Source organism: Bos taurus, chromosome 3, assembly GCF_002263795.3.
Source record: "Bos taurus isolate L1 Dominette 01449 registration number 42190680 breed Hereford chromosome 3, ARS-UCD2.0, whole genome shotgun sequence".
Lineage (NCBI taxonomy): Eukaryota > Metazoa > Chordata > Mammalia > Artiodactyla > Bovidae > Bos > Bos taurus.
Window position 1 is genome coordinate 17565144 of NC_037330.1, and position 72089 is coordinate 17637232.

The 72089-nt window shown below is 39.6% G+C and overlaps 1 protein-coding gene and 2 long non-coding RNA genes across 3 annotated transcripts; 2 read left to right on the forward strand and 1 right to left on the reverse strand.

Annotated features, from left to right (window-relative positions):
* Window positions 1-2297: 2297 nt before the first annotated feature.
* On the forward strand, window positions 2298-3762 carry LOC100848785 (uncharacterized). Its single transcript, XR_139245.5, has 2 exons — window positions 2298-2428; window positions 3163-3762. It is a non-coding gene; the product is annotated as an uncharacterized lncRNA (long non-coding RNA).
* A 7040-nt stretch (window positions 3763-10802) lies between these two features.
* LOC100848804 (small proline-rich protein 2E-like) lies at window positions 10803-12257 on the forward strand. Its single transcript, XM_024989964.2, has 2 exons — window positions 10803-10904; window positions 11635-12257. The coding sequence occupies exon 2, from the start codon at window positions 11654-11656 to the stop codon at window positions 11870-11872; it is 219 nt and encodes a 72-aa protein (XP_024845732.1). The 5' UTR covers window positions 10803-10904; window positions 11635-11653; the 3' UTR covers window positions 11873-12257.
* Window positions 12258-28281: 16024 nt separating this feature from the next.
* On the reverse strand, window positions 28282-31194 carry LOC107132272 (uncharacterized). The gene is made up of 2 exons (XR_001496027.3): window positions 30329-31194; window positions 28282-28735 (listed from the first exon to the last, which is right to left on the reverse strand). It is a non-coding gene; the product is annotated as an uncharacterized lncRNA (long non-coding RNA).
* Between the last annotated feature and the right edge of the window lie 40895 nt (window positions 31195-72089).

The window sequence follows — 72089 nt, forward strand, 5'->3', positions numbered from 1 at the left end:
AGAGATCTATTCTGAAGGTGCTGTAGTTAATGCCTCTGTCCCTGCATGGTCATGGCCAATGGTTAAAAGCTCTTCCTCACTGATAGGAGGAAAACAATTCAGGAGCCCCAACCAGTTCAACAGACGGGATGTGATGCTGTGTTGATTCAGTGATTCTTTACTTTCTGGAGCTTAGCTAGTGACTATTTCAGAGATTCCTCTTTCTCTTCCTCTTCTCCTCATTCTCATCTTCTTCCTCCTTTCCCATTTACAAAACCACATTCTTGAAAAGCTTCTTGATTATTTGATCAAAAGGAGGAAGGAGATTTAAGCAACATCACTTTAAATGCTTAATTTGCTATTAGTCAGCTCTACTGACTGCAGGCAGAATTTTTTTTAAATATGAAAGGACTAATCAGTAAATGTATTGCCAACATGTCAAGGTACCAAATTGGAGAGCAAAAGGTAATACGGCAAACTGAGGGGACTGGAGGGCTGAAGGAAAAGGCAGAATGAGCATGAAAATACATTGTAAAAATTACTGTCTTTTAAAGACCTAAGACATATGTGGAAAGAGTAGAATAAAGTAAATATATCAGATCAGCCCTAAGTTCATATTTTACCTAGATTTCAGACTTTTAGTGCTCTGACCCTCTCTCCCCTCCCAAACCTACTCTCAGTCACTTATTTGTGATGACATAGTCTTAAATGATATTAGACATTGACTTTGGGCTTCATACAATTTAAACTTGCTATCTGCTTATAGAATGTAAAGGACTTATTTCCTGAGAAAGGAATTTTCAGCACATGACAGTAGTCGAGGGGAGTGTTGGGGTCAGGTGAGATGGAACATCCTGATTCTATTAAAAATATGCTCCCACATTCTACAGTACCATAGCCAGCATTGTAACATTTTTGGAAACCAGACAGGGCCCCTCAGCAGCCAAGACCCATAACAAAATCTTCAAGCCCAAAGGGACAGAGGATAGTTTATATCCAAGACTAAAAGGGCAGAAATGAAATCTTTTGATAGAATTTAAGAACATAATAAGGCATTGCTTCCCAAATATTAGTCACTTTCTAAAGGCTTATTATATTTCTCATAATTACACACCACATATATCATAATATTAAAACGTTATTTTAAATTGACTTTAAACTAACTTTAAAATTTTTTAATTTAATAGGTCATAGGCAATACTGTGCATGAAATGGCAGATATATATATATATACACACACACACACCCACATGTGCATGCAGGCTAAGTCGCTTCCGTCCGGTCTGACTCTTTGTGACCCTATGGACTGTAGCCTGCCAGGCTCCTCTTCCCATGGGATTCTCCAGGTAAGGATACTAGACTGCAGTGATAACCATTTCCTTCTCCAGGAGATCTTCCCGACCCAGGGGTTGAACCCGTGTCTCTTATGTTTCCTGCATTAGCAGATGGATTCTTTACCACTAGCATTACCAGGAAGCCCATACTTCCCAGAGAGAGAGAGAGTGAAAAGGGGAGAGAGATGATGAAGACTGGCAACTTCAAAATCTGCAGATCCAAAAACCCTGGTGGAAGTCCATCAAGCAGGGGAATTGTCTCTTACCTGCTGGAGGGTCAGATGTTGTTCTATTTAGGCTTTCGGTAGATTGTTTGAGGCTTATCCACCTTACAGAGGCAACCTCCTTTACTCAGTCCACTGATGAATATTAATCTCATTCAAAAACATTCTTAGAGTAACACCCAGAATAATATTTGACCAAATATCTGGGCATAGGAATCTGCTTGGTTGATGTTCATTATTTGAAGGAGCAAAGCAGTGAAAGGAGGACCCTAGATGTCACCACTTTACTGAATGTGTCTAAGTATCAGGACGGGAAGGTTGGTGAGATGATCTTCAACCTGCACTCAGTCAATTTAGAAGATAGGAAACTTAGATTAGCAGGTCATGGATCAAGGGGAAAAGCATTATAAGAACTTGAAGTAAAGAGAAAGGCGTCACCAAGTAGCTAGGCTCTTTGCAACCCACTATGAACTGCAAAATGGCAACCAGTTCAAGTGGAACAAGGAAAGCAGTTTTATAATTCACAGAACATGAAAGATATCAAAGGGTCTTCATCCCCAAACAAAAAAGAGAGGCTTTGATTACAAGTTAGAGAACTCTGCAAATCCTTCCACTGCCCTAAACCGCTGTAACTGAGCGCTAAGGTAGGGACTATGAGTCATGAGAACATAATCCATGAGGAGATCCTGGGGCAGGACATTTCCTGATTTTGTAGTCCCTACCAAGTCAGTTATTAATGGATTTGCATTTTGGTTGGGAAATGATTGGATCAGCAAGTTTTGGCAGCTCCACTCCCCCCTGGGAGGGGCAGCAAGCCCCAATAAAGAGGCCCTCTGCTGTACCACCACCATTCTCCTGCTACTCAAATCCCGATAGACTGTGGAGAACCTGGTGAGTCTGATTCTTCAGTTCTGCTTTGTTCGTGGGCTTCTGGATGTTGAACTTATGCTGGAGACAGCAAATTTCATGGGTTCAAAGTTATAATCATGGGTTTAATAGTACTTACTGGATGGGAACTTGGAATTTGGGCAAAACCGTATGCTGTATTTATTAGGTTTCTGGTACAAAGATTGAATTCTTGTATTGAAAAAGACATTACTAAGAAGTCTTTGACATTAAGAGGTAAAGAAGAAAGTATTTTTTCCTTTATTGTTATTGTTTTGGTGTCCCTCTGTTGTGATTTCAGAGGCATTTATCCTAGAAAGTATGAGGCCCCTGTATCCTTCCTGGTGGCCCTTTGCTCTGTACACAAGTCATACTTCTGGGACCTCATGAGAGATCATGAAGATAGGAATTGCTTGTGAGCTTGCCCAGGATTTTAGAACTTGTGATGACGTTTTTTGAAGATATTATTTTCATAAAACGAACCCAAAAGCCATTGCTTTATTCTTTAAAAACCAAGATATTTCCTTTGAAAAAATTATATGAGAAAAGGGAAGGTTTTCTCTGGGCTGATGATATAATTTCCTAAAAGGGAGAGAGAAGCCAGAAACTCATTAAAAGGGATTAAAGAGATTAAAGCACATTCTTAGAGTCTGGATACTATCAGATGGTATTACACAACTTTTGCCATGTCCTTCTATAGCAGTTCTTTCTTGTGAACACTGTCATGTAATTTCTTTCAGATTGTAAGACTCCAAAAAGATGTCTCAGCAGCAGCAGCAGTGCAAGCAGCCCTGCCAGCCACCTCCAGTAGTGTGCCCACCCAAGTGCCCTGAGCCATGCCCACCCAAGTGCCCTGAGCCATGCCCACCTCCAAAATGCCAAGAGAAATGCCCTCCTGTGCCGCCTCCCCAACAATGCCAGCAGAAGTGCCCACCCAAGTGCAAGTAAAAGCTTCAGCTTTTATCTGGATCAGAAAAGGATAAGGAGAGTAGATTCACCTAGCTCCACAGCTTCACCTTCATCTTCTCTTCAAAGCCTATCATGAATACAGAAGAAGCTTCTCCATCCTTCAGCCAGCAATATGCCTGTGGCGATTTCTGACAGCCAGAGGTTTCCTTCCTGAGGCTGCTACACCACTTCCCTCTGGGAGGACAGCTGAGAAAGCATCACAGCTCTTCAGACGGAAGAGCAACAGCTCTCCTCCCAGATGTCATCAGGGAATTCACTCACTGTCTTCTGTGTCTCTCTGTCACCTGGGCAGGGGTTTCTACCAGCTGGGCAATTGTTACTTATCCTCCACTCTTGAATAAACTACAGTTCCTTTGTGTGATGTTAAAAAATGTTTTCTTTCTTTTAAAATCTGCTTTTAGTAATACCATATCATCATCTTGGTTTGTTCCTATCCTTCTTTGATGCCAAGGTTTAGGCTCTCATAAACAGAGTTGTCTAAATTTTGAGTCATAGAAAAGATTATTTCTATATAATTTAAAATCCCACCCTATTTTCTTAATGATCACTTCTTGATTGATTTGAGGTACAATTTATGCAATTACTCAGGATTTCAGTCCCTTTGCTAAAATGTGAGGAAAATCATAATTACATTGCAAACTTGTCTGAGGCATAAAACTTACATGACTGTTGTAATTTACTTGGCACAATGCCAACTAAACAAGCACATAAAGAGCACTTGGTGAAGCAGCAGATCAGCACTGTGTGCATCAGCACCCCGTCACCACCATCACCAGCATCACCACCACCACCAGGTCGACTACAGCAGCAAAGTGGTGCACACATAGCCAGAAAGCAAGAAGCTTCTTAAACTCTACTACCCTTTCATATTCTGTTCTTTTCCTTTTATAATTTAACCTTATTTTAATGTGACAGTACAGACAAACGTCCTTTGCAAATTAGTGAAATATTCTGCATAAAATTAAAGTAGTTCTGAAGACATGGGTAGTACAGGAGAATGGGAAATTAAAACAGTCCTTACCAGACAAGGTGCCACCTCATCTCCATGTGTAAAATCAGCTCCTCTTAATCGAAAAACTTATCAACCTCAAGGTTGTTTTATATTTTTTCAACTATGAAATTACTTTCCTGATTGTTTTGACCCCACCTTTAAAGAACATTGAGGTCGCAATGTTTACTTAGATTTACAAAGTCACTGCTGCTAGGTACCTTGTTTTCTAAGTGATTAGCTTAAGGGTCAATAAGCTGTGAAAAGGGATATGCTCTTTAAGCATTTTGGTCGTAAGTGTCCAGCAACAGAAGAGTTAATTCAGATCATATGCACACACACAAACATACAACAGGCACACGCAAGCACCAGTATTATTCTTAAAAACAGTATTATTTTTAAAAGTTTTCTCATTAAATCATATTGTACCTAAACATATACAAAATCAAGAGGATCTTTGTCTCCTACATTCTTCACTTACAAATCTAGAAGTAAATGACTCTAAGATAATAGAGCTGCAGATGGAAAAAGATTCCCAGATTCCTGCTCAATCCTCATCAGACTATGACATGTGTGAGAAATAAACACTGATATTTTGAACCTGTCTCTACTATAGCTAGTATAATTTGACCTGACATAGAAATCCGTTCTCTGAGGTGGGATGCTCCTGTAATAAATCTTAAAATTACGGCATTGACTTAGAGACAGGGGGTGGTTGGCAAGGTAACTGGTATTGGAACCCACAAACATGGTGATGCATGTTATTCAATGGCAAAACATTTGAAATAATGATTGTCCATGGTAACTTAGGTGGTTAAGCATACGTTGGTTACTTGTTGAATTTACCAGGGTATTTTGATAGACAAATGTTCAGGAAATAATTGTCTGATTTGCAGGCCAGAATAAAAAAAATGAAAAAAATTATAGCTTAGATAGTCAAAAGCTTGTTGAATTAGAAAACTCACCACTTGTAAAGCCCAAAGACAAAGAGATGAGATTAGAAGCAGTTTTGAATTTTACATCCACCTCCAGTTGACTATAATAACAGAGAAAAGAGGAAGAAGTTGTAGTCTTTCTACCTGTGTATCAGGGAACTGTGGAATAGTAGACTAAAGAGTTAAAACAGACAAATTACAGCTCAGTTATAGCTTATGCAAACAGATCTTTTATTAAACAGACACTCCCAAGACATGGGAGCAGACCCACTCCGAAAGAGTTATCATAACTATTCCTCTTGGCTTCCCCCTTTTTATAATTCCCATCTTTTCCTTTCTGGTTGTGCCCTGTACAAAGTGGGCTTTGTACCTGCTACCAATCAAGAAAGGGAATGTAAATGGACATACACTCAAGGTCTAGAGACAGTTTCAAGTTACATAACAACAGGCTCTGTTGTGTACGTCTTCCCATAATTCAGCCTGTTATCAGTCAGTTCAGTTCAGTAAAGTGGCTCAGTCGTGTCCGACTATTTGCGACCCCGTGAATCGCAGCACGCCAGGCCTCCCTGTCCATCACCAACTCCCGGAGTTCACTGAGACTCACATCCATCGAGTCAGTGATGCCATCCAGCCATCTCATCCTCTGTTGTCCCCTTCTCCTCTTGCCCCCAATCCCTCCCAGCATCAGAGTCTTTTCCAATGAGTCAACACTTCGCATGAGGTGGCCAAAATACTGGAGTTTCAGCTTTAGCATCATTCCTTCCAAAGAAATCCCAGGGCTGATCTCCTTCAGAATGGACTGGTCAGTGTGTTATAATCAGATATATATCCACATAGAATATTTATAAATCCTTAATAGGCTCCTAGCTGCCTGAGGTTACTTGAGGAAGGCCCTGTGGTTAGTTTGTATCCACTGTGTGCCTAGGGCATGCGCAGGAGTTGGTAAAATCTCTGTGGTTATTTTGTAGCATATCTGTGAGTTCCTTTGGGCATATCTGGGATGGGGGTTTGGCAACCCACTCCAGTACTCTTGCCTGGAAAATCCCATGGATGGAAGAGCCTGGCAGGCTACAGTTCATGGGGTCGCTACCAGTCAGATACAACTGAGCGACTTCACTTTCACTTTTCACTTTCATGCATTGGAGAAGGAAATGGCAACCCACTCCAGCGTTCTTGCCTGGAGAATCCCAGGGATGGGGGACCTGGTGGGCTGCTGTCTCTGGGGTCGCACAGAGTCGGACACCACTGAAGTGACCTAGCAGCAGCAGCAGCAGGGATGGGGTTTAGAGATCAGCTTTCCTCCTTTTACCCTAGGCCACCCCTAGTTGTTGATGCCTAACTTTCTACCTAACAGCTCTATTATGTTCAGGTGAAAAGGCAGCAAAATAAATGAAGCCACAAAGTTACTTCTAGGAAGGGAACTGAGTGTGGTCCCTAGAACATAGAATGATTGGAGAAATGAAATATATCAGATGTTTAATAACTTTTTGAGGAAATTGATGACTAAATAAACTATGCCCCAAACTAAACAGACTGATTTTTCAGGAACAGAAACCACTTTCTAGCTCTCCGTTCCCCACTTGCCACACTACCCATTTCAGATGTGGTCAGTACAGCGACTGAAAGGAAATAACCGCTGAGATGGTTACAAGGTCCATAGAGAAGAATGGATGAGGGAAGTTCTCTCAGAGACTAGTATCAGAGCCTAATAGAGCAAGGAGGAAAAGGAACACAGAGATTCCCAAACTTTGTTATTCTGTTGTCTGGTCATTATTCTTTCACCTCCCCTGTCCCCAGTTTTATTAAGGCATAACTAAGATATTACACTGTACGTCTTCACCATGTATGGAGACCATGGCAGCTCACGCCAGTATTCTTGCCTGGAGAATTCCAAGGACAGAGGAGCCTGGTGGGCCATAGTCCTTGGGGTTGCAAAGAGTCGGACACAACTGAGTACCTTTCACTTCACTTCACTGTGTATAATGTGGTGATTTGACATATGTGCATTTTTTTGCGTTTACCACCATTGGGTTACTTAATGCATTAATCACCTCAATAATAACCATTAAGCATGTGGGTGTGTGGCGAGAATGCTTAAGGTTTACTGTTTTAGCAAGTTGCAAGTACAAAACAGTGTTATTAACTAGAGTCAGTGTGCTGTACCTCAGACTTCCAGAGCTTATTCATCCTATGACTGAAGGGGTGTTGCCGTTCCCTAGGATCTCCACTTCTGCCCCACCCCTCAGTGCCTGCTAACCACCATTTTGCCCTCTGTTTCTGCGAGTTCTTTGAGTTCGGCAACACATTTCTAAATAACCAATGGGTTGAACGAGAAATAATAAATAAAATTAGAACATACTTTAGGAAAAATTAAAAACAGCATACAATAACTTTAATGATACATGTAGTGCAGAATAAAAACAGAGAAATTTATGGCTGGAAACATCCCTATTACAAAACAGGAAAGATCTCAAATCAATAACCTTTATAGACATACATGCATGTGTGTGGGTTTATGAAAAATAAAAAATTCTAACACTAAATACAGCAAAAATATAAGCAGTTGTTATTTCTTGGAGTTTAATGATGGTACTCTTTTTTTGAACAGCTTTATGCTTTCCTGATTATATATATTGTGATGTAGTTTCATTTTTACAACTATTCATCATTATATTTAAAAAGTATACAGCAGTCAGTGAAGATGTTGCTGAGCTAGAGGAATATGCTATGTCCCAGCTTCTGGAACATAATTTCTGGTGACTGTTTCAAGTGTCTTTCCTCTTCTTTCTCATTCTCCACTTCTTCCTCCTTTCACATTACAAAGTCACGTTCTTGTAAAGCTTCCTGATTATTTGACCAAGACAAGTTGGTTGAGAAATTCTTCCTACTGATTGCAGGAAGAATTTAAAAGTTTTTTAAAAAGAATATTAAAAGTTATTTTTAAAAGCATTGACAACCTGTCAATGTACTGTGTTGGACAGTTAAGAGGTATACATTGGGAGTGAAGGGTAATATAGCCAGATAAGGGGTCTAGAGGGTTGAAGGAGAAGACAGAGAATAAGCAAATTGAAACAGAATTTTAAAATCACTGTCTTTTAAAGACCAAAAGCATGTTTGGAAAGAGTTGACGAAAGCAAATGTATCAGATCAGTCCTAAGTTCATATTTCACCTAGATTTCAGAACTTTAGTGCTCTGACCCTCTTATCTCTCCCAAACCTAACTCTCTATTATTTATATCTTAAATGGTATTTTATATTTATTTTTCCTCTCACAGAATTCAAACCTGATACTTATGGAATAAAAGAGTTTTAAATCCTGACAAAAGAATTTTAAGAACATGATAGCAGTCTAAGGAAGTGTTTGGGTCAGATGAGATGGGACATCCTGATTCATTAAGAATATATTTCCACATTCTACAGTAACATAAAGCTAGCATTGTAAATGTATTCCTAAATCAGACAGGGCCCCTTCACCCGCCACGGCTCACAAGACACAGTTTCAGTGCCCAAGGGGACAGCACAGAAAAGAGTATAACTCATGTCCAGGATAGAAGATAGGAACTATAGAAGAGCTGTTGACTGCTAAATCTGTGAAAAGCACAAATAAAATCTTTGCCAGGGTTGGAGAACATACTAGGGCATTGTTTTTCCAACTTCAGTCATTCCCTAAAAGCTCATTTTATTTGTCCTAATTACACATCACAAGTATCATATAATGTTAATATTTTAAATTTTCCTTATGCTAACTTTTGGAATTTTTAATTTAATTTTCCATAGTCAGTCATCTACATAAAATGGCAGATGAAATATTCAAATTATATATATATATACACACACACACACACACACACAGATATAGTAGAGAGAGAGATTATGAATTCTGGAGAATTTGAAGTTTGTAGAGCTGAAAACTTGCTGGAAGTCCATTAGGCTGGGGAATTGTCTCTTACCTGAAGGAGGGTCAGCCTTGTTCTATTCAGGCTTTCAGTGAGGACTACCCACATTTTAGAAGGCAACTTCCTTTACTCAGGCCACTGATAAATATTAACCTCAATCAAAAGCATCCTTTGAGAAAAATCCAGAATAATGTTTGACCAAATATCTGGATATCCTGTGCCAGTCAAGTTGACCTATAAATTAACCATCAAACTTTCTTCCCAGCAAACTGGCAAATTGTACAAAAAAAGTAGAGCAGATCAATGTTATGTGGCAGCCTGGAAGGGTGAGTTTGGGGGAGAATGGATACATGTATATATATGGCTGGGTCTCTTTGCTGTCCACCTGAAACTGTCACAACACTTGTTAATTGGTTATACTCTAGTATAAAATAAAAATTGAAAAAAATAGAAAAAATTTAAAAATAAACAGGCAAAAAAAGAAAGAGTGAAAATAAGTTTATTTCACATATATTCCACTGTGACCAATATGGAAAATGTAAAGGTTAAAATTATCATAAAATTATTATTAATAATTAAAAGTTTTATATGAATGACAATGAACTTCAATCACTGAATTATTAATAAAGTGATTTCAAATTTTTTTCTTAAATCTACTGCTAGATTTGATGGAGAAACATGTGTTTCAATAATTAATAAATAGTAAATATATTAAAAAGTAGCCATTTGAATAGCATTGCATTTTAGATTGGGTTTTTCAATAATTTCAAGGAGGCAGGAAAATTTGAACAATCCTTGGAAATTTCTCAAAAGTTTAAGAAATAAAAAGAGATCAGTTGGAGAAGTTATGTAGGAGCAGGTGATGGGTCATGTTGGGGAGTTATGAGCAAAAAGTTTGCTTTCTATCATAGGTCTAAGGTCTGAGCTGCCACAATATCTGAATTACAGTAGGTGATGCTACACTTGTAGTGAATTTCCTGTGATTCAAGGTGAGACAGATTTATAAAGGTCACAAGAATCTTGATGTCCTGTATTCCATGTAGCAAAGCAGTGAAAGGAGGACCCTAGAGGGTTACCATTTTACTGAAGGTGTCTATCTATCATGATGGGAAGGCTGGTGAGATGACCTGCAACCTGCCTCAGTTTATTTTAGAAGCAAGGAGACTTTAGCAGGCCAGGGATCAAAGGGAAATGCATCATAAGAAGAGTCTGAGGTAGAGAGAAAAGTGTCCCAGGTAACCAGGCCCTTTGCAACCCAATATGTAGATAGAATGGCAACCAGTTCAAGTGGACAAAACAAACAGTTTTATAATTCAAGGAAGGTGAAAGAGAGAGAAGAGCATATCCTCTGATCAAGAAAAGGATCCCTTGATGACAAGTTAGAGAACAACCCCCCACAATCCCTGCAAATCCTTCTGTCATAAATTCCTGAAATTAAGAGCTAAGCAGAGACTGTGAGTCATAAGAACATAATCCAGTGAGGAGATCCTGGAGCAGGGCATATCCTCTTTTCGGAGTCCCTGTCAAGCCAGTTATGGATGGATTTGCATTTTGGTTGGGAAATGACTGAACCAGGCCCATTTTGGCAGCTCAACTTCCCCCTGGGTGGGGCAGCAAGCCCCAATAAAAAGGCCCTCTGCTGCATCACTGCCATCCTTCTGCTACTCAAGTCCTGATAGACTTTGGAGAACCTGGTGAGTCTGATTCTTCAGTTCTACTTTGTTCTTGGGCTCCCAAATATTGAATTTATGCTAGAGACAGCAAATTTGGTGGGTCCAAAGTTATGATCAAGTGTTTAATGCTCCTTAGTGGATGGGAACTTGGAATTTGTATGCTATATTTATTAGGTTTCTGGTAAAGAGCTTGAATTTCCCTATTGAAAAAGAAGTTAATAGGAAATCTTTGACATTAAGAGGTAAAGAAGAAAGTATTTTTTCCTTTTTTGATATCATTTTGGTGTCCTTCTGTGGTGATTTCAGAGGCATTTATCCTAGAAACTATGAGGCCCTTGCATCCTTCCTGGTGGCCCTTTGCTCTTTACACAAATCATACTGCTGGGACCTCATGAGAGATCATGAAGATAGGAATTGCTTGTGAGCTTGCCCCAGATTTTAGAACTTGTGATGAACTTTTTTTGAAGATGTTTTAATTAAAAACAACAACAACAAAAAAAAACTACTGCTGTGTTCTTTCAAACAAACATATTTTCTTTAGAAAATTTGTATGAGCAAAGAGAAGGTTTTCTCTAGGCTGATGAAACAATTTCCTAAGAGAGCAAGACAAGCCAGAAATTCATTAAATGGAATTAAAGAAATTAAAGCACATTCTTAGAGATTGGCTCCTAGCTGATGGTATTACATAATTTTTGCCATGTCCTTCTTTAGGAATTCCTTCTTGTGAACACTATCATGTAATTTCTTTCAGATTCTAAGATTCCAGAAAGATGTCTCAGCAGCAGCAGCAGTGCAAGCAGCCCTGCCAGCCACCTCCAGTAGTGTGCCCACCGAAATGCCCTGAGCCTTGCCCACCTCCAAAGTGCCCTGAGCCATGCCCACCTCCAAAGTGCCCTGAGCCATGCCCACCTCCTCAGTGCCAGCAGAAATGCCCTCCTGTGCCACCTCCCCAACAATGCCAAGAGAAGTGCCCACCCAAGTGCAAGTAACAACATCAGCTTTTATCTGGATCAGGAAAGGATAAGGACAGTTGACTCACCTAGCTCCACAGCTCTACCTTTGCCTTCTCTTCAAATCCCATCATGGATACAGAAGGAGCTTCTCCACCCTTCAGCCAGTAATATGCCTGTGGCGATTTCAGACAGCTAGAGGTTTCCTTTCTGAGGTTGCTATACTGCTTTGCTCTTGGAAGTGCCCAAGAAAGCATCACAGAGCTTCAGAAGGAAGAACAGCAGCTCTTCTCCTGGGTCCCATCAGAGGATTCTCTCACTGTCTTCTGTGTGTCATCTGGGCAGGGGTTTCTACAGGCTGGGAAATTGTTACTTATCCTCTACCTCCTGAATAAAGTAGAATTCCTTTGTGTGATGTTAAAAATGCTTTCTTTATTTTAAAAGTTGCTTTTAACAATACTATATAATTGTTGTGGTTTATTTGTATTCTTTGATATCAAGGTTCAGGATCTCACAATCATTGTTGCCTGAATTTTGAGTGACATAACAGGTTATATTTATATAATTTCTAATCCATATTACTTATTTAATTGAAGATTGATTAATTTGAGAAATTTTAAACTCCTCAAGATTTTTGCTTCTTTACTAAAAAGTGGGGAAAATCTTAGATATATTGCTCACTCGTCTGGGGCATACAAATTAAATGAATGTATTTAGTTTAGTTGGCACATTGCTAGATGCAGAGTTAGCACTTAGCGAGGCAGTAAATCATCATTGTCTTAGTCATTACCAGCATCACTACTATCATTGGCATCACCACCATACTTGTTCCAGCAGGACAGTGGCTCAAACATAATTAGTATAGCAAACAGAAAGAAATTCTCAAACTTTGTTACTCTTTCCTAATTTGTTGTTCTTTTTCTTCTTCATTAACCTTATTATTAATGTGATATTGCAAATATAGAATTTGGGGTAATTACTGGAATATTTTTGCATAAGATTATAGTGGTTTTTAAAATATAAGTAGTAGAGAAGAAAGAGAAATTTGAAAAAAAATGATCTTTACCAGACAAAGTGCTGTCTCCTCTCCGTGTGTACCACCTGCTCTTCTTTCTCCAACAACTAATCCATGGTCTGTCTATATTTTTTCACCTCTGAGACTACTTTTTTACTGAAGAACACACTGGTTTTTGCAATGTTTAGATTTGTAAAATTACTGTTGCTGTGTACCTTTCTTTTATAAGTGCTTAGCCTACTATCAAGTAAGCTGGGAAATGAGGGATATTTTCTTTAAGTATATCTTTTTTGTGGCTCTAAGCTTCTGCTTAGAGAATAGTTAAGTCACACCACAAACTCCACACACACTAATGAATAGGATACTATTTTTAAAAGAAATAAAGTCTTTGTGTTAAATCATACTATGCCTAAATATACTTAAGATTAAAAGGACTTTTCTTTATCTACATTCTTCACTCATAAAGCTAGAATTAAAGGATTCTATGATAATAGAACTGAAGATGGAGAAAGAGTCCGTTACTGCTCAACCTTCATCAGACTATGACTTGTGTGTGTGTGGTGGGGGAAGCACCAATATCTGGGAGTTGTCTCTTCTGTAGCTAGTGTTATTTGACCTGACACAGAAATTAGTTCCTAGAGGTAAGGTGTTATTGTAACAAATCTTAAATATGTGGCCATGGTTTAAGAGTCTGGAGTAGGTTGGCAAGAAAACTGACACTCAAAAATATAAATGTGGTGACGCATGATAGTCAATGGCAAAATCTTTGCTATATAGGTAACTTGGGAGGCAAACTGAATGTTGTTAGCTTGTTGTGTTCACCAGGATATTTCGGTGAACTTATGTTCAGAAAATAATTGTTTAGCTTGCGGGTCAGAAATGAAAAGAAAAAGACATAGCACAGAAATTCAAAACTTTGTTGCATTAGAAAAATGCACCACTTGTAAGCTCCAAAGAAGAAGAGATGAGATTAGAAGTGGTTGTGAACTTTAGATCCACTTTCAGTTGACTGTAACAAGAGAGAAAAGAGAAATAAGTTGTAGTCTTTCCATCTGTGTGCAGGGAGCCTCGTTCAGAAGGAAAGAATGCAAAATAAATCAAGCCACAAAATTACTTCTAGGAAAGGACCTAAGTGTGGTCCCTAAAACATAGAAATTATTGAAGAAGTGAAACCTATTGGGTGTCTAATATGTTTTTGAGGGAATTGATAGCTAAATATACTATGTATCAAAACTAAAATGACTTTGACTTTTCAAGAATAAAGATAACTTTCCAGGCCTCCTTTCCCCACCTTCCACACTACCCATTCCAGATGTGGTCAGTACAGATAAATAAAAGGATACAACTGCTATGAGATGGACACCAGGCCCACAGAGAATAATGGATGAGTGAAGCTCTCTCAGAGAATAGTATCAGAGCCTAACAGAGGTAAAGAGGAGAAGGAACACAGAAATGTTCAAACTTTGTTACTCTATGGTGGTTATTCTTTCATTTCCCCCCCTCTAGCTTAATTGAGATATAATTGACAGTTTAAATTGTATATATTTATTGATGTCAGGCTATACTACAAAGCCACAGTCATCAAGACAGTATGGTGCTGGCATAAAGACAGAAACATAGGTCAATGGAACAAAATAGGAAGCCCAGAGGTAAATCCATGCACCTATGGACACCTTATCTTTGACAAAGGAGGCAAGAATATACAATGGAGAAAAGACAATCTCTTTAACAAGTGGTGCTGGGAAAACTGGTCAACTGCTTGTAAAAGAATGAAACTAGAACACTTTCTAACACCATACATAAAAATAAACTCAAAATGGATTAAAGATCTATATGTAAGGACATAAAATATACAACTCCGAGAGGAAAACTCTCTCTGACATAAATCATAGCAGGATTCACTATGACCCACCTCCCAGAGTAATGGAAATAAAAGTAAAAATAAACAAATGGGATATAATTAAACTTAAAAGCTTTTGCACAACAAAGGAAACTATAAGCAAGGTGAAAAGACAGCCTTCAGAATGGGAGAAAATAATAGCAAATGAAGCAATTGAGAAATAATTAATCTCAAAAATATATAAGCAACTCCTGCAGCTCAATTCCAGAAAAATACGCAACCCAATAAAAAAAAATGGGCCAAAGAACTAAACAGACATTTCTCCAAAGAAGACATACAAATGGCTAACAAACCATGAAAAAAGCTCAACATCACTCATTATCAGTGAAATGCAAATCAAAACCACTATGAGGTACCATTTCACACCGGTGAGAATGGCTGCTATCCAAAAGTCTATAAACAATAAATGCTGGAGAGGGTGCGGAGAAAAAAGAACCCTCTTACACTGTTGGTGGGAATGCAAACTAGTATAGCCACTATAGAGAATAGTGTGGAGATTCCTTAAAAAAACTGGAAATAGAGCTGCCATACAACCCAGCAATCTCACTGCTGGGCATACACACTGAGGAAACCAGAATTGAAAGAGACGTGTGCACCCCAATGTTCATCACAACACTGTTTATAATAGCCAGGACATGGAAGCAACCTAGTTGTCCATCAGCAGACAAATGGATAAGAACTCTGTGGTACATATACACAATGGAGTATTACTCAGCTATTAAAAAGAATGCATTTGAATCAGTCCTAATGAGGTGGATGAAATTGAAGCCTATTATACAGAGTGAAAGTAAGTCAGAAAGAAAAACACCAATACAGTATACTAACACATATATATGGAATTTAGAAAGATGGTAACGATGACCCTATATGCGAGACAGCAAAAGAGACATAGACTGTTGGACTCTGGGAGAAGGCGAGGGTGGGATGATTTGAGAGAATAGCATTGAAACATGTGTATTATCACAAGTGAAATAGATTGCCAGTCCAGGTCTGATGCATGAGGCAGGGTTTTCAGGCCTGGTGCAGTGGCATGACCCTGAGGGATGGGATGGGGAGGGAGGAGGGAGGGGGGTTCAGGATGGGGAACACATGTACACCCATGGCTGATTCATGTCAATGTATGGCAAAAACCACCACAATATTGTAAAGTAATTAGCCTCCAATTAAAATAAAAAATTAAAAAATGGAAAAAAAATTGTATATATTTACAATGTATAATGTGATGATTTGACCTATACATATTTTGTGCAATGATTACCACTATCAATTTACTTATAAATCACCTCAATAATAACCATTTAAGAGTGTGTGTGTGTTTGTGTGTACGTGTGTGCTTGTGTGTATGGTCAGAATGCTTAAGGTCTTCTTTATCAGCAAGTTTCAAGTGCACAACACTGTATGTTAGACTCTCAGGGCTTCTTCATCTTATAACTGAAGACTTACTCTCTTTGCCAAACATCTCCACTTTTGTCGCATCCCTCAGTCCCTGTTAACCATGGTTCTACTCTGTTACTATGAGTTCCATATGTTCAGCAACACATTCCAAACAATCAATTGCTCAAAGAAGAAATAACAAGTAAAATTAGAAAATGATTTGGCAGGAATGAAAATGAAAATACAACATACAAAATCTTGTGCGATACACATAATGTTGTACATAAAGAGATATTTATGGCTGGAAATATCTATATTAAAAGTGATGAAAAATCTCAAACCTTATAGAACTTTAAGGCAAAGAACAGCAAATAGAAAAGTCAAAATAATATACACTAGAACAGAAATAAATGAATTTAAAAATAGAAAAACAAAAGAAGAAATAAAAATAACACATTGGTTCTTCGAAAGAATCAACAAAATTGACAACCCATGGGGATACTGGTCAAGACACAAAGATAGAAGGGTCAGGTTTCTGAAATCAGCAGAGGAGGAGACAACACTGCTGATCTTAAAGAAATAAAAGGACTATAAGAGAATACTCTGAGTACTGACCATGAACACTAACAAATTAGAAAACATAGATGAAATGGATAAATTCCAAGTAAGATGCAAAGTATGGAAATACATTCATGAAAGTGTAGAAAATCTGAATATCTGTAGCAAATAAAGGGATAACATTAATAATGCAAAAAAATGTCCAAAGAGGAAGACCTTGGTCCAGATGGCTGCACTGTCAAAGTCTACCTAATATTTATATTACAATTAGCATAACTCTTTCATGAACTTTTGTAAAAAATAGAATAGAAGGACTTAATACCATATAATTGCACCTTTAAAATTGTTTAAGAGGAAATATTTAATGTTATATGTGCTGCTGCTGCTAAGTCACTTCAGTCATGTCTGACTCTGTGCGACCCCAGAGACGGCAGCCCACCAGGCTCCCCCGTCCCTGGGATTCTCCAGGCAAGAACACTGGAGTGGGTTGCCATTTCCTTCTCCAATGCATGAATGTGAAAAGTGAAAGGGAAGTCGCTCAGTCATGTCTGACTCTTCGTGACCCCATGGACGGCAGCCTACCAGGCTCCTCCATCCATGGGATTTTCCAGGCAAGAACACTGGAGTGGGGTGCCATTGCCTTCTCTGATATTAGGTGTATTTTATCATAATTAAAAATAATTTTAAAATGTAGAAAACAAATGGTCATTTGCCAGCTCATTATACAAAGCTTATTACCAGAAATGACATCACAAGGGAAGAAATAAATATTCCTTGATAGGGATTGCATTGAATCTGTAAATTGCTTTGGGTAATATACTCATTTTCACTATATTGATTCTTCCAATCCATGAACATGGTATATTTCTCCATCTACTAGTGTCCTCTTTGATTTCTTTCACCAGCGTTTTATAGTTTTCTATATACAGGTCTTTAGTTTCTTTAGGTAGATATATTCCTAAGTATTTTATTCTTTTCATTGCAATGGTGAATTGAATTGTTTCCTTAATTTCTCTTTCTGTTTTCTCATTATTAGTGTGTAGGAATGCCAGGGATTTCTGTGTGTTGATTTTATATCCTGAAACTTTACTGTAATCATTGATTAGTTCTAGTAATTTTCTGGTGGAGTCTTTAGGGTTTTCTATGTAGAGGATCATGTCATCTGCAAACAGTGAGAGTTTTACTTCTTCTTTTCCAATTTGGATTCCTTTTATTTCTTTTTCTGCTCTGATTGCTGTGGCCAAAACTTCCAAAACTATGTTGAATAGTAATGGTGAAAGTGGGCACCCTTGTCTTGTTCCTGACTTTAGAGGAAATGCTTTCAATTTTTCACCATTGAGGATAATGTTTGCTGTGGGTTTGTCATATATAGCTTTTATTATGTTGAGGTATGTTCCTTCTATTCCTGCTTTCTGGAGAGTTTTTATCATAAATGGATGTTGAATTTTGTCGAAGGCTTTTTCTGCATCTATTGAGATAATCATATGGTTTTTATTTTTCAATTTGCTAATGTGGTGTATTACATTGATTGATTTGCGGATATTGAAGAATCCTTGCATCCCTGGGATAAAGCCCACTTGGTCATGGTGTATGATCTTTTTAATGTGTTGTTGGATTCTGATTGCTAGAATTTTGTTAAGGATTTTTGCATCTATGTTCATCAGTGATATTGGCCTGTAGTTTTCTTTTTTGGTGGGATCTTTGTCAGGTTTTGGGATTAGGGTGATGATGGCCTCAATGCAATCCCTATCAAGCTACCAACGGTATTCTTCACAGAGCTAGAACAAATAATTTCACAATTTGTATGGAAATACAAAAAACCTTGAATAGCCAAAGCTATCTTGAGAGAGAAGAATGGAACTGGAGGAATCATCCTACCTGACTTCAGGCTCTACTACAAAGCCACAGTCATCAAGACAGTATGGTACTGGCACAAAGACAGAAATATGGATCAATGGAACCAAATAGAAAGCCCAGAGATAAATCCACGCACATATGGACACCTTATCTTTGACAAAGGAGGCAAGAATATACAATGGATTAAAGACAATCTCTTTAACAAGTGGTGCTGGGAAAACTGGTTAACCACTTGTAAAAGAATGAAACTAGAGCACTTTTTAACACCATACACAAAAATAAACTCAAAATGGATTAAAGACCTAAACGTAAGACCACAAACTATAAAACTCCTAGAGGAGAACATAGGCAAAACACTCTCCGACATACATCACAGCAGGATCCACTATGACCCACCTCCAAGAATATTGGAAATAAAAGCAAAAATAAACAAATGGGACCTAATTAAACTTAAAAGCTTCTGCACAACAAAGGAAACTCTAAGCAAGGTGAAAAGACAGCCTTCAGAATGGGAGAAAATAATAGCAAATGAAACAACTGACAAACAACTAATCTCAAAAATATACAAGCAACTCCTACAGCTCAATTCCAGAAAAATAAACGACCCAATCAAAAAATGGGCCAAAGAACTAAATAGACATTTCTCCAAAGAAGACATACAGATGGCTAACAAACACACGAAAAGATGCTCAACATCACTCATTATCAGAGAAATGCAAATCAAAACCACTATGAGGTACCATTTCACCCCAGTCAGAATGGCTGCGATCAAAAAGTCTACAAGCAATAAATGCTGGAGAGGGTGTGGAGAAAAGGGAACCCTCTTACACTGTTTGTGGGAATGCAAACTAGTATAGCCACTATGGAGAACAGTGTGGAGATTCCTTAAAAAACTGGAAATAGAACTGCCTTATGATCCAGCAATCCCACTGCTGGGCATACACACTGAGGAAACCAGAAGGGAAAGAGACAGGTGTACCCCAATGTTCATCGCAGCACTGTTTATAATAGCCAGGACATGGAAGAAACCTAGATGTCCATCAGCAGATGAATGGATAAGAAAGCTGTGGTACATATACACAATGGAGTATTACTCAGCCATTAAAAAGAATACATTTGAATCAGTTCTAATGAGGTGGATGAAACTGGAGCCTATTATACAGAGTGAAGTAAGCCAGAAAGAAAACCACCAATACAGTATACTAACGCATATATATGGAATTTAGAAAGATGGTAACAATAACCCTGTATATGAGACAGCAAAAGAGACACTGATGTATAGAACAGTCTTTTGGACTCTGTGGGAGAGGGAGAGGGTGGGATTATTTGGGAGAATGGCATTGAAACATATATAATATCATATATGAAACAAGTCGCCAGTCCAGGTTTGATGCACGATACTGGATGCTTGGGGCTGGTGCACTGAGACAACCGAGAGGGAAGGTATGGGGAGGGAGGAGGGTTCAGGATGGGGAACACGTGTATACCTGTGGCAGATTCATTTCGATATTTGGCAAAACCAATACAATATTGTAAAGTTTAAAAATAAAATAAAATTAAAAAAAATAAAATGAATATTCCTTAAGGATATAGGTTAAAAAATTCTCCATAAAATACTAGCAAACTAAATCCATTACCCTGTATGAAAGATTATACACCATGAGCAAGAGGAATTTATTCCTGGAATGCAAGGTTGTTTGAACATATACTATCAATCAATGCAATGCAGCATATTCATAAAATAAAGACAAAAAAACACACGACCATTTCAGTAGGCATTTGGTAAAATGTAATGTCCTTTCATAATAATAAGAAAAAAAAACACTCAATCAAGTTGAAATAGAAAGAAAAGTTCTTAACTTCATAAAGGTCATCTATGAAAAACCCACAGGCAACATCATACTTAATGGTGGAAAACTAGATGCATTCTCACCAACGTCGGGAATAGTACATGGTTGTATATTCTTGCCACGTCTACTAAATTATTACATATTGTAGAGGAAGTTCTTGCTAGGGCAATTAGGTAAGATAAAAAGATGCCCAGATTGGAGAGGAAGATATAAAATGTTTTCTGTTTGTAGATTGCATGAGGTGTATGTAGATAATCTTAAGGAATTCACACATGAAATAGTATTAGAATGAATAAGCAAGTTCAGTGAGATTTCAGGATACAATATCAGTATACATAAATCAGTTATATGTCTTTACATAAGTAACGAATAATCTGAATGTGAAAGTAGAATGATTTCTTTCACAATAGCATTAAAAAACAACAGGAATAAAATAAACACATGCAACACTTAAACACTGAAAACTACAAAAGATGATTGAAAGAAATTCAAGAAGATAAATGAAAAGATACTTTGCATTCATGAATTTGAAGGTTTAATATTGTTAAGATGGTAACACCCCCTAAATTGATCGGCAAATTTACAAAATTTCTACGAGAATCCTTGCTCCCTCTTTTGCAGAAATTGACAAGCAGATCCGAAAATTCAAATGGAAATGCAAGGGGCCCCAAACAGGCAAAATAATCTCAGAAACCACCCCCCCCCACACACAAAGTTAGAGGATTCCCACATCTCAATTTCAAAACTTTCCACAAAGATAGAGTAGTGCAGGCTTGTGACCCTAGTATAAGAAGTTCAGAAACAAATTGTTACATTTATGATCAATTGATTTTGACAAGACTGGCAAGACAGTTCAATTGGGGAAAGAACAGTCTTTTCAACAAATGATACTTGGACAACTCAATATCTGTAGGTTAAAGGTAAAGTTGGATAAAGAAAGGATAAAGTTGGACCATTACCTCATAATATATATAAAAATTCAAAATGGATCATAGAACTAAATGTAAGTAGTAAAACTGCAAAATTTAGCAAAAATGTAAATGTAAATCTTCATGGCCACGAATTAGGCAATGGTTTCTTAGCTATGATACCAAAAGTTCAATATTAGAAAGAAAAAAAGAAAAGATACATTGAGTTTATCAAAATTTAAAAATTCCTTTGCATTTTCAAAGTTGGTAAAGAATCCACCTGCAATGTAGGAGACCCCAGTTTGATTTCTGGGTTGGGAAGATCCACTGGAGAAGGGACAGGCTACCCACTCCAGTATTCTAGGGTTTCCCTTGTGGCTCAGCTGGTACAGAATCTGTCTGCAATGTGGGAGACCTGGGTTTGATCCCTGGGTTGGGAAGATCCCCTGGAGAAGGGAAAGTGTTCACTCCAGTATTCTGGCCTGGAGAATTCAATGGACTGTATAGTCCATGAGGTTGCAAAGAGTTGAACATGACTGAACGACTTTAACTTTCACTTACACTTGAGAGAATGAATAGATAACCCAAAGAATGAAAGAGAATATTTATTTGTAAGTCATATATCTGATAAGGACTTTTATCTAGAGTATATAAGAATACTTAAAACAACAATAAAATTTAAAAAAAAAAAAACTGTTCTAAATGGACAAAGGACTTGAATAAATTGACAATAAAGCACACACGTGAATAGACAGAAACCAGAAATCTAGGGAACCTGGTGGGCTGCTGTCTATGGGGTCGCACAGAGTCGGACATGACTGAAGTGACTTAGCAGCAGCAGCAGAGGTTTGGAAAGTTACATACTTCTGTGAAAGTCGCTCAGTCATGTCTGATTCTTTGCAAGCCCATGGAATGTAGTCCATTCCAGGCCAGAATACTGGAGTGGGTAGCCTTTCCCCTCTCCAGGGGATCTTTCCAAACCAGGGATTGAACCCAGGTCTCCCATATGGATGGATTCTTTACCAGCTAAGCCACAAGGAAAGTCCAAGAATACTGGAGTGGGCAGCCTAACCCTTCTCCAGGGGATCTTCCCGACCCAGGAAATGAACAGGGGTCTCCTGCATTGCAAGCAGATTCTTTACCAACTGAGCTATCAGGGAAGTCCCTTATACACTTCTAGACCATTCTGTTTTATCTCTTTTTATTAATAAAGAGTTAATTAATATATTAAGTGTCTTAATATTAATATAAAGAGATAAAACAGAATGGTTTTGAGAGAATTAAAGCTCAGATTTTCAGCCAAGATTGAAGCTTAAGGCCATCTCACTGAAGTTAATTTTTCCAATAGTGTCAAACAAGGTAAGTTGACAAAGGCATTTGAAAAGGAAGCAAATAAATAACATAAGAATGTTTTTTGGAAAATAAATTTGGTTATCATTATTGACATGTAGAACTGACTGGAAGCACCTAGAAGCCTAGGAGACTTGCCAGGAATCATATCACCAAAGCAACCACAGGCTCAAACAAAACAAAACATTCCTCCAAGATCCTTAAAACCACACTTGGTTAGAAAGTGAGCTGCAAAAGTTACCTAATAAGGATTGTACAATCAACGATGCATGCTTCAGATTTGATCATACAAAAGTAATAATCCTATCAATGGCAGAACAAAGGAAAAGGAGTTCCTTACAGAGAGCAGGATCAAGATCTTAACACAGAGCTTTTATCACTTCTGCATGTTGGGGCTCAGTTCAGTTCCGTTGCTCAGTCGTGTCTGACTCTTTGCAACCTCATGGACTGCAGCACACCAGGCTTCCCTGTCCATCACCAACTCCCAGGGCTTGTTCAAACTCATGTCCATCGAGCCAGTGATGCCATAAAACCATCTTATCCTCAGTTGTCCCCTTCTCCTCCTGCCTTCAACCTTTCCCAGGATCAGGGTCTTTTCCAATGAGTCAATTCAGGTGGTCAAAGGATTGGAATTTCAGTTTCAGCATCAGTCCTTCCAATGACTATTCAGGACTGATTTCCTTTAGGATTGACTGGCTAGATCTCCTTGCAGTCCAAGGGACTGTCAAGAGTCTCCTCCAACACCACAGTTCAAAAGCATCAGTTCTTTGGTGCTCAGCTTTTTTTATAGTCTAACTCTCACGTCCATACATGGCTACTGGAAAAACCATAGCTTTGTCTAGATGAACCTTTGTTGCCAAAGTGATGTCTCTGCTTTTTAACATGCTGTCTAGGTTGGTCATAGTTTTTCTTCCAAGGAGCAAGCACCTTTCAATTTAATGGCTGTGGTCACCATCTGCAGTGATCTTGGAGCCCCCCAAAATAAAGTCTCTTACTGTTTCCATTGTTTTTCCATCTATTTGCCTTGAAGTGATAGGACAGCATACCATGATCTTAGTTTTCTGAATGTTGAGTTTTAAGCCAACTTTTTCACTCTTCTTCTTTGCTATCATCAAGAGGCTCTTTGGTTCTTCTTCACTTTTTGCTACAAGGGTGGTGTCATATGGCTTCACAATATTCACAGAACTGAATTTCAGGAAACTAAGGCCTGACTGCTATGTGTCTTCCCATTGACATAATGGTAGTTTCTATTTAGTTTTCCTGTATCTGTTTCACCCTTGGTTCCTGGGTAATAGGAAGAAATGGTTCATCTGCTTACTTCATAGTATGATGAACCAATAGAAGCCATAGGAAGATATGTTAGAGACAATTACATGCCATCCAGAGGCTTTATATTTTGAATTAGATGAAACTATGATGTTTCTTCCTTGGGGACTATTTTCTGCATAGGAACCAAAAGGAGTAAACAGATCTTTGAACACCACAAGTGTAAACTGTGATAGTAGCTTGAAGAGCTCACCAGTATCTACTCTCCTCTTTTTCCTGGGCACACTGATAAATTAAATTTCTTGATTTTCTAAGGTAGATAGGACCATGTGACTAATTTTGAGTCAAGCCAATGTATAAAAACAGGGCTATCTCTTCCTTACTCAGTCTACTGCCCTTTTCTTATATCTGGAATTCAGAAGAGAACAAGGCCCTCAGTGATGGTAAGACCATACAGTGGAAGGACCCTGGTTCCCTTTATGACTGAATAGACCAAAGACCTTGCAAACTCACCCTGGAATTGGAAATGAGTAAGAAATAACTATGGACCTAACAGAAGCAGAAGATATTGAGAAGAGATGGCAAGAATACACAGAAGAACTGTACAAAAGAGATCTTCATGACCCAGATAATCAGGATGGTGTGATCACTGACCTAGAGCCAGATGTCCTGGAATGTGAAGTCAAGTGGGCCTTAGAAAGCATCACTATGAACAAAGCTAGTGGAGGTGATGGAATTCCAGTTGAGCTATTCCAAATCCTGAAAGATGATGCTGTGAAAGTGCTGCACTCAATATGCCAGCACATTTGGAAAACTCAGTAGTGGCCACAGGACTGGAAAAGGTCAGTTTTCATTCCAATCCCAAAGAAAGGCAATGCCAAAGAATGCTCAAACTACTGCGCAATTGCACTCATCTCACACGCTAGTAAAGTAATGCTCAAAATTCTCCAAGCCAGGCTTCAGCAATATGTGAACCGTGAACTTCCTGATGTTCAAGCTGGTTTTAGAAAAGGCAGAGGAACCAGAGATCAAATTGCCAACATCCGCTGGATCATGGAAAAAGCAAGAGAGTTCCAGAAAAACATCTATTTCTGCTTTATTGACTGTGCCAAAGCCCTTGACTGTGTGGATCACAATAAACTGTGGAAAATTCTGAAAGAGATGGGAATACCAGACCACCTGATCTGCCTCTTGAGAAATTTGTATGCAGGTCAGGAAGCAACAGTTAGAACTGGACATGGAACAACAGACTGGTTCCAAATAGGAAAAGGAGTTCGTCAAGGCTGTATATTGTCACCCTGTTTATTTAACTTACATGCAGAGTACATCATGAGAAACGCTGGACTGGAAGAAGCACAAGCTGGAATCAAGATTGCCAGGAGAAATATCAATAAGCTCAGATATGCAGATGACACCACCCTTATGGCAGAAAGTGAAGAGGAACTCAAAAGCCTCTTGATGAAGGTGAAAGTGGAGAGTGAAAAAGTTGGCTTAAAGCTCAACATTCAGAAAATGAAGATCATGGCATCCGGTCCCATCACTTCATGGGAAATAAATGGGGAAACAGTGGAAACAGTGTCAGACTTTATTTTTCTGGGCTCCAAAATCACAACAGATGGTGACTGCAGTCATGAAATTAAAAGACACTTACTCCTTGGAAGGAAAGTTATGACCAACCTAGATAGCATATTCAAAAGCAGAGACATTACTTTGTCAACAAAGGTTCGTCTAGTCAAGGCTATGGTTTTTCCTGTGGTCATGTATGGATGTGAGAGTTGGACTGTGAAGAAGGATGAGTGCCGAAGAATTGATGCTTTTGAACTGTGGTATTGGAGAAGACTCTTGAGAGTCCCTTGGACTGCAAGGAGATCCAACCAGTCCATTGTGAAGGAGATCAGCCCTGGGATTTCTTTGGAAGGAATGATGCTAAAGCTGAAACTCCAGTCCTTTGGCCACCTCATGCGAAGAGTTGACTCATTGGAAAAGACTGATGCTGGGAGGGATTGGGGGCAAGAGGAGAAGGGGACGACAGAGGATGAGATGGCTGGATGGCATCACTGACTTGATGGACGTGAGTCTCAGTGAACTCCGGGAGTTGGTGATGGACAGGGAGGCCTGGCATGCTGCGATTCATGGGGTCGCAAAGAGTCGTACACGATTGAGTGACTGATCTGATCTGATCTGAAGAAATAACTTCTGGGAATTCTCTTGCTGCCCATTGGTTAGTATTTCATGCTTTCACTGCTGTGGCCCAGATTTAAATCTTGGTCAGGAACTACAGTCCTGCAACCCTCACAGTATGGCCAGAAGAATAAAAAAAAAAAAAAAAAAAAGGAAGAAAGATAAGGAAAAAAAGAAAAGAAAAAAAAGGAAAAGAAATAAATTCTACTGGATAGAGCTGCAATAACAACTTGAAAATGTTAGTCACTCAGTCGTGTTCGACTCTTTGTGACCCCATGAACTTAGCCCACCAGGCTCCTCTGTCTATGGAATTCTCCAGGCAAGAATATTGGAGTGGGTAGCCATTTTCTTCTCTAGGAGATCTTTCTGACTCAGTGATCGAACCCAGGGATTGAACCCAGGTCTCCAGCATTGGAGGCAGATTCTTTACCATGTGAGCCACCAGAGAAGCCCACAGCTAGAGGGTGTTCATTGTAGCGGCTTACCCATGCTGCCATGAAGACTAGTGAAGATAGTTATGTGGCATCCTGGCTACATGTATATGTAAGGTGGAGTCCCCTTGCTGTCCACCTGAATCTATCACAGCACTGTTAATTAGTTATACTCCAATATAAAACTAAATGTTTATAAAATTTTTTTAAAAGGTAGCATGGTTAGAACACATTTTTTTCTCTGTTTGTTTGGCTAGTTGACTTTTGTTCTAGGAGGTACTGTTTACTTGGTAGACCTTACTTACCAATTAAACAAAAAGGTATTTAGGATAATAAGATGTTGAGGGTAAACATTTTTAAAGTGGACTTAATAAATTTAAAGAATGCCATCAGATAAAAATGTTACCATCAAGAGAATCACTATAGCTTGAATTATACCTTTTAATATTCTTTCTTATATTATTTTATTTCACAGTTGAAAATATGTCCTGTTTTTGGATTTATCTTGTGGTCCACTGGTTAAGAATCTGCCTTGCAGTGCAGAACACAAGCTTCATTCCTGATCTGGAATGATTCCACATGCCATGGGGCAACTAAGCCTATGTGCCACAACCACTGAAGCCCACGCACCCTAGAGCCCGTGCCCGTCAGCAAGAGAAGCCACCACAAATAGAAGCGCATGAACAGTGAGTAGAGTAGACCTGCTCACCGCAACTGGAGAAAGGCCACGTGCAGCGACGGAGGCCCAGTGCAGCCAAAAAGAAAATAAATAAATAAAAACTTTAAACATTTAAAGAAAGAAAGAAAGTCTCTTTCTATACTGCCAAAGAAAAATTTGCTTTTTTTCTTAGTAATATAAAAAAGAAACATACTTTTTATATAAGTATAAACACACACACGTGTATGTGAATGCACAATTGGTAATTCTATTGCATTTCATTTCACTGTAAACATCTTTATACTCTAGGGAGATGGGGTGGATTTTCCAGTCCTTGCTTTCTGTGGTTCCTGCTGTACTATGTGTGAAGTAAACCATTTCATACTTGGGGATACAGGGGGTGAGCTTTTGTGTGTCACTCTGGGAGATTCCAAGATTCCAGATTTACTATGCATGGGTGTGTATGTATGTTTGCATGAGGGATGGAGTAGGGAGTGATGTACACCCTTCTCAAAGACTGTAAATGCCCAAGGCAAACATTTTGAGTCCTCCTCATCTGCTTTCTGGCACAGAGTGGACACTCAGAGAATGGAAGAGGGTTGATGGAGATGACAAAAGTGGAGGCATCTTTGAGTATGTTTGGGAATCTGAATTATGGGTATCAGAAAGAAAGGTGTGAGGAGGAGCAGATTCACATAGATTGGCATAGCATCCCCTGAAATAAACAAGAAAATGGCTGGATAAGTCAGCAATTTGAAAGCCGGATTTGGGGAATAGGGTAGAGAGGAGGAGTTCACAATTAGTTCAGACAGGCACAGACTAGACTCCAGTGTGACTCACTGAGTTGTAAGAGGAGAGCGCTGCTCCAGCCCTGGCTGCCCAAAGCAACAGCCTCTGGGTAGCATTGTATAACCTCCCATTTCCAGCCCTTAATACTCAGGATCACTTGATACCAGGAATACTCATCGAGGGCAACTCCCCACCCAACTATTACCAGGACCAGATGCTCCTTCCTCACCAACCTGTCTAGATACAGGTCTTACTTTACAAAGGATAGGAATGAAGGAGTTGAGTCAGACCACCAAACACACAGTCAGGAGTGGAATTGAAAATGCATTTAATAGTGGAAGAACAAAGCTGATCCACTTGTATTCACCTTAAACCCCTCTTTAAGGTGAATCCAGAGCACCTGATGGCTAGGGTTCTAAGGTACCCAGACCTTCAGCCTAACTCAGAGGTTAGAGGCCCTGTGTGTTTAGGAAAGAAAGTTTCATGGCACACATTTTTAGGGTGTAAATTAAGAAGGTCTGTGACTCAGGGTGACAGTAAGGCAAATGGGACTCCTAATCAGAGTAGGGAAGGTCAACTTCTGATGGCTGGTTCCTCTAGGGCTAGGCTGTAGCCCACCTCACTTCTGCTTAGTTTTCTGTTGAGCTGGTGCTGGAGTCGACTGTTGAGGAGCAGGGACGTTTCACCTGCTGCTGCTGAGGCTGGGGAAGTGGGATTCAGGGCTGCTTTTGCTCATGGAAACTCATGCCTCAAAGGCAGCTGGACCTAAAGACAGAACAGATGGTTTAAACAGGGATTAACTAGGGAAGAAGCCACATTCAATGCCATTTTACGTCTCTTCAAAAGCAAATGTTCTTCTTCCCCCTCTCTACCACAAAGAACACTTTAATGATTTCTGAACCTTTGAAAAGGAGGCTTGTAATGGTGATCGTTCTGCTGCACTTGAACATAGCTTCTCCCAGTGCTCTTCTTCTTCCTGGCACATCTTAAAACCCAATAAGCAACACAACACATTTGCAGGCTCCCGGCAGGCATGTGAGATAACAGTGTTGGATCATATAGAAATGTGATATTATTTAGAAAAACAAAAAACAAAACCCAGTAACTTCAGCCTGTGCACACACAGAATGGCTGTTTTGTTGTTCAGTTGCTAAGCCATGTCTGACTCTTTGTGACCCCAGAGTCAAGACTGCAGTGTTCTAGGCTTCCTTGTTCTTCACTATCTCTTGGAGTTTTCTCAGACTCATGTCTATTGAGTCGGTGGTGCCATCCAACCATCTCATACTCTGTCACCCCCTTCTCCTCCTGCCCTTGATCTTTCCCAGCATCAGGGTCTTTTCCAATGAGTCAACTCTTCTCATCAGGTGGCCAAAGTATTGGAGTTTCAGCTTCAGCATCAGTCCTTCCAATGCATATTCAGGGTTGATTGCCTTTAGGACTGACTGATTTGATCTCCTTGCAGTCCAAGGGACTTTCAAGACTCTTCTCCAGCATGACAGTTTGAAAGCATATAAATAACTACGGACTTCTAAAGAACCTGCACAAATCCACTTCTGGCTTCACTTACACCCTCAAAGGTTTTCCTTATTCCTGCTTGTTCAAGTAGTATCCAGCTACCATGGATCACAGATGGCCTGGGATGGTGTTTTGGGAGGCTTTACTACAGCAAGACGTCCAGAAATTACCTGTCTTCCTGAACCACCTTAGCGCTTTACTTGTCCTCATCACCTCATGAGGATGACTTTCTGTTGTACACTGTAATTTAGCTCTTCATGTCCATGTCTTATTTTTCTGAATAAATTGTAGTCTCATGGAGTAAATTCCCTGTTGCCTATATTGTTTTTTAGCACTAAAGGGCCAAACACAGTGAATATTCACAAAACAATTTGTTGAAGAACAAAATTCTGTGTATTGAAATTATGAATAAAGAAATAATTTAAATGTTATTGAGAGTGCTGTGGCTCTCAGTATTATTCCTTATCCTGCTAACTGTGGGTCCTTGAGTAAGCCAGTCCCCTTCTCACTGACACAGCAAGAAGTGATGGAGCAGAACTGATAGTCTTCAGTTCAGTTCAGTCGCTCAGTTGTGTCCGACTCTTTGCCACCCCATGGACCTCAGCACGCCAGGCCTCCCTGTAAATCAACAACTCCCAGAGTTTACCCAAACTTAAGATAAAGTCTTAAGTCCCTTCAAGCCTGAGCTATGATTGCTTTTAAAATAAAGATATTCCTGGAGGTTAACATTCTAATGGCTGGACTTTAATAGTGGGGGAAAAGACACCAAGAATACCAAGGAGATTCCAACAGAAGTCACATACATTGAGGGAATGATAAAACATTGCAAGAAAAAGGACTCACCTGCTACATGGAGAAGGGCAAGCTGCGTGGTTACTCAGATCTGGTGTGGTGTCCCCAACCAACTGGCTTTTTTATAGGGAATGAGACCTGTCTTGAGGAACAGAATATTTCCAGGTTGCTGTGTTTTCATTTTTTGTCTGCCAAGCATGATTCATCCTACACCCCCTCATTTAACTGTTGGCTCAGCTTTTGTGATGAAATCACCAACTTCTTTTTGCATTTGCTGTCTGACAACAATGTCATGTAGGCCTTACCTCCATTGAGCACACTTTGCACCCCGGTCTGGAGTTTATGAGTCAACTCTTTGCATGAGGTGGCCAGAGTACTGGAGTTTCAGCTTTAGCATTATTCCTTCCAAAGAAATCCCAGGGCTGATCTCCTTCAGAATGGACTGGTTGGATCTCCTTGCAGTCCAAGGGACTCTCAAGAGTCTTCTCCAACACCACAGTTCAAAAGCATCAATTCTTCGGCACTCAGCCTTCTTCACAGTCCAACTCTCACATCCATACATGACCACAGGAAAAACCATAGCCTTGACTAGATGAACGTTTGTTGGCAAAGTAATATCTCTGCTTTTGAATATGCTATCTAGGTTGGTCATAGCTGGAAGGGATTGGGGGCAAGAGGAGAAGGGGACGACAGAAGACAAGATGGAGGGATGGCATCACTGACTCGATGGACGTGAGTCTCAGTGAACTCTGGGAGTTGGTGATGGACAGCGAGGCCTGGCATGCTGCGATTCATGGGGTCGCAAAGAGTCGGACATGACTGAGCGACTGATCTGATCTGATCTGATCTGGAGTTTATGATGAGGGCGATATGGGTTGAAAGGAGAGAGAAGGAAGAAGTTATAGGACTGCTGACTAAAAATGAGCCTGCTTTCTAGAAGTCTCTAATCCTTAGTATAGACTGGACTTGGACTGCTTAACATTTGAAGTGGGATGTGGAGAGGAACAACAGGTGTTTCTGGTTCTTCTGGGAGGCCAAAGTCATGGTGGTATGAATTTACCCAGGTTGGAAAAAAGTAATAATTTTGTTTATCCATCATTCAGTGTAGCCTGGAAGAGGGAAGGAAATGATAAAATGATTCTTTGGTTTCTTAAAAAGCCTTTATTCTAAGAAAGGCTTTAGAGTCAATATCAGAAGGGCATAGGGACCATGATGAGTGAAAATACTGGTGAAGACAATTTCTGCAGCCCCAGAACAACCTGGAAATTTTGGTGCATCCACTTGTTCTGTCTTATGTGACAGCAGGCCATGAAGACCCTGCCTTCCATGGTTACCACTTCCCAGAGACTACATAGGGAGGAGAGGTACAGGATTCCTTAGCCTTTATACTGGAGTTCATTCTGCTCAGGATGAAATGAAGCTGAGGTTACTAACCCAGATTGACCTCAAACATACAATCTGTATCAAGATGCTGTATTTGGAAAATCCAGATTATTCTTTAAACCCTAGTGTCTGGGTGGTCCCTTCCTTCTTACACTGCTTACCTACATGTTTGTGGAGTAGCTGCTGGCTCCGCAGCTGTGTCACTTCCCTGAACTTGAGCTGACCAGACAGGTACCACCAGAGGCTCCTCCCACTGGGTCCCCTTAGCCATTCCTCTACCTCCATCCCCATCTGGCACCGTGTGCGGTAGCTGCTTAGTGGATTGATAATCATAGAATGGATGCATGAATGAATGACACTATTTGCTATGAGACACCCAGAGGCTGCTTGGGAAATGGGTAGGGTATTTCTTATAAAAGGAACTTCACCCTTGTTACAAACCTCACAATATGGGCTGAGAGGAGGGGTAAGGGCTCATCAAGACACAGATGTTTCTGCTACTAGAAACACCTGTTTCTCTAGAGTTTATGCAGTTACTTCCTTGTGGGCAAGGGCCAATGCCACCACCATGCATGAGTTCCAGGACTCTTCTACTAACTTAGTTCTTCTTTAGACTTGGGTACAAGCATTTTCTCACCCACACCATATCTCTTAAGGACCCTATGGAAGGAGTTCCAAGCACACCTTGCTGCTGATCTGGTGGGATTCTCAGACCTAGGGCGAACTGCTTCCTGCTCGTTGGTCCTCCAAGATACTGCTCGTGGGCCTGGCTGACCTGAACCTCAGCTCAGCGGCTGAACCGCTGCCTCTTGAGTCTCTCCTGGACCCACATCCCTGGGTGCAAAGGGGAACTGTCATTCAATATTCTCTAAGCTTTGACCTGAGGAACCTGACTGACTTGTGCCTCCTTTCCCTCAGCAACACTTTCCCCTTTCCAGTTTCTTGGAATTTCCTCTTTATTCTTCTGCTTTTTGTCAAAAATGTACTGACTAGTTGAGTATTAAGGTCATTTCTACTATACATGGAAGCTCATTTTATTCACTAGCAATGCTGGATTGGGCAGTGTATTTTCTGGGAAACCATATGGCTTCTGAGTGCAACCAACCTCTCCCCATATGCCCTTGACTTTTACACTGATGCATTTCTCAGGATAATAGGATGCTGCTAATTTTCTTATGTCTTGGTTTTGCTGGTTACCTGTGCTAGATACCTCTTAGGCATCCCTACAAATTCTCTCTATTTTACTGCTTATCCACACACTATCATATGGTCCTTTCTGTATAGATTTGGATGGGCTTTGTATAGAACTTCCTGTCCCTTCCTGAGCCAGGGCTTCTATTATAATACCATTCAGGGAACTTGTGGAACACAATGCACCCTTGTGTCCAGAAGTGTGGGGGCAGTTAATGCACATGAAACCAAACTGGACAAATGGTGGTAGTGAAGGCTATGGATAAATACTTCTTGCCTTCATCCCCAGGTGAGATCATCAAAGAGTTCTGAGATCATTTCCTAAAGATCCTCAAAAGGTCCCAGGGGCTCGAACACCAGTTATTCCTGTTGATATGCAAAAAGATAATAAGAAACAGAAGTGTTAGTGGCTCAGTTGTGTCTGATTCTTTGTGACCCAATAGACTGTAGCACATCAGGCTCCTCTATTCATAATGTCTCCTTGAATTTCTTCTTTCTCAGTTATCCCTATATCCATCATTTCTTTCTTCTGAGATCACATTTCCAATAAACCCCTGCCCATGAGGCTTAGTACCAGGTACAGCTTTCTGGAGAAGCCAGGTTAGGACAATTATGGAACAGGCCTGTAATTCACAAAGCAGATATATATAGGTGTACAATCATTCAGAAAATGGAAATCAATGCTCAGAGCACATAAAGATAGATAGATCATTGTAAGAAAGTTGGGTTTGACCCAGGTGCCTTCTGAGACTTAGGAAATGCTGATGTGGCTGAGGACAGTACTTCTGAGAGAGTCAATTCTTAGGTAGGTTGATAAGAAGTCCTGGGTCCTCGAGGAGGAGAGAGAGGTCTGGGGTTCTCAAGGAGAAAAGGACAAACATTTTTTTCCCTTAAGCCCAGACAGAGCTGATGATTGCACAACAAAACAAGTCAGCTTAAACTCTGTACCAATGATAATATAACAACAATGTATCCTGCTTGAGGACCTGTTTCTCCTTGAGAACCTTCCAACTAATCCTGCTATCTTAAAATGTATATTATGGAAGTGAGTCTGGTAAAATCTTTCTATTGTCAGTTCTAATCCTGTCATCTTAAAATGTAAATTGTGGGAGTGGGTCTAGTAAGACCTTTACAACCTTGAGACATTCTTTTGATTTACTGTAATAACCAACTGAAAAATTATGTAACTCCCTTGCTAAGACTAGCAAGGGGAGCACTCTCCATCCCCCTTCTGATGTCTATGTCAGAAGCTTTCTCTGACCCTTTTTCACTTTAATAAAACTCTGCTACACAAAAGCTCTTGAGTGATCAAGGCTGGTTCCTGATCCATAAGCTAAATTTTCTTCTTCAGAGATCAGCAATCCAACATCATTCACTGTAAGCTATCACTTCTTCAGCTTACCTCTAGCATATTGCATGGTAGTAAGTTCAGGAGAGAAGCCTTTTTCTGTTAGGTATAAACCCAAGGAGAACCCCTCCAAGTCATTCATTCAACTGATTCTTGAGTGTTTCAGTATGTCAGGCTGTGTTCCAGACACTTGGGATGAGTCAGTGAACAATAACACAGATCTCTGACTTTGTGGAGTTCACATGCGAGAGAGGAAGGTGGAGATAAACAGTAAAGAAACATGATAGTTAAGTAAATTATGTATTAAATGCTATGAAAAAATGGAATAATAGTGTAAGCAATTGGCAGCATAAAAGAGGTAAGGATGGGGACTGTGTATCCTCTTTGAGAAGATGAGGTTTGAACAGACTTGAGGGAGGTGAAGAAGCTAGATATTAAGATATCTGTTGAAAGAATTTCAGAGATATTCAAGAGAATATCCAAAGAAAATGCTCCAAGGTAGAGTGCCTGCCTGGAGTTCTGGGGGCACTGTGGCTGGACTGGAAATGGTAACTGGAAGAAAGACCAGGGCCAAAAGAAAGTAAGTTTCTCCCCTGCTTTTAGTCTCTGCCATCAGCCATCATCAGGGCATGACAAGTCTTTCCTCTTCCGTGGCACATCCTCAGAAGAAATTAACTCAGAGTGAAATGCATTGAGAACTGTTTCTTCAGGCTCCCAAATGTCTCATATCTTTTGGACTTTTTTTGGAAAGTTTCCATCTAAGGTAGGGTTACCTATAAAAGTGGGTTAAAGCCACATATAAATACCTCTCAAAAGTAGGAAGTTGACTTACCAAGGATATGTACTTTTAGACTTTAGTTTGCTGTGTGTGATAAGAATATCACTGAATTATTTTAACTGAGTAACTAAGAGATTGGGGGCAGGAGGAGAAGACACTGGATGAGATGAGGATGAGATAACTGGATGGCATCACTGACTCAATGCACATGAGTTTGGGTGAACTCTGGGAGTTTTTGATGCACAGGGAGGTCTGGCGTGCTGCGATTTATACGGTCGCAAAGAGTCAGACATGACTGAGCGACTGAACTGAACTGAAGTATATAATTGTGCCTTTTGAAAAAAATATTGTTTGGGACTTCTCTGTGCTCAGTGGTTAATAATCTGCCTGCCAGTGCAGGGGGGATGGGTTCAGTCCCTGGTCTGGGAAGATTCCACATGCTGCATGTCAACCAAGCCTGCACACTGGAACCACTGAAACCTGTCACTCTAGAGCCTGTTCCACAACAAGAGAAGCCACCACAACGACAAGCCCACACGCCACAACTCCAGAGTAGACCCCGCTCTCCGCAACTAGAGAAAAGCCTATGCACAACAACAAAGACCCACACACCACAACTCCAGAGTAGACCCCACTCTCCGCAACTAGAGAAAAGCCTGTGCACAGCAACAAAGACCCAGTACAGCTCAACATCAGTCAACAAGTAAAAATCTAAAAAAAAACAATGTCTTTTGCTATGAATAAATGTTAAACATATATGAAGCAAATATTATAGCACAAGGATACGATGCTGTGGTCATATAGGGGTGCTGGTATGAGAATAATTGAATATTGGGAAAAACTACTCTACTATACCTTTACTAGCAAAATGGCACCTGTCTTATCTTCTTTGTTATACAGGGCACAATAAAAGCCCCACTGTGGCTTCCTACCTTTAATCCTGACTCAGGACCATCATAGTCCCTTTCTTTAGATTCGGCCAATGGTATAATTATCCCTCTATCTGCCCTCTCTCCATCTCCACACTATGAAAAATTTTTTTCTTTTTCTTTTTAATATATCAGTAATATTGGTTTTATATGTATTCAGAATAGGGCTCCCTGAATTACCAGACACCCTTTCATGCATTGGAGAAGGAAATGGCAACCCACTCCAGTGTTCTTGCTTGGAGAATCCCAGGGACGGGGGAGCCTGGTGGGCTGCCGTCTATGGGGTCGCACAGAGTCGGACACAACTGAAGTGACTTAGCAGCAGCAGCAGCAGGATGCCTCCTGCCCACCTTTCCAAAGCACTTCCTAAGTGTTACAATGTGTTAAATCACCGAATCAGTAAACTACAAGCCCAATGAGCTTGTAGTTACAGACAAGAAAGAAACATGACTGGAAAGATGCAGAGATTTGGTTAGTATTGGCTGCTTCTGGTGGGAAAATATTAACAAATTGATTAAAGAAGTGGCCAATTTCCAAGTGAAACAGTACACAAATTCCATAGGAAAAGTTGACTACTTCTAAATCTCAACACAAAGAGATAAGGTCAAAGAAATAAAGACTTTAAGACGAGTATTTGAAGTTAAGGTGAGTTTAAAGGTGTAATATTCCTATCCACCCTGTTCCAGAGGGCATCAGGGCAGTAGAAGCACATTTAGGTAAAAGAGGCCAAGGAAGCAAAGAAATGAGTCTGGCTTAAGTATTAGGTCAGGGAAAAAAGGTTTGAATAGACTTACAGTCAGGGGAGATGACTGGAAAAAAATCAGAAGCCTCAGTATTCTTGATTTATTTATTTATTTTAATTGGAGGATAATTACTTAACAATATTGTAGTGAATTTGCTATACATCAATGTGAATTGGCCATAGGCATACACATGTCCCCTCCATCCTGAAGCCACCCACCCCCCACCTCCCTCCCCATCCTATTCCTCTAGGTTGTCCTACAGCACTGGCTTTGGGTTCCCTGTTTCATGCATTGAACTCACACTGGTTATCTATTTTACATATGGTAATGTTGTGGTCCCTGGAGGAGGGCATGGCAACCCACTCCAGTATTCTTGCCTGGAGAGTCCAATGGACAGAGGAGCCTAGTGGCCTACAGTCCATCAGGTCATAAAGAGTCTAACATGACTGAGCACACACAATGTTGCAGTACATATACACAATGGAATATTCAGTTCAGTTCAGTTCAGTCGCTCAGTCGTGTCTGACTCTTTGCGACCCCATGAATTGCAGCACGCCAAGCCTCCCTGTCCATCACCAACTCCCGGAGTTCACTCAAACTCACGTCCATTGAGTCGGTGATGCCATCCAGCCATCTCATCCTCTGTCGTCCCCTTTTCCTCCTGCCCCCAGTCCCTCCCAGTATCAGAGTCTTTTCCAATGAGTCAACTCTTTGCATGAGGTGGCCAAAGTACTGGAGTTTCAGCTTTAGCATCAGATCTTCCAAAGAACACCCAGGGCTGATCTCCTTTAGAATGGACTGGTTGGATCTTCCTGCAGTCCAAGGGATTCTCAAGAGTCTTCTCCAACACCACAGTTCAAAAGCATCAATTCTTTGGTACTCAGCTTTCTTCACAGTCCAACTCTCACATCCATATTACTCAGCTATAAAAAGGAATGTATTTGAGTCAGTTCTAATGAGGTGGATGAACCTAGAACCTATTACACAGAGTGAAGTAAGTCAGAAAGAGAAAGATAAATACTTTACATTTATACATATATATAGAATCTATAAAGATGATACTAATGATTCCACTCCAGTATTCTTGACAGACAAATCCCATTGACAGAGAGGCCTGGTGGACTACAGTCCACGGGGTCACAAAGAGTTGGACATGACTGAATGATTGAGCACACACACAAAACAATATCAAAGCAGAAAGAGCAGCCTAAGCTGCACTACCCGAGAAGAATACACAAACCACTTCAGGAAAAGGTAATGAAGGAAGAAGCCATGGAAGACAAGAGTACCTTTTCGAGAGTGGAGCCCATGTCCTATCAAAGAATTTTCATTCAGGGTAATTGAATGGAAAGATTTATGTTGTTAAAAATGTTCAAACTGCCCAAAGTAATTTACAGATCCAATGCAACCCTTATCAAAATACCTAACACATTTTTCAAGAAGTAAAACAAATAATCCTAAATTTATATGGAAACACAAGAGACCCCAAATAAACAAAGCAATCTTGAGAAAGAAAAATGGAGCTGGAGGAATCAGGTTCCCTGACTTCAGACTATACTATAAAGTTACAGTCATCAAAGTAGTATGTTACTGGCACAAAACAGAAATTTAGATCAATGGAACAGGATAAAAAGTCCAGAAATAACATCACATACTGATGGTCAATTACTCTGCAATAGAAGAGGCAAGCTGATATAAAGGAAAAAAAGACACTCTCTTCAATAAATGGCACTGGGAGAACTGGATGGCCACATGTTAAAAAAAAGAAAAAGGAAAGAAAAGAAATTTTAGCATTCTTTAACACCATACAGAAAAATAGCTCAAAATGGATTAAAAACCTAAATGTAAGACTGGATACTATAAAATTCTGAGAGGAAAACATAGGCAGAACACTCTGACATAAATCACAGTAAATTTTTGTTTCTGATCTGTCTCCTAGAGTAATGGAAATAAAAATAAAAAATAAACAAATGGTATTTAATTAAACTCAAACATTTTCACACAGCAAAGAAAATCATAAACAAAACAAAAAGACAAGCCACAGAATGAGAGAAACTATTTGAAAACTATGCAATTTACTAGGGATTATTAATTTCCAAAATTTACAAGCAGCTCAATATTGAAAAAACAAACAACCAAATCAAAAGATGGGCAGAAGACCTAAAGAGATATTTCTCCAAAGAAGTTATACAGGTGGCCAAGAGGCACATGGAAAGGTGCTCGACATTGCTAACTATTAGAGAAATGCAAATCAAAACTACCGTGTGATATCACATCAATCAGGATGGCCACCGTCCAAAAGTCTACAAACAATAAATGCTGGAGAGGGTGTGATGAAAAGGGAACCCTCCCACACTTTTGATGGGATTGTAAATTGGTACAGCCGCTATGGAGAACAGTATGGAGGTTCTTTAAAAACTAAAAATAGAGCTAATGTATGATGCAGCAGTCCCACTCATGGGCATACATCTGGAGAAAAACATGGTTAGAAAGGATACATGCACTTCATCATTCATTGCAGCACTGTTCGCATTAGCTAGGATGTGGAAATAATCTAAATATCCATTGACAGATAAATGGATAAAGATGATGTGATACACATATACAATGGAAAATTACTTGGCCATTAAAATGAAGGAAATAATGCCATTTGCAGCAACATGGACTGGGAGATTATCATACTAACTGAAGAAAGTCAGAGACAGAAAAAAAATCCTATGATATCACTTATATGTAGAATCTAATTATTCAAATGAACTTATTTACAAAACAGAAACATTCACAGACTTAGAGAACAAACTTATGGTTACCAGGGGGAAAGGGTGGGTTATGGGAAATGATAGATTGTGAACCTGAGGCTGACCTGTACACATTAGTATATTTAAAATAGATAACCAACAAGGACCTACAGTATAGCACAGTGGACTCTGCTCAGGATTCTGTAATAACCTAAATGGGAAAATAGTTGGAAAAGAATAGATAGTTATATATGTACCACTTTGCTGTATACCTGTAACTAACACATTGTAAATCAACTATACTAGAATAACAAGTTTAAAAAAAAATTCTCATTATTCCTAATGAGATGGTGGACTTCATCATGCTTGTTAAGAGATATTTCAGAGTTACTGTGGATTAGATATTGATTATCTATCTCCCTTCCTCTCTTTTTTCCCCATGGAAGTTCCTACTGAGGCTATCCAATCCCTGCTCCACTATTGAAAATCAGATTGTGGTAGGGGTGGATAGGACTGAACTTTGTGTTTCCTACATTGCTGGACCATGAAAAAAGGTTTCTGCCTGGAAAGGAGAAGTCCATAGCATCATTCAGTAAAGGTATAAATCATTCAGCAACTCAACAGACATTAGATAAGCTCTTACTATTTGATAGGGAGCAGGCTGGGATCTGAGCTTACAGCCCTGAACAGGAGAGAGAAGGTTGCAGCCTTGAGCAATGCAGAGAAGATTCCAGCCCTCATGATGCTTACATTGTGAAGTCAGAGGTGATCTGACAAGCATGGATGTGAAGAGAACCAGGGGTGTAGGAAGTGAAGGGTCATTTGGCATCAATGCAGCACATCCAGTGGCTGTGCCAGCAAATGTGTTGAGGGTCAGAGGGGGCTAACAAGACCCCAAAGCCTGGGCAAAAGCCACCAGGTTCTGTGGAAAGGTATAGGATGGGAGTGTTGAATATAGAGCACAAAAGAGAACACGCAGAAGAAAGGGGAAAAACTTGAGAAAATTAAGTTGGAGGCTGGAAAAGAATGTGGGATGTGGCTGCCCTAAACCCACCACGAGACTTTTCTGAGTCAGAAATGTGAACCTGCAGAGAACTCCCTCAATCACTATCTGAACCAGAAGGATTAATTTTTCCGGGAATCATGGAGGTCATTGTCCTGGTACAAAGGAAAAAAAAATGGCCATGCAGAAGAAGGGAAGAACCATGAAACTGAACAAAATATGCATTTCTCTATTTGTTATATCAGCTATGAGGCTGTGGATTTGAAGTCTTCCAAGTGGTACATAGTTTGAACTCCAAGTTCCTCCTGAGAACCAGTACAATTCTCTAAGTTTTTTGTGCAGTTGAGGATAATTTTGCCACATCACAGGAGAGGAGAGGAGCTGAGGGAAGAGAAGGAAATGAGACAAGAAGAAACAAGTCTTCCTTTAAACCTCAACTGGCATCAACTGTCAGTCCAGTGATCAGGATTGAGTTGTGAGTGTGAGAGGAGTGAAGAGGTAAAATGCATGGTCCCTAACAGAAGGTTGAGAATTGAGATGAGAATCTATGGGGAGAAGACACACAGGGGATGCTCCAATAAGGAAGTCGGATGGACTTGGACTGCTTGGACTGCTTTGGACTTCTCATATGGGATTGGATAGAGAGCATCATAAATTTCCCAGAAGGCCAATATATATCATTTTCCTCTGGCTTAGCAACATCCTCATTATTAAGTATTTTTAAAATTATTATCATGAAGTTATAAAAATAAAATTACATCATATGTGTTATACATCATCATCATATGACCACCAATATCAAACTGCAAGAAATAAGCATTGATAATACTTTGCTATATTTGGTGTTAAGATTTTTTATTTTCCATAAACCCACATGTGTATATACATGTCTATAAGGATATTGCTATATTGATTTGAGACCTTTGATCTTTTTTAATATAGATGTCTCCAGCCACTAATTTCTCTCTATGCACTGCATTACATGTATCACTGAAGTTCTTGTATACTGCTCCTTCATTTTCATTCCTCCCAAAGTACTTGGCAATTTTATTTCTTATTTCTTCTTTGAGCCATCAGTTATTTAGGAATGTGTTGCCAAACTCATATATATCACAGAAGCAGAGAATAGAATGGTGGTTAGGAGAGGCTGAGCGGTGAGGCAAAAGTGGAGATGCTGGATAAAGGGTCCAAGCCTTCAGTTATAAGATGAATGAGCTCTGGGAGACAATGTAAATGATGGTGAGTCTAGTTAATAACACTGTTATACACTTGAGACTTGCTAAGAGAGTAAATCTGAAACATTCTCATCAAACACACACCCATGTGCACTCACACACACATTTAAATACTGTTGTGGTGACTAACATGTTAGGTAGCTGATGGTGGTACTCATTGCACAAAATATGCATAGGCCATCACATTATACAATTATACATCAAACCATGTATAATGTATACATTATACACCAAATCATCTCATTATACACCATAAATACATACATTTTAATTCATCAGTTATACCTCACTAAGGCTGTAGGGGGAAAGATGAAAGAATAACCATCACACAAAAGAGCAACAAAATTTGAGAATCTCTGTGTTCCTTCTCCTGTTTGCCTTGTTAGGCTCTGATACTATTCTCTGAGAGAGCTTCCCTCATCAGTTATTCTCTGTGGGCCTTGTATCCATTTCATAGTGGTTATCCTTTAGTCACCTTCATGGACCACATCTGAAAGGGGTAGTGCAGATATGGGGGAAAGGAGGGATGGAAAATTGTTTCTATTATTGGAAAATCAAGGTCTCTTTAGTTTTGACACATAGTATATTTCAGTTCAGTTCATTTTAGTCGCTCAGTCGTGTCTGACTCTATGCGACCCCATGAATCACAACACCCCAGGCCTCCCTGTCCATCACCAACTCCTGGAGTTTACTCAAACTCATGTCCATTGAGTTGGTGATGCCATCCAACCATCTCATCCTCTGTAATCCCCTTCTCCTCCTGCCTTCCATCTTTCCCAGAATCAGGGTCTTTTCCAATGAGTCAGCTCTTCATGTCAGGTGGCCTAATTATTGGAGTTTCAGCTTCAATATCAGTCTTTCCAATGAACGTTTAGGACTTATCTCCTTTAGGATGGACTGGTTGGATCTCCTTGCAGTCCAAGAACTCTCAAGAGTCTTCTCCAACATCACAGTTCAAAAGCATCAGTTCTCCAGAGCTCAGCTTTCTTTATAGTCCAACTCTCACATCCATATATGACTACTGGAAAAACCATAGCCTTGACTACATGGATCTTTGTTGACAAAGTAATGTCTCTGCTTTTTAATAGGCTGTCTAGTTTGGTCATAACTTTTCTTCCAAGGAATAAGCGTCTTTTAATTTCATGGCTGCAATCACCACCTGCAGTGATTTTGGAGCCCCCCAAAATAAAGTCTGCCACTGTTTCCACTGTTTCCCCATCTATTTGCCATAAAGTGATGGGACCACATTCCATGATCTTAGGTTTCTGAATGTTAAGCTTTAAGCTAGCTTTTTCACCCTCCTCTTTCACTTTCATCAAGAAGCTCTTTAGTTCTTCTTCACTTTCTGCCATAAGGGTGGTGTCATCTGCATATCTGAGGTTATTGATATTTCTCCCAGCAATCTTGGATTATCAGATCCTTATTGCAAAATTCAGAATTAAATTGAAGAAGTAGGGAAACCACTAAGCCATTCAGGTATGACAAATCTAATCACTTGATTATACAGTGAAGGTGACAAATAGATTCAAGGGATCAGATCTGGTAGACAGAGTGCCTGCAGTACTATGGAAGCAGGTTCATAAAAGTAGGTGGTGACCAAAACCAGACCCAAGAAAAAGAAATGCAAGAAATCAAAGTGATTGTCTGAGGGTGCCTTACAAACAGCTGAGAAAAGATAAGTGAAAAGCAAAGGAGAAAGGGAACAATACCCCAAACTGAATGCAGGGATTCAGAGAATAGCAAGGAGAGATAAGAAAGTCTTCTTATATGAACAATGCAAAGAAATAGAGGAAAGCAATAGAATGGAAAAGACTAGAGATCTCTTTAAGAAAATTGGAGATACCAAGGGAACACTGCATCAAGAGAGGCACAATAAAGGACAAAAATGCCAAGGAACTAACAGAAGAAGAGATGATAAAAATACACAGAAGAACTGTACAGTAAAGCCTTTAAGGACCCAGATAACTTCAATGGTGTGATCACACACCTGGAGCCAGACATCCTGGAACATGTAGTCAAGTGGGCCTTAGGAAGCATTGCTATGAACAAAACTAATGGAGGTGATGGAATTCCAGCAGAGCTGTTTCAAATCCTAAAAGATGATGCTGTTAAAGTACTGCACTCAATATGCCAGCAAATTTGGAAAATACAGCAGTGGCCACAGGACTGGAAAAAGTCCGTTTTGATTCCAATCTCAAAGAAAGGAAATGCCAAAGGACGGTCAAATTACTGTACAACTGCACTCATTTCACATGCTAGCAACATCATACATACATTCAAGCTAGGCTTAGCAGTACATGAACTGGGAACTTCCAGATGTACAAGCTGGATTTAGAAAGGGCAGAGACACCAGAGATCAAATTGTCAACATCCAATGGATCATCAAAAAGCAAGAGAATTCCAGAAAAACATCTATTTCTGCTTCATTGACTATGCTAAAGGCTTACTGTGTGGATCACAACAAACTGTGGACTATTCTTGAAGAGATAGGAATACCAGAGCACCTTCCCTGCCTCCTGAGAAACCTGTGTGCAAGACAAGAAGCAACAGTTAGACCAGCACATGAAACAACAGATTGGTTCAAAATTGTGCATCAAGGCTGTATATTGTCACTCTGCTTATTTAACGTATATGCAGAGTACATCATATGAAATGCTGGCCTGGATGACTCTCAGGCTGGAATCAAATTGCCGGGACAAATATCAACAACCGCAGATACACAAATGTTACCACTTTAAAGGCAGAAAGTGAAGAGGAACTAAAGAGCCTCTTGATGAAGGTGAAAGAGAGTGGAAAAGCTGGCTTAAAACTCAACATTTAAAAGAGAAAAGTCATGGCATATGGCCCCATCACTTCATGGCAAATAGAGAAAAAATGAAAACAGAGCCAGATTTCATTTTCTTGACCTCCAAAATCACTGCAGACAGTAACTGCAGTCACAAAATTAAAAGACCCTTGCTTCTTGGAAGAAAAGCTATGACAAACCTAGAGAGTACATTGAAAAGCAGAGACATCACTTTGCCAACAATGGGACACCTAGTCAAAGCTATAGTTTTTCCAGTAGTCATGTATAGATGTGAGAGTTGGAGCATGAGGAAGGCTGAGTGCTGATGAAACGATGCTTTCAGTCAAAGAATTGTGATATTGGAGGACTCTTGAGAATCTCTTGGACAGCAAGGAGATCAAACCAATCAATCCTAAAGGAAATCAACCCTGAATATTCATTGGAAGGACTGATGCTAACATCGAAGCTCCAATCTTTTGGCTGCCTGATGTGAATTGTCGACTCATTGGAAAATATCCTGATGTTGGGAAAGATTGAAGGCAGGAGGAGAAGTGGCAGTAGAGGATGAGATAGATGGATGACATCACTGGCTCAATGGACATGAATTTGAACAAACTTTGGTAGATGGTAAAGGGCAGGGAAGCCTGGCGGGCTACAGGTCATGGGGTCAAAGAGTCAGACATGACTGAATGACTGAACAACAGTAACAGCAGGTGATGGAAATTAATGTAGATGACTTCCCTGAAGGCGGGAAACTGCTACTAATAGGCCCGATTTTCAAACAGTCACTCCCACAAAATAAATTTTCATTATGCAAAGGAGTTTTAATTTAATCCTCAGTTCTTTTCAACTTTTTTTGAATATCCTTATAAAAAGACATATGTACTCCAAGTTAAAAGAAATTATACGTGATAGTTGAGAATTACATAGATATAAAATTTGAAGTCTTTGATCTCCAGCACAGTATGACTGTCAAACTGTGTAAAATTATCAAAATTTTTACCAAACCTTTGAGATCTAACTTCTCTGACCCCATTGGAGACAGTGTCTCCTTGATCACCATTCTCTCTGTGGTTTCTTTCCACTGCCTTAGCACTCGCCATCCCCTCTCATCATCAATGTACCACAGACACACTCAAAGCTCACTCTTCTCTTCACTGAGGTCTTTGCCCCAAAAGCCACTTCAAAAGAGCTTTTCTACACAATTGTCTCTAACATATAGCCATGCTTGACTATTATTTGTCTTAATGTGTAAGTGTGTGAGTGCAAAATCCCCTCAAGAATTTAGATGAAGAAGGATTTGGTCACCTTCCTGATGCCCCTAGCACAGAAGAGACTGCCTGGTACATGTTCATAATTAGGAAACATTCATGAATAAATTAATTTCTATGAATAAACTGAGTTGAATATATTCATTCTAACTTTTAACAGATAAGGAAACTGAGGCTGAGCCAATTCAATTCTTTTCAGAGTCTTCAAGGTAAACAAAGATAGAAATGAGTTTGAAATAAATAAAAGAATTCTTTGATGAACCCAATCCAAAATACATATTTCAGGCAAAACTGAACTCAGTGATGGAAAAGTCTAACTCTGATAATCCAATGGGAATAAAAAGGAACACTCAGAAGAATACTTGTAGTTGACAGAAGAGATTAAAAACACTATATGCAAAAAGAAAGAAAGAAAGAAAGCAGTATGGGTTCAAGTATGAACATGCTTTATTGGAGACTGAAGGAAGAGACACACTAAGTGCTCACGGGGTGGAGATCACAACGTGGATTACAGATGGACGCATGGCAAAGAGTGACCAGGCGATGATCCTGCTCCCTTCTTCCAACAGCATGTTGTCAGCTTCAGCAACCAAGCCTTTTCTCTGTCAGCTATCAGTCCAGGAGGGAGATTAGGAAGATGCAATCCGTCACATGGCTTGAAGCGAGGACAATGGAAGAGCCTGGATCTTATTGTTCCAAAGTCAGGATGAAATCTGGTCTGTTACTTGCTCTTGGGTGGACACTTATGATCGCCGGGTGGGCATGGTGGCCTGGGGGGCATTTCTGCTGGCTCACTGGAGGTGGGCCATACAGAGGTGGGCATGGATGAGGTGGACATGGCTCCACACGTTTTGGAGGTGGGCAAGGCTCATGGCACTTCGGTGGGCACACTATTGGAAGTGGATGGCAGAGCTTTCACTGATGGTTATGCTGATATGATGGGGATGTGGATGCTGATGGGGGATGAGGATGCAGATGGTAAGACATCCTTCCTGGGTCTCAAGGAACCGTAAATACAAACAGACAACATTCTTCATAACAGAGAGTCCTATTGTTAGAATAAATAGTTGTGCCAACAATTGTCTCATCTCTAAGGACTCCTATTGATCCCTAATATAGTCTTTATGGTTTCTGTAAGTACTTCATCCCTTTTCTTTAGCATCTCTTACTCTCAGACCTTCAAGCTATTCTTGTTAATCTCTCATTCTACCACTTTCTAAAGACAAAATTACACAGTTGTTGTGTGAGTACAAACATACTCTGAAGAAGAAGAATCTAGATAATTAGATTATAACTAATCTCAAAGCAAATCTCTACTTGTTTCTCCCGTGGGTTCCTAGTTTCTGGCCTGACTGATCTAACTGCTGGCTGGTGAGGAGAAACGCAAAGGCGCACGCTTAGCACTCAGCCGGGCTGACTGCGGAGGAGGCGCGTTTGCAACCACTGTGGGGTGCGCTGCAGCGCAGGGTCTCCTCTCCCTTACTCTCCCTGAATCCTCTCATCACATTAAAGTCAGAATCAGGACCGCAAGACCAAATATCCAAATTTACCCCTAAATCGCATTGCCTTCTCTTCCCCACAGAGAGCACTAATTGGTTAAAATACAGCCACTTCTACCCTCAGATGAAACTCTGCCAGCCAAGTGCCTAAAAGACCTCAAAGTGTTGTACTCTCCAGAGGCTCCAAAGAAGACCATTGACTGAGTGTCACGAAGATGACAGCTCTGTGATGAGGATTCCTTTTAGAAGGACCAAGCAGCTCCACCTAGGGGAACTGCCCAGGACAGGCATGGTGCACTTTTTCCCCCACCCCAAGTATCATGTGCTTCCAACTCAAAAGTAACTGGCCGCACTCATGCTGGTATCACATAGCTCCCTTGTCCATGATCTTCCTCACCCTTCACTGAGGAAGTATAGTTATTCACACAATATTTTGTTTCATACTCCCCTGCCAGTGTCATGCACCACTTAGGAAATAGAGGAATTCTTTAACAATGGTGTTGCTCCTCTATAATGAGAGGTGATGGTTCCCTCACTGCCCAGCTCCCCAAGCATCTGGTATGTAAGTCATACTGCCCCATCTGTTTCACCTGCCAGTACCCAGCTTCTTTCCACTGATGATAGACTAGGATTTACTAACCACACATATCTTAATATAGTTTCTTAATACAGTTTCACAAGTCCTACTTGTGTCTAGCTTTTCTTGAAAATTAAATGACTTAAACACGGCCATAAAGTCTATCTTGATTTCCCAGTGCAACCAAACCCACGCTGAGTGTGTTTTGACATGAATCCACACATGGACTTGAGCCAGAGCACATGATCCTTCATTTTCTAGGTCATAAATCGCAGGCTCTGGCCCCTTCGTGAAGCTCTAAGTTTTCAGATTTATACACTGATCTAGTCTCTATAGCTCTATGACCATGAGTCACAGTGGTCTACTAGAAGCTCAAATTCTTCTTCTTTCATTATCTTTAAAACTGCGTGCATCATAAAAATTTGAAAGTTACTCAAAAAGTAAATAGTAGAACTATCATATATTTCAACCATTCCACATTTGCAACACAGTTTCCTAAGAAAACTTAAATCAAGATCTGAAAGAGATATTAGCATTTTCAAGTTCACTTCAGCAGTACTTACAGTATTCAAAATATGGAAACAACCACAATGTTCATTAGAGATGAACAGATAAATAAATGCAGTATACATGATCACTGGATAATTATTCCACATTAAAAAGAAGGAAATTCTGCCATATGAGAAAACATGGGACAATCTGAAAGATGTTATGCCAAGAGAAATAAGCCACACAGACTGATAAATACTGCAAGAATCCCCTTATATGAGGTGTCAAAAACAAGCTCATGGAAGTAAAGAATAGAATAGTAGTTGCCAGTAACTAGGAGGAAAGGAAAACAGTGTTGCTAATCAATAGGTATAAGATTTCAGCCCTCCATGGTGATCATTTCTACAGATCTGCTTACAATGTCATGCCTGTATATAACAACACTGCATTATATACTTAAAATACTGTTAAGAAAATACACCTCATGTTAAGTGTTCTTAATACAATAAAATTTTTAAAAAGATAAACTGATACAGCCACTATGGAGAACAGTATGGAGGTTCCTTAAAAAACTAAGAATAAAACTACCATATGACCTAGCAATCCCACTACTGGGCATATGCCCTGAGAAAACCATAATTCAAAAAACACATGTACCCCAATGTTCACTGCAGCACTATTTACAATAGCCAAGACATGGAAGCCACCTACATGTCCACTGACAGAGGAAAGAATAAAAACTAGTGGTACGTGTATGTAGTGGAATATTACTCAGCTGTAAAAGAAGCAAATCTGAGTCACTGGAACTGAAACGGACAACCCTAGAGCCTATTACACAGAGTGAAGGAAGACAGAAAAAAACAAGTATCATGTATTAACACATATATATGGAATCTAGAAAAAATAGTACCAATGAACAGTATTTGCATGGCAAGAATAGAAATTCAGACATAAAAAAATATGTGAACCAGAAGGGGAAGGAGAAACTGGGATGAATTGAGAGTGGCATGTTAACATACATGCCTTGCCCTGTATGGAAGGCTGATCAGGAGCTCCTGTATAGCACAGGGAGCTCAGGCTGGTGCTCTGTGATGACCTAGAGTGGTGCAGTGGAAGATGGGAGTGGCGGGGGTCGGGGGGCCTCTAGGAAGAAGGCTCAAACGTGCACTTAAAGCTGATCCATGTTGTTATAGGGCAGAGACCAACAGAATGTTGTGAAGCAATTATCCTCCAATTATAAATAAATTCTTTAAAAAGTAAAGAAATGTGAGCTCTAAAAGGTGAAGAAATAAGAATTATGAATAACTACTCACAATAGCTAGTCAATAATGTGAAACGTGCCCCAAAATGTGATAAAGAATATCATTATGTGGAGTAAGGACTCCTTTGCTAAGATCCTTGCCCTGCTCCACTTTCTTCTAGCTGGCGTCACTGTTGATTAGAATGTGTCATCCGAAGCCATCAGAGTTCACATCATTTTACCAGTAAGAAAGGCCCTCCCCACTGCCTGAGAGAGCAGCTCACGACTTATGCTCTTTCTTGGAAGAAAGCTGTGTAGCGTCATTAGTCTTTTTATCTTCATTGGTTTGTTATGGTACAGAACAGAATCAGAGGCATAACCTAGGGGTGTAGATTGAGCCCTGGTCCTGATCTCTTTCTCAGTATCTCAGAGAACCAAAATGAGGACAGCTGTGGGTTGTCACTTACATTTGACAAATTAAAGGAGGATCGGGCTTTCTTAAGAAAAGAGTTCTGATGAGGTTGCTGACATAGAAAGAGGGATAATTACTTCCTGATAAACAGAGAAAATGATTAAAGGATAGGTGGCCCTCATATTTTTCAAATAATTGATAACTGAAGCATTGTAGCAAATTGAATCTATGATAATTATGTAATATCTACTTGAGAATTTGCTGGATTTTATTAGAAACTGGAAATAGTGGTTAACTAGGAGAGAAACTGTCTGGGGGATGAGTAGAAGCGAGACTAAGTAAGCCATGAGGCTAAGAAGACATCATCAGCAAATATGCATGCTTGAAGAGTAAAGAACAATGCCTTTAAAATTCCAAGGGAAATTTTTTTGAATCTACCATTTTGCATGGAGACAAACTATTCATCAAATATGAATAATTCCACAAATACAAAATTCTAAGTTTATCTTTCTGCTGTAGCTTCCTGAGGTTTTGCTACCACAAAACAAAGGTAAAAACCCAAAATGAGAAAGACCCAAAAGACAAAAAATTACAGAAATAATTGAGAGTAATTAAGAGAATGAGAGCCCTAGGGTGACACCTGTTTGGGCTTCCCTGATAGTTTTCTTTGGAGGGAGTGATGCTGAAGCTGAAACTCCAGTACTTTGGCCACCTCATGCAAAGAGTTGACTCATTGGAAAAGACTCTGATGCTGGGAGGGATTGGGGGCAGGAGGAGAAGGGGACGACAGAGGATGAGATGGCTGGATGGCATCACTGACCCAGTGGACGTGAGTTTCAGTGAACTCTGGGAGTTGGTGATGGACAGGGAGGCCTGGCGTGTTGCAATTCATGGGGTCACGAAGAGTTGGACACAACTGAGAGACTGAACTGAACTGAACCGATGGTTCAGTTGGTAAAGAATCTGCCCACAAAGCAGAAGACCCCAGTTCTATTCCTGAGTTAAGAAGATCTGCTGGAGAAGGGATAGGCTCCCCACTCCAGTATTCTTAGGCTTCCTTTATGGGTCAGCTGGTAAAGAATCCACCTGCAATGTGGGAAACCTGGGTTAGATTCCTGGGTTGGGAAGATCCTCTGGAGAAGGGACAGCTACCCACTCCAGTATTCTGGCCTGGAGAATTCCATGGACTATGTAGTTCATTGTGGTCACAAAGAGTCAGACACAACTGAGCAACTTTCACTTTCACTTTTAAATATTTTACTTATTTTTAATTGAAGGATAATTGCTTAACATTGTTGTGTCGTTTTCTGCCATATATCAACATGAATCAGATGTAGGCATACATATGTTCCCTCCCTCTTGAGCCTTTCTCCCAATCCCCACACTATCTCACCCCCTAGATGGTCACAGAGCATTCGATTGAGCTCTCTGCCATCAAGCAGTGAAGTCCAACTGCTTTTCTGTTTTACATATGGCGATGTATGTTTCTGTGCTACTTTCTCAATCCGTCCTGCCCTCTCCTTCTCGCACTGTCCACAAATCTGTCCTCTATGTCTGCATCTGAGTTTTTGCCATGCAAATAGGTTCATCGGTGCCATTTTTCTAGACACCCTATATATGCATTAATATGATATTTGTTTCTCTCTTTCTGACTTACTTCACTCTGTACAACAGACTGTAGGTTCATCCAACTCACCAGAACTAATTCACATTATTCCTTTTTATGTCTAAATAACATTTCATTGTGTATATGTACCACAACTTCTTCACCCATTTATCTGTAAATTGACATCTAGCTTGCTTCCATGTCCTGGCTATTTTCAGTATTGCTGCAATGAACATTTGGGTACATGTGTCTTTTTCAATTATGGTTTCTTCAGGGGATATGCCCTGTAGTGGAATCCCTGGGTCATATGATAGTTTTAATCCTAGTTTTTTTGTTTTAAGAAATCTCCATATAGTTCTCCATAGTGGCTGTATCAATTTACATCCCCACCAACAATCCAAGAGGCTTCGCTCTTCTCCACATCCTCTCCATTATTTATTGTTTGTAGATATTTTGATAGTGGTCATTCTTACCAGTGTGAGGTGATATCTCATTGTGGTTTTGATTTGCATTTGTCTAATGATAAGTGATGTTGAACATTTTTTCATGTGCTAATCATCTGTATGTCTTCTTTGGAAAAATGTATTTCAGTCTTCTGTCCACTTTTTTATTGGGTTGTTTGTTTTTCTAATATTGAGCTGTATGAGATGCTTGTATATTTTGAAGTATAATTCTTTGTCAGTTGCTTCATTTGCAATTAGTTTCTTTCATTCTCAGGGTTGTCTTTTCATCCCATAATGGTTTCCTTTGTGTGCCAAAGCTTTTAAGTTTAATTGGGTCCCATTTCTTTTTTTCGTTTGCTTTATTTTGATTTTTTTGTTTTATTTCCATTACTCTAGATCACAGAGGATCTTTAATGTCAGTGTTCAGCCTAACTTTTCCTTTAAGAATTTTATACTTTCTTATCTTACATTTAAGTCATTAATCTGTTTTGAATTTATCTTTCTGTATTGTGTTAGGAAGGTTCCAATCTCGTTCTTTTACCCATAGCTGTCCAGTTTACCCAGCACCACTTATTGAAGAGACTGTCTTTTCTGTACTGTATATTTTCACCTCCTTTGCCAAAGATAAGGTGTCCATAGGTGCATGGGTTTATCTCTGGACTTTCTATCTTGTTCCATTGGTATATATTTCTGTTTTTGTGCCAGTACCGTACTGTCTTGATGAATGTAATTCTGTAGTAAAAGTCTGAAGTCAGGAAGGTGGATTCTTCCAAGTCCGTTTTTCGTTCTCAAGATTGCTTTGGCTATTCAGGTTCTTTTATGTTTTTATACAAATCATGAAATTATTTGTTGTAGTTCTGTGAATAATACAATTGGTAATTTGACGAGGATTGTACTGAATCTATAGATTACTTTGGTTAGTATAGTCATTTTCACAATATTGATTCTTCAATCCAAAAACATGGTTTATCTCTCCATCTGTTTGTGTCATCTTTGACATCTTTCATCAGCATCTTGCAGTTTTCTACATACAGCTCTTTTGTCTCTTTAGGTGATTTTATTCATAGGTATATTATTGTTTTTGTTGCATTGGTGAATTGGATTGTTTATTTAATTTCTCTTTATGATTTTTCATTGTTAATTTACAGGAGTGTGAAGCACTTCTGTGACTTAATTTTATAACCCGAAAATTTACTATAATCATTGATTAGCCATAGTAATATTTTGATGGCTACTTTAGGGTTTTCTAAATAAGAATCAAGTCATCTGAAAACAGTGATAGTTTTAAGTCTTCTTTCTAACTAGGATTCTTTTTATTTCTCTTTTAAATTTCCTGTATTAAAGAATATTTGCATCCCTGGGATAAAGACCATTTGGTCATGACATATGGTCTTTTTAATGTGTTGCTGGATTCTGCTTGCTACAATTTTATTGAGGATTTTTGCATCTATATTCATCAGTGATATTACCATGCAATTTTCTTTTTTGTGGTATCCTTGCCCAGTTTTGGTTTCAGGGTAATGGTGGCCTCATAAAATGCATTTGGGACCAAAACCCAATCAAAAGGTGGGCAGAAGACTTAAACAGACATCTCTTCAAAGAAGACATGCAGATGGCTAATAAACACCTGAAAAGATGCTGAACATTGCTCATTATTAGAGAGATGCAAATCAAAACTGCAATAAGGTCTCATCTCACACCAGTTACAATGACCATTATTAAAATGTCTATAAACAATAAATACTGGGGAGGATGTGGAGAAAAGGGAACCCTCTTGCACTGTTGGTAGGAATGTAAATTGATACAACCACTATGGAAAAAAGTACGGAGATTCCTTAAAAAACTAGGAATAAAACTACCATATGACCCAGGAATCCCACAATCCTGAGGAAATCATAATTGGAAAAGACACAAGTACCTCAATGTTCATTGCTGCAACATCCACAATAGCTAGGACATGCAAGCAGCCTAGATGTCCATCGAAAGATGAATAGATGCATAGTCAAATATTACTCAACTATAAAAAATAATGTATTTGAGTGCACCAGCCCCAAGCATCCTGTATCCTGCACTGAACCTGGACTAGTGATTTGTAGAGTCAGTTCTAATGAGGTGGATAAACCTAGAGCTTATTATACAAAGTGAAGTAAGTCAGAAAGAGAAAGACATACATGGAATATGAATGCATGCATATGGAATCTAGAAAGATGATACTGATAAACCTATCTGGAGCAGCAATGGAGATGCAGATCTACAGAACAGAAGTTTGGACACAGTGAAGGAGAAAGACAGGTGGTAAGACTTGGAGTGGCACTGGAACATGTGCATTACCATATGTAAAGTAGGTGACCAGTGGGCATTTGCTGTATGAAACAGGAAATCCTAAGCCAGTGCTCTGTGAAAACCTAGAGGTAGGATTAAGAGCGAGGGGGAAGGAAGGTTAAGAGGGAGGGGACATATGTATACTTATGATTCATGCTGAAATATGCAGAGGTCATCAAAATATTGAAAAGTAATTATCCTCCAAATAAAAATAGAATAAAATAAAAAAACAAAAAAAGTATTTAAACATTCAAATAAATGACTATAAATATTTTAAAATGTTACTTCTAATTTAACTGTGCATTGATTATCAATATGCTTTGCATGACATTATTCTTTGAAATTTATTGATATTTTATTTTTCCCAGTATGTCAGTAGATCTTCTGGGCATTCCACATTTGTTTGATAAAAATATTTACACTATAATTTGGAGGCTTTTTTTTAATTATTATTTTAAAAAACACCTTTATGAAATGCCAGCTATAAAATATAGGGCATTTAGGAAATGGTTTATGGGAGTGCTAATCTACCATGTTCCTAAATTGTAGGGTTTCTGAATAAGCATCTTTCTTTTTCCAGCAAAAAACATAGGGCATAATCATAAATGCATAATATTACGAATAATATTTGGAAATACTTTTCTCTTAGAAATGATAACACATTCCACTTAGATGCTTTTGTTCTTTGACCAATCACTGAATCAAGCTGGAAGGATATTTGCATCTGTGAAAGAATGAATCGTTTGTCAGAAATCTTTAATTCACAAAATTTCTTTGACATTTTTCCTTCATGTCAACATTTATATGCTCTAATTTTTGAATGCACAATTTAATACATGCCCCAAAGATTGAAGTTTTTAAAACAGTTTATATTTATTCTTATTTGTGACATTCCTTTTCTAGGAAAATTAAGAAACTGAAAATGAAATCTTTTATTAGAGTGGTAAATTAATATATTTCTTAAATATTAGGTCAATCTTTCATGTTTCCTAATTTAGAGCAATTTCTAGTTGTAAAGATAAAACATCTGCACCAAATTCCTACCCAGAGATATGGAGGGTTTCCCAAAACTACCAAACAATTCTTGAACACTAATTGGGTATCCTACAATTCAACTTAATGCTGCCACTATTTATTTGCAGATAGCCTCAAATTCCATAGATTAAGTGTACAAATCTTCAAGACTAACCCCTTATCCCACTTCAGACACCAGTACAAAGTCCAGGTCGTCACCTGTGCTTCTGACCAACTAATTACAGACCAGAGGTTCAATGACCCCTTCCTTGGATACAGATGAACATCAAAAGAGAAGAAATGCACAGAGGAAATAGGTGGCCGGGCACTGAGTTTCCATGCCCTCCCCAGGTGTGCCACTCTCACTGCACTCCAACTGTTTGGATTTTCATGTGTATCGGTTATCCTGTCATTTTACAATAAAGCAGTGAGTGTATGTAAACTATTTCCATGGGTTCTGTGAGCTGCTCTTGGTGAGTAATTTAGCCCAAGAAGGGGGTCACTGAAAATCCCAGAATTTCTATGATGGCTTCATTTTCAGCCCATTTCCTTTCTCAATAAAATTAGAAGCAGGGGATAAAATTCCAAGTTTCTTATTAGATGCTATAAATACTGCATAAGAATATGGAATGTTAGGTCCATAAATCAAGGAAAATTGGAAGTTGTCAAGGCAGAGATAGGAAGATTGAGCATCAACATCTTAGGAATTAGTCAACTAAAATGGAGGGGAAGTGGTGAATATCATGCAGATGACCATTATATCTACTACTGTGGGCAAGAACCCATAGAAGAAGTGGAGTAGCCCTCATAAGTTAACAAAAGAGTCTAAAGGCAGTACTTGCATGCAACCTCGAAAACAACACTATGATCTCAGTTCATTCCCAAGGAAAACAATTCAACATCACAGTAATCCAAGTATGTGCCCCAACCACTGATGCAGGGAATGAAGTTGAGCAGTTTGATGAAGACATACAACTTCTTCTGGAACTAGCACCAAAGAAAGATATCCTTTTCATCATAGGGGATTGGAATGCAAAAGTTGGAAGTTAAGAGATACCCAGAATAACAGACAAGTTTGGCCTTGGAGTACACAATGAAGCAGGGCTATGGCTAACAGAATTTTGTCAAGAGAACCTGCTGATCATTGTAAACACCCTTCTTCAGTGAGCAATGAAAGAAAAAAGTAGAGGTAAGCAATAGAATGGGAAAGACCAGAGATTCCTTGAAGAAAATTGGTGATACTAAGGGAATATTTCCTGCAAGGATGCACACAGTTAAGAACAGAAATGAAAAGGACCTAACAGAAGGAGAAAAAATTAAGGAGAGGTGGCAAGAAGAACTATACTCAAAAGGTCATAATAGTGCAGATAACCACAATGGTGTGATCATTCACATAGCACCAGACATCATGGAGTGTGAAGTCAAGTGAAGCTTAGGAAGCATTATTACAAACAAAGTAGTGGAGGTGATGAAATTCCAGCCAAGCTATTTAAAACCCTAATGCTGTTAAAGTGCTGCATTCAATATGTCATCAAATTTGGAAAGCACAGCAGTGGCCACGGGACCAGAAAAGTTTAGTTTTCATTCCAATCCCAAACGATGTTCAAACTACCATACAATTGTACTCATTTCACATGGTAGCAAGATTATGCTCAAAATCCTTCAGACTAGGCCTCAGTAGAATGTGAAGCAAAATCTTCAAAATATACACGCTGAGTTTAAAAAGTCAGAAAAACCAGATATCAAATTGCCAACCATCATTGAGTCATGGATAGATCAAGGGAATTCCAGAAATATATCTACTTCTGCTTCATTGACTACGCTAAAGCCTTTGAATGTGTGGATCAAAACAAACTGGAAAATTCTTCATGAGACTGGAGTACCAGACCACCTTATCTGTCTCCTGAGAAACCTGTGTGCAAGTCAAGAACAAGAGTTAGAACAGGACATGGAACAAAGGACTGGTTCAAAATTGGGAAAGGAATATGACAAGGCTGTATATTTAACTTACATGCAGAGTACATCGTGGAAAATGCCAGGCTGGAAGAATCACAAGTTGGACCAAGATTCCTGGGAAAAATAACAACCTTGGATATGCAGGTGATACCAATATAATGGCAGAAGGTGAAGAGGAAGTAATCTTGATGAGGGTGATAGAGGAGAGTGGCTTGGAACTCAACATAAAAAAACTAAGATCACAGCATCTAATGACAACATTTCATGGTAAATAGGGGAAAAAATTGGAAGCAGTAACAGATTTTATTTCCTTGTGCTCCAAAATCACTGCAGACTGTCACTGCAGCCATTAAATTAAAGATGCTTGTTCCTTGAAAGGAAAGCAATGACAAACGTAGACAATGTTACTAAATACCAGAGATATTACTTTGCCTGCAAAGATTTGTATAGTCAAAGCTATGGTTTTTCCAGTAGTCATGTACAGATGTGAGAATTGTTCCAAAAAGAAGGCTGAGCACTGAAGAATTGATGCTTTTGAATTGTGGTGCTGGAGAAAACTCTTGAAAGTCTCTTGGACTGCAAGAAGATCAAATCCTCAATCCTAAAGGAATCAAGCTGAATAGTCATTGAAAAGACTGTTGCTGAAGCTGAAGCTCCAGTACTTTGGCTACCTAATGCGAAGGACTGACTCATTAGTAAAGGCCCTGAATCTGGGAAAGCTGGAAAGCAAAAGGAAAAGAGGGTGGGAAAGGATGAGATGGTTGGGTAGCATCACCAAATCAATGGACATGGTTTTCAGCAAACTCTGGGAGAGAGTGGAAGACAGAGGAGTTTTGTGGGGCCCTTCTGATTGCCCTATTGCAATCACATTTTGAGGTGCATTTAACATTATATAGTTATTGTGAGTAGTTATTCATAATTCTTATTAGTTTTCCTACCTTTTCAAGCTCACATTTCCTTTCTTAGAATTTACTTTTAATTGGAGGGTAATTGCTATATGATATTCTGCTGGTTTCTACCATACAACAATGTGGATCAGCTTTAAGTATAACCCCTCCTCCTTCTGCCTCACTTCCACCACACTGCCCCCCACCTCTCCTGATGGTCACAGAGCAGAACGCTGAGCCCATATGCTATTCAGCAGTTTCCCATCAGTCGTGTATTCTATACATGGCAATGCATATATTTTAATCCTACTTTCTCAATTCATCCCACAAATTGTTTCTCCTGCTGTGTTCACAAGTCCATTCCGTAAGTCTGCATTTCTATTCCTGCCCTGAAAATAGGTTCATCACTTCCATTTTTCTAGATTCCATATATATGTGTTAATATAGGTTATTTGCTTTTCTGACTTACTTCACCCTGTACAACTGGCTCTAGATATGTCCACTTAGGTTTAACTGACTCAGATTTGTTCCTTTTTATGGCTGAGTAATATTGCATTGTAAATATATGTAACTTCTTTATCCATTAATGTGTTGATAGATATCTAGGTTGCAATTGGAAATAGTGCTGCAATGAACACTGGGTACATGTTTTTTGAATTATGGTTTTCTTAGAGCCTATGCCCAAAAGTGGGATTGCTGGGCCATATGTTAGCTTTAGTCCTAGTTTTCTAAAGAATCTTCATACTGTTCTCTATAGAGGCTTTATCAATTTCCTTTTTTAAAAGTTATTGTGCTAAGAAATATCAATAACCTCAGATATGCAAATGATACCACCCTCATGGCAGAAAGTGAAGAAGAACTAAAGAGCCTCTTGTTGAAAGTGAAAGAGGAGAACGACAAAGTTGGCTTAAAACACAACATTAAGATAACTAAGAGCATGGCATCTGGTCCCATCACTTCATGGCAAATAGATGGGGAAACAGTGGAATCAGTGACAGACTTTATTTTCTTGGGCTCCAAAATCACTGCAGATGGTGACTGCAGCCATGAAACTGAAAGACACTTGCTCCTTGCAAGAAAAGTTATGACCAACCTAGAGTGCATATTAAACAGCAGAGACATTGCTTTGCCAACAAAGGTCCATCTAGTCAAGGCTATGGTTTTTCCAGTCATCATGTATGGGTGTGAGAGTTGGACTATAAAGAAAGCTGAGCTCTGGAGAATTGATGGTTTTTGAACTGTGTTGTTGGAGAAGACTCTTGATAGTTCGTTGGACTGCAAGGAGATCCATCCTAAAGGAAATCAGTCCTGAATGCTCATTGGAAGGACTAATGTTGAAGCTGAACCTCCAATACTTTGACCACCTGATGCGAAGAATGACTTACTGGAAAAGACCCTGATGCTGGGAAAGATTGAAGGCAGGAGAAGAAGGGGATGACAGAGGATGAGATGGTTGGATGGCATCACCAACTCAATGGACATGAGTTTGAGTAAACTTCGGGAATTGGTGATGGACAGGGAGGCCTGGCATGCTGCAGTCCATGGGGCTGCAAAGACTTGAACATGACTAAGCAACTGAACTGAACTGATTGTGTTAAGAACACTTAACATGAGATGTATTCTCTTAACAATATCTTAAGTGTATTTTTAATTGGAGGGTAATTGCTGTATGATATTCTGTTGGTTTCTACCATACAACAATGTGGATATACAACAAAGTGTATATAGTGTTTTATATATACAATCTTTATGTAGTAAGCAGATGTCTCAAACTGGTTCACCTTGCAGGACTGAAATATTATACCTATTGATTAGCAACACCCTGTTTTACTTTCCTCCAAGTTTCTGGCAACTGCTATTCTGTTCTTTACTTCAATGAGTTTGATTGTTTTTGGTACCTCATATAGGGGGAGTCATGCAGTATTTGTCCTCCTTTTTCTGGCTTATCTCCCTTGGCATAATATCTTCCAGATTGCTTCATGTTGTCTCATATGGCAGAATTTCCTTCTCTTTAAGGAGGAATAATAATCCTTGTGTGTGTGTGTGGGGTGTGTGTGTGTGTGTGTGTGTGTGTGTGTGTGTGTGTGTGTATACATATATATACACTACAGTTTATTTATCATTTCATTTTCTGATGGACACTTGAGTTGTTATCACATCATGGCTACTGTGAGTACTGCTGAAATGAAGTTGGAAATGCTAATGTTTTCGAGACCCTGATTTAGATGATGTTTGATAAATATAAAATGTGAAATGGGTAAACCATATGGTAATTCAATGTTTTCTATTTTCAATTTTTGAGTAGCCTTCATATTTTTCATAATGGTTGAACCATTTTGCCATCCCACTAACAGGTACAAGGGTTCGTTATATCTTCACAATCTCATCAAAATTTCTTAGTATATATATTTTTTTATTATAGTCATTCTAACAGGTGTGAAGTGATATATTATTGTGTTTTTGATTTGCATTTCCCTGTTGATCAGCAGTGATATTAAACTCTTTTTCATGTACCTGTGGTTATTTATATGTCTTCTTTAAAGAGAACTTTATTCAAGTCCCTTGCTTATCTAAAACTAAAGTTGTTAAAAATGTTTGCTATTATGTTGTAGAAGTTTCTTACATATTTTGGAAATTAACATCTTTCAGATATATGGGTGCTCATAAGTCCATAAGACAGACTGTGTAATGTGCCTCTTATTAGCCATCTTATTGTTTTTGTAGCCAAATGTGGAGGCAGGTATAGTTTTTATCTCTAATTACTAACTGTGAAAGTGAACTGATCTTCAGAGAGGTTGGGAAATGTTTAATGTCATAAAGTACAGGTACCTATAGATGTACAAAATGAAGCAGAGCAAAGGCTAACAGGGTTTGCCAAGAGAATGCACTGGTCATAGCAAACACCCATTTCCAACAACACAACAGATGACTCTACACATGGACATCACTAGATGGTCAATACCAAAATCAGATTGATTATATTCTTTGCAGGTGAAAATGGAGAAGCTCTAAACAGTCAGCAAAAACAAGACTGGGAGCTGACTGTGGCTCAGATCATTAACACCTTTTTGTTATAGTCAGATTTAAATTGAAGAAAGTAGGGAAAACCACTAGGCCATTCAGTATGATCTATATCAAATCCCTTATGATTGTACAGTGAAAAAGTGTCAAAGTGACACTTTTTTACAGTGACAAAGTGAAAGTGACAAATAGATTCAAGGGATTAGATCTGATAGAGTGCCTGAAGAACCATGGAAGGGGGGTTATAACATTGTACAGGAGGTAATGATCAAGACCATTCTCAAGAAAAAGAAATGCAAAAAGGCAAAATGGTTATCTGAGGAGGCCTTACAAATAGCTGAGAAAAGAGAAGTGAAAGGCAAAGTAGAAAAGAAAAAATACACCATCTGAATGCAGAATTCCAACGAATAGCAAGGAGAGATAAGAAAGCCCTCCTCAGTGATCAATGCAAATAAATAGAAAAAAAAAGTAGAATGGGCAAGACTAGAGATATCTTCAAGAAAATTAAAGAGATATCTTCAAAAAAAATTTGCATTTCATGCAAAGATGGACACAATAAAGGAGACAAATGGTATGGACCTAATAGAAGCAGAAAATATTAAGAAGAGGTGGAAAGAATACACAGAAGAACTATACAAAAAAGATATTCATGACCCAGATAACCACGATGCTGTGATCACTCACCTAGAGCCAGACATCCTGGAATGTGAAGTAAAATGGGCCTTAGGAAGCATCACTATGAACAAAGCTAGTGGAGGTGATGGAATTCTAGCTGAGCTATTCCAAATCCTGAAAGATGATGTTTTGAAAGTGCTGCACTCAATATGCTGGCAAATTTGGAAAAGTCAACAGTGGCCACAGGACTGGTAAAAGTCAGTTTTCATTCCAATCCCAAAGAAAGGCAGTGCTAAAGAACGTTCAAACTACCACACAGTTGCACTCATCTCACACGCTAGCAAAGTAATACTGAAAATTCTCCAAGCTGGGCTTCAACAGTACAAGAACCAAGAACTTCCAGATGTTCAGGCTGGATTTAGAAAAGGCAGAGAGGGAAGGTGGTCCCAAGATGGTGGAGGAATAGGATGGGAAGACCACTTTCTCCCCCACAAATTCATCAAAAGATCATTTGAATGTTGAGCAACTTTCACAAAACAACTTCTGAACACTGGTGGAGGACACCAGGCACCCAGAAAAGGAGGTAGGACAGATTATAAAAGATGAAAACAGAGATAAAGGATTTAGGGATGGAGACCTGTCCTGGGGAGGGAGTCATGGAGAAGTTTCCACTCAATAGGAAACCCTCTCATAGGTGTGTCTGTGGGGTGCTTTGAAATCTCAGTTGGCAATGTAATAGAAAAAAATGCACAGAATATGTGCCTAACTACAACTATTAGCAGAGAAGTGGCTCAGCCACTCACATCCACCAGCAGCGACTGGGGGCTGGGCAGGGAGGCATGGGCTGCATTGTTGGTCCTTAGGGTAAGGACTGGCCTTGAGTGCCCTGAGGAAAATCTGAAGGGGCTAAGGTGACATAGCAGCCCAAATCGTGGGATGGCCAGGGAGACCAAACAACAACAACAAACCAAGCCCCTTTCCATTGAAAGATTCCATGGCTGCATGGTGACCCCTGGTGTGCTCATAGAACAAAGGATTGTGCCCTGGCGAATACCAAAGGAGAGTAGCTATATGCCATTTCGGGCCCTCCCTCCCTTGAGGCAGAGAGGCAGGTGTGCCACAGCCAGAGCCAGAAGGCAAGTGGCCGCTACTATCTCGGTCCCAGAGACCACAGTTTCCACCAAACTGTGAGAAGGCTGCCAGTTGCTAATCACATCTTCCTGAGATCCTGGATGGTTCACATCTGCCAGGAGTGTCACAGTCTGAGATCAGCTCCCCAGAGGAAACACACGGTACACCTGGGATTGTGCCTTCATAGCACAGTCAGGAAACTGAGTGGCCGGGACTAAGGAGGTGCATAAGATGCATGGCCCACCTGAGAGAGTGTGCTGGCCAAGCACCCAGTCACCTGAGTGGCTTGGACCTGGGAAGGCACAAAACACATAGTCCATCTGGGTCTATGCCTTTGCAGTGCACCCAAGAACCTGAGAGGTTTAAACCTGGGAAGTACATAAAAAGCAGGGCCCAATTGGGACAGTCCCCTTACAGAGCACCCTGGAGCCTGAGCAGTGTGGACACAGAAAGTGCATGCTGCCTTGGGCTGTGGCAAACCCAGCATGGTCCACGCACTGCAAACACTTCCCAACATGCCAGTGGTGTTTGTTTGCAGGTTTCCTCCCTCTCCCCAGCACAACTGAACGAGTGAGCCTAAACAAGCGGCCACCTTTGCCACCTCATGTCAGGGCAGAAATTAGACACTGAAGAGACTTGCAAACAGAGGAAGCCAAATAAACAAAGAAGGAGGAGCCACCCCGGAAGTGACAGGTGCAACAGATTAAAACCCTGAAGTTAATGCTGAGACTGTGCATTTGAGGGGCAGCTATAGACCTTGAGAAAAAATGCAAGCTGGAACAAAGGACTATCTGACACTGAAATGACCCCACACTGCTCACATCAGCTCCAGAGAAATTCCTAGATATATTTTTACTATTACCACTTTTTAATTTTTAAAGATTTTTAAATTTTAGTTGTTTATTACTCCATTAACTTTCATTTCTATAGCCTCCTATCACCTTTCTAAAATTAAAAAAAAGCCTTATTTTTTAAAAAACAAATTCCATATATATATATTTTTTTAATTTTAGTGATCAATTTTGTTTTGTATTTTTTATATTATATTTTTAAGAGTCTAAATTCTATTTTAGGTTTTTAATTTTGCTTTTTGATATTTGCTATCAATTGTGTACCTTTAAGAATCTAATCTTCAGTATACATTGTCACTTAGGGATTTCGTTACTGGCTTGATTGTTTTCTCCCCTTTTGACTCTCCCCTTTCTCCTCTGAGTCACTTCTATCTCTTTCCTCCCTCTTCTCTTCACTATATAACTCTGTGAATCTCTCTGGGTGTTCCTGGATGTGGAGAGTTGTTTCACCATTAACCTAGGGGTTTTAGCTTCTGTCCTGTATGGATGGAGAAGTCTTGAGGCTACTGTAAGAGAAGGACCAAAACCCAGAGGCAAGAGGCTCAACTCCAGAACTTTAGAACATCAGAGAAATTCTGACTCCAGGGAACACGTAAGTCAAGAGCTCACCCAAAAGTCTCCATACCTACACTGAAACCAAGCTTCAGCAAAGAGCCAACAAGTTCCGGTGTAAGACATACCATGCTAATTCTCCAGCAAAACAAGAACAAAACCCTGAACATTAAAAAACAGGCTGCCCAAAGCCATACCAAACCCATAGACACCCCCAAAACTCACTACTAGGCACTTCATTGAATTCCAGAGAGAAGAGACCCAGCTCCACTCACCAGAACACATATGCAAGCTCCCACAACCAGGAAACCTTGACAAGCCACTAATCCAACCCTACCCACAGGGAGTGGACTCCACAATTAAGAGAAGCCATGAACTTTCAGCCTGCAGAAAGGGCACCCCAAACATAGCAATCTAAACAAAATGAAAGGCAGAGGAATATTCAGCAGGTAGAGTAACATGATAAAAACCCACCAAATCTAACAAAAGAGGAGATATGAAGTCTACCCAAAAAAGAATTCAGAATAATGATAGTAAAGATGATCCAAATTCTTGAAAACAAAATGGAGGTACAGAAAAATAGTGTAGAGACAAGGATTGAGAAGATGCAAGAAACGTTTAACAAGGACCTATAATAAATAAAGAAGAGACAGTCAATAATGAACAATGTTATAACTGAGGTTAAAAACACTCTGGAGGGAACCAACAGCAGAATAGCTGAGGCAGAAGAGAGGATAAGTGAGGTGGAAAATAGATTGGTGGAAATAAATGAAACAGGAGGAAAACAGGAAAAATAATTAAGAGAAATGAGGACAAACTCAGAGACCTCTGGGACAATGTTAAATGCCCAACATTCAAATTATAGGAGTCCCAGAAGAAGAAGACACAAAGAAAGGGCATGAGAAAATACTTGAGGAGATAATAGTCAAAAATTTCCCTAAAATGCGAAACACCCCCAAGACACATATTAAACATCCCAAGACACCCAAAACACATATTAATCAAACTAACAAAGATCAAACACAAAAGCAAATACTAAAAGCAGCAAGAGAAAAGCAATAAATAACACATAAGGGGATCCCCATAAAGATAACAGCTTATCTTTCAATAGAAACTCTTCAGGCCAGAAGGGAGTGGCAGGGCATACTTAAAGTGATGAAAGAGAAAAACCTACAACCAAGATTACTCTACCCAGCAAGGATCTCATTGAAATATGAAGGAGAAATCAAAAGCTTTATAGACAAGCAAAAGCTGAGAGAATTCAGCACCACCAAACCAGCTCTTCAACAAATGCTAAAGGATCTTCTCTAGACAGGAGAAACAGAAAGGATGTATAAACTCGAACGCAAAACATCAAAGTAAATGGTAATGGGATAATACTTATCAATAATTACCTTAAATGTAAATGGGTTAAATGCTCCAACCAAAAGACAAAGACTGATCAAATGCATATAGAAACAAGACCCCTATATATGCTCTCTAAAAGAGGCCTGCCTCAAACCCAGGGACACATACAGACTGAAAGTGAGGGGCTGGAAAAAGATATTTCATGCAAATGGAGACCAAAAGAAAGCAGGAGTAGCAATACTCATATCAGATAAAACAGACTTTAAAACAAACACCATGATAAGAGACAAAGAAAAACTACATAATGATCAAAGGATCAATCCAAGAAGAAGATATAACAATTATAAATATATATGCACCAACAAGAAACACCTCAATACATAAGGCAAATACTAACAAGTATGAAAGGCAAATTAGCAGTAACACAATAATAATGGGGAATTTTAATACCGTTCTCACACCTATGGATAGATCAACCAAACAGAAAATTAGCAAGGAACACAAGATTTAAATGATACAATGGACCAGTTAGACTGAATTGATATCTAAAGGGCATTTTACTCCCAAACAAAACCAGTGCTGGGAAAACTGGTCAACTATGTGTAAAAGAATGAAAGTGGAACATTTTTCTGACACCATACACAAAAATAAACTCAAAATGGATTAAAGATCTAAATGTAAGACCAGAAACTATAAGACTCTTATAAGAAAACAGGCAGAACACTCTCTGACATAAATCACAGCGAGATCCTCTATGACCTCCCAGAGACATAGAAATAAAATAAAAAAAATAAACAAATGGGACGTTAGTAAATTTAAAAGCTTTTGCACAATGAAGGAAATGATAAACAAGGTGAAAAGGCAGCCTTCAGAATAGAAGAAAACAATAGCAAATGAAACAACTCACAAAGAATTAATCTCCAAAACATACAAACAGCTCATGCAGTTCAATACCATAAAACCAAACAACCCAGTCAAAAAGTGGGCAAAAAACTAAACAGACAATTCCCCAAAGAAGACATGCAGATGGCTAACAAACACATGTAAAGATGCTCAACATCACTCATTACTAGAGAAATACAAATCAAAACCACAATGAGGTATCATCTCATGCGAGTCCGAATGGCCATCATCAAAAAGTCTATAAACAATAAATGCTGGAAAGGATGTGGAGAAAAGGGAATGCTCTTACACTGTTGATAGGAATGGAAACTGGTACAGCAACTCTGGAGAACAGTGTGGAGATGCTTTTAAAAACTGGAAATAGAACTGGCATATGGCCGAGAAATCCCACTGCTGGGCATACACACTGAGGAAACTAGAATTGAAAGAGACACATGTACCCCAATGTTCATGGAAGCACTATTTACAATAGGTAGGACATGAAGCAACCTAGATGTCCAGCAGCAGACAAATGGATAAAGAAGTTGTGTTACATATATACAATGGAATATTACTCAGCTTTAAAAAAGAACACATTTGAGTCAGTCCTAAAGAGGTGGATGAAACTGGAGTCTATTATGCAGAGTGAAATAAGTCAGAAAAAGAAACACCAATACAGTATATTAACACATATATATGGAAATTAGAAAGACAATAATGATGATCCTATATTCAAGGCAGCAAAAGAAACACATATGTAAAGAATAGACTTTTGACTACATGGGAGAAGGCAAGGGTGGGAGGATTTGAGAGAATAGCATTGAAACATGTATATTACCATATGTAAAATAGGTGACCAGTGCAGGTTCAATGCATGAAGCAGGGCACTCAAGGCCAGTGCTCTGGGACAACCGAGATGGATGGGGTAGGGAGGGACGTGGGAGGGGAGCTCAGGATAGGTGGACACATGTGAATCTTGGCTGATTCATGTAGATTCAGTGTACAGCAAAAATCACCATAATGTTGTAAAGTTATCATCCAATTAAAATAAAGTAATTAATTAAAAAAAAGAACTGTAAAGGCACAGGAACCAGAGATCAAATTCCCAATATCTGTTGGATCATATAAAAGCCAAGAGAATTCCAAAAATATCTACTTCTGCTTCATTGACTATGCTAAAGTTTTTGACTGTGTAATCAAAACAAATTGGGGAAAATTCTTAAAAAGATGGGTATACCAGACCCCCTTACCTGCCTCCTGAGAAATGTGTATGCAGGTCAAGAAACAACAGTTAGAACCATACATGGAACAATGGACTGGTTCAAAATTGGGAAAGCAGTGCATCAAGCCTGTATATTGTCACAAGGCTTATTTGACATATATGCAGAGTACATCACGAGAAATGCTGGGTGGATGAAGCACAAGCTGGAATCAAGATTTCCGGGAGAAATATCAATAACCTCAGATATGCAGATGACACCACCCTTATGGTAGAAACTGAAGAAGAACTAAAGAGCCTCTTGATGAAAGTGAAAGAGGAGAGTGAAAAAGTTGGCTTAAAACTCAACATTCAGAAAACTAAGAGCATGGCATCTGGTCCCATCACTTCATGGCAAACAGATAGGGAAAAAATGGAAACAGTAAGAGATTTTATTTTCTAGGTCTCCAAATCACTGCAGATGGTGACTGCAGCCATGAAATTAAAAGACACGTGCTCCTCAGAAGAAAAGCTATGGCCAATCTAGACAGCATATTAAAAAGCAGAAACATTACTTTGCCGACAAAGGCCCACCTAGTCAACACTATGTTTTTTCCAGTAGTCATTCATGTATGGGTGTGAGAAGTGGGCCATAAAGAAAGCTGAGCACCAGATAATTGATGCTTTTGAACTGTGGTGTTGGAGAAGACCCTTGAGAGTCCCTTGGACTGCAAGGGGATCCAACCAGTCAACAGTAAAGATAATCAGTCCTGAATATTCATTGGAAGGACTGATGCTGAGGCTGAAGCGCCAATAATTTGGCCACTTGATGTGAAGAACTGACTCACTGGAAAAGATCCTGATAATGGGAAAGACCAAAGGCAGGAGGAAAAGGGGATGACAGAGGATGTGATGTTTGGATGGCATCACCAACTTGATGGACATGAGTTTGAGCAAGTTCTGAGAGCTGTGACAGACAGGTAAACCTGGGGTACTGCAGATTCATGGGGTCACAAACAGTCAGACATGACTGAGTGACTGTACTGTACTGAACTGAACTGATAGGCAAGGTACTCAAATTTTCCCCTGAAAGGCATAGTAAATATTATTAGCTGAAGTGTTACTTCAAATTACACTAATAAATAATCAAGGGGTTCTATGTCACCCATATTTAATTTATTTAAGGACAAATAGACATGGATTCAATGGCTGAATCAATGGTTCATGGAGGTTCATCCCCTGAGTGTACTAAGAATGTCTGAAAACACACTAAGTGTCACTTAAAATAAAGGACCTGATCGAGTCAATTGAATTAACTGCTGTAGGGGAAAGAAGTGCAAGATATTTAGGGAGTATTAGTGGGAAAGCTTCTAAATGCATATAGCCCAGACACTGAATTCATTTTGAAGATAATGAGAGGAGAGGAATTTGGGTTTCTAGTAGACCACAAATGACTCAGATCATAGGTCTGCAGAGTCCAGATCAGTGCATAAACCTGCAAAAGTAGAGCTTCAGGAAGGGGTCAGAGCTTGTGATTTATGGCCTAAGAAACTGAGGGATCACGTTGTCCTGTTCAAGTCCGTGTATGCCATGTTACAGCACATTTGACGCAAGACTGTGTGCTCTAAAAAATCAAGATAGACATTGTGGTCAGGTTTAAGTCACTTAATTGTCAAGAAGTAGTATATGGTACAAGGCGAGTTTAGGAAAACTGTAGGTAGGAGTTAAAATATATGCACTTAGTAAACCCTGGTCTCTGTCATCAATGGACAAAAAGCCAGGTGCTGACAGATGGAATGGAATAGGGCAGTAAGTTTTATGTACCAGATGCTTGGGGAGCTGGCAAGAGGGGGAAGCAACATCTCTAACTATGGAAGAATAGCAGCATTCTCAGGCATCCCTCATATTCCCTAAATGGTACACGACACAGGTAGAGGAAGTATGAGACATAGTCTCAAATGAATCACTCTGTAATTCCTCACTGAAGGGTGAGCAAGTCCACAGACAAGGGAAGTGTGTGATATCAGTATGACTGGGGCATTGATTTTTGAGATTGCAAGCGTGTGGTATTTGGGGTGGGAAACAAGTGCATTGTGCCAGTCCTGGGATGTTCCCCCTGGGTGGAGCCAACTGGTCCTTATAAAAGGAGTCTCCAGCACAGTGCTGTCATTGTCGTGACGGTCATAGGTCTTCTTTGGAGCCTCTGATGAGCACAACTCTTAGAGATCTTTTGGGAACTTGGGTGGTAGGGTTTAATCGGGGCATCTAAGTGGCTTTAATTGAAGCAATTAGTGTTCTGTATGGGAAAAAGAAGACAATGAGGATTTAGGGGTAAATTTTTGGTATGTGGTCATGAATGTGATCTTAAATGTGAGGAGAAAATGGAGTCAAGCACAGTCTTAACCTGAGAGAGAGTAAGGGGGATGAGATACTGTGTCACAGCACAGCACACATTAGTTCCAAATGCCCCCTTCTAAGCATTCAGTCCCATTGAGTGTCTAGTTTGAGTCTTTGCATTTTGACTCAGAAGCCCACAGTCAGGTCAGCTTGGCCAGCAACCAAGATCTCATGGGAGAAATAAGTAGAGATTTGTTTGGAGATTGGCTACAAGTTTATTATCCAGATTCTTCTTCAGAGTATGTTTGTATTTGTACAACACCTGTGTAGGTAATTTTGTTTTAGAAAGTGATAGGAGAGACTAACTAGAAAAGACTGAAGATCTGAGGGCAAGAGATACTTAAAAAGAAGGGTGAAGAAGCTATAAAAACTCATAAAGTCTGTATTAGGAATCCAGAAGACTCCTTAGTGATGGGAGGGTTGTTAGCTCAGCTAAATGTGCTACCAATTGGACTCACAGTTATTAAGAAAGTTGTCTGTTTGTATTTCAGATTCCTTGAGACCCAGGAAGGATGTCTTACCACCAGCATCCACATCCGCATCCACATCAGCATCAGCATCAGCATCACCATCAGTGCAAGGAGCCCTGCCATCCACCTCCAATAGTGTGCCCACCCAAGTGCCATGAGCCTTGCCCACTTCATCCATGCCCACCTCCAGTGAGCCAGAAGAAATGCCCTCCTGGACCACCACGCCCACCATGGGATCAGAAGTGTCCACTCAAGTGGAAGTAACAACACCAGATTTCATCTGGACCAAGAAACAGGATCCAGGCTCTTCCACTGTCCTCCCTTCAGCCATGGTGACAGACTGCATCTTCCTTAATCTCCCTCTTCAACCAAAAGCTGACAGAGGAAAGGCTTGCTTCCTGAAGCTGACACCATGTTGTTGGAAGAAGAGCAGCAGAATCATTGCTTGATCTCTCTTTGCCGTGTGCCCGTCAGTAATCCACATTGTGATCTCTAACCCGTGAGCAATTAGTGTGTCTATTCTTTTGCTTCTCCAATAAAGCATATTCATAGTCCATTATGTATGTCTTTCTTTCGTTTAATTTTTCTTTTACATATAGTGTTTTTCATCTCTTCTGTCAACTACAAGTATTCTTCTGAGTGTTCCTTTTCATTCCCATTGGATTATCAGAATTAGACTTTTCCATCTCTGAGTTCAGCTTTGCCTGAAATATGTCTTTGGGACTGGATCCATCAAAGAATTCTTTCATCGGTTTCAGTCTTGTTTCTATCTTTGTCTATTTTGAAGACCCTGAAAAGAGTTGAATTCGCTCAGTCTCCGGTTCCTTATTTGTAAAACCAGTAGGCAGACTCTATTCAACTCAGTGTACTCATAGAAATTAATGTAATCACAAATGTTTCCCAATTATTAACACATGTCAGGCAGTCTCTTATGTGCCTGGGACATGAGGATGATGACTAAAGTCCTTTTTCTATCTAAACTCTTGAAGGGATTCTGCACACACACACACACACACACACACACACACACACACACATGCACATACAAGGCAAATGATAGTGATATAGGGGGTATGTTGGAGACACTGTGTGGAAAAGCTCTTCCAAAGTGGCATTTACAGCAAAGACTTGAGTGAAGAGAAGAGTGAGCCTTGAATATCTGGGGTATATTGTACCAGTGAGAGGACATGGCCAGTGCTGAGGCAGGGCAGAGTAACTACAGGGAGAACAGTCATCAGAGAGACAATGTCTACAAATGGGGTTGACGACATTGGATCTGAAAGATGTATCAAAGATTTTGATAATTTATTCACAGTTTTCCAGCCATACTATGCTGTTCAGAGTCTCAACTTTATGTAATTCTTTACTGCTGCTGCTGCTGCTGCTGCTGCTAAGTCACTTCAGTCATGTCTGACTCTGTACGACCCCATAGACGGCAGCCCACCAGGCTCCCCCGTCCCTGGGATTCTCCAGGCAAGAACACTGGACTGGGTTGTCAT

What these genes read in the sequence shown, in the direction of transcription:
- LOC100848804 (XM_024989964.2), top strand. Translation starts at nt 11,654, where the DNA reads ATGTCTCAGCAGCAGCAGCAGTGCAAGCAGCCCTGCCAGCCACCTCCA.